Source organism: Dendrobates tinctorius, unplaced genomic scaffold (genome assembly GCF_039654945.1).
Source record: "Dendrobates tinctorius isolate UK_male_01 unplaced genomic scaffold, ASM3965494v1 ptg000064l, whole genome shotgun sequence".
NCBI lineage: Eukaryota > Metazoa > Chordata > Amphibia > Anura > Dendrobatidae > Dendrobates > Dendrobates tinctorius.
Window position 1 is genome coordinate 51387738 of NW_027361732.1, and position 72089 is coordinate 51459826.

Sequence of the window (72089 nt, forward strand, 5' to 3'; positions counted from 1 at the left end):
ACCTCGCATTTCTTAAAGCATCCAGAACCGCCAGTACCTTTGTCAGATGACTAGCCCAGTCAGGGCTGAATGTCATCAAGGTACTGCAGCATACTTTTTATGTGGAGCTAGGATATGATCCATAGCCTTCTGGAAGGTTGCCGGTGCCGGGGCCCTCTGTAGTCCGAAGGGCATCCTGGTGTATTGAAAACACCCATCAGGCATTGAGAAGGCAGTCTTCTCCATGGCACTCTGAGACATGGGGATCTGCCAGTACCCCTTCGTCAGGTCATTATAGTTTTGGCCAAAAAGTTCAACTTTGATCTAATCACTTCAAATTACCTTATTCCAGAATTTTTGAGCCTTGTCTCTGTGCTGTTTTGCATGTTGCAGGTGAGATACTTTGTGGCATTTGCACAGTAATGGCTTTCTTCTGATGACTCGACCATTCAGCTAATCTTTCTTCAAGTGCCTCCTTATTATGCATCTTGAAACAGCCACATCGGTAGTTTTCAGAAAGTCCAGTATTTCTGGTGATGTTATTTGAGGGTTTTTCTTTGCATCCTGAACAATTGTCCTGGCACTTGTGGATGAAGTTTTGTTAGTCTACCTGATGGTGCTTTTGTTTTTACAGAGCCCCATATTTTTCATTTGTTAATCACAATTTAAAACTGCTGACTGGCATTATCAATTCTTTGGATATCTTTTTGCATCCCTTACCTGTTTAATACTGTTCAACTACCTTTTCCTGTAGATCCATTGACAAATCTTTTGCTTTCCCAAAGACTCACAATCCAGAAATATCAGTGGCTGGATGAAAGATGCAAGAGTCTGTCTGGATCCCAGAAACTCAGTCAGTGTCAGTTCCACAGAATGTGGAAAGCCTGGAGGGGCGTGACTAAGCAAGCACCTGACTGTTCACTAGAGCCTCTGATAGTGAGGTTAGACTTGGCTCCCGATGAATGCCAGGTGCCACGTCAGGGCAGACCAATGGACACGCAGCAGCTGGACCCAGAGGACATACTGGATGGAGCAGCGTGCAGAGTTTGTATTAGAATGCAGCAGATAGAGCTCGCATCAGAGCGCAGGAGACTTAGTTCACACCAGAGTGCAGCAGAGTTCGCCCCAGAGTGCAGCAAACAGAGTTCACACCAGAGTGCAGCAGGCAGAGTTTGCATCAGAGTGCAGCAGGCAGAATTTGCATCAGAGTGCAGTAGGCAGGGTCTGCACCAGAGTGCAGCAGGCAGGATTTGCACCAGAGTGCAGCAGGCATGGATTTGCACCAGAGTGCGGCAGGGACTGATATGCAACCTTACATAACATAGCAAACAGGAAGGTTGCTCAGGCACCACCCCACTGGGGAAGAAGCAATATACACATAATGCCTCTCAGTCATTGGCTGCAGAGGAAATAGCAAGTGCACGCGCTGGCCCTTCAAGAGGGCGGGAGCGTGCACACACATGCCCTAAGGACATGGCTGGAAGCTCGGCTGAAAGCTCTGCTGGAAGCATGCAGAGCATGAGGAAGAGGGGAACTGACTGCAGAGCGGGTGAGTGAAGTGACATGCCAGAGACCCAGCCTGCAAGAGCAAGGGTGCTGCGTGGTGCTAGCACTCAGCTTTTATGCACACACTGATTACAAGCAAACAGGTCACAAATGAGGATGTTACCTTTAGTTTCCATTCAAACCCATTTGTGTATGTTAACAGGACAAAATCACCAGGGTATGTAAACTTTTGATCAGGGTCATTTGGATGTTTTGGGTTGTCATTATGATTTAAAAGAGAAAACACAGTAGTTTGACAATAAATAGCTTTGCCCAACCACTAACCATGAGTGGAGAAAAGTTTTGATGTTATCATTCACATTCTCTGAGAAAAGGCCAAGAAAGCAAAAATTCTGCTGGGGTATGTAAACTTTTGAGCACAACTGTGTGTGTGTGTATATATATATTGTGGTGTAGTTACCACTGTGTCGGCTAGGGGGCGCTGTGTGGGTGTCCCAGGACGGGTGTACAGGCACATTCAGTGTGGTAACAGGAGCAGGGTCCTAAATGACCATTATGGGTCTCAAGGTGGGTGGCCTTGGGATGCAGGCTCCAGGGTGTATTGATCAGCAGAGGTACTGCTGATCTTTCTGTTACACTGTGTCAGGGAAACCTGTGTGTGTCTATACAACCTTTAGTGATGTCATAGCCATGTGATCCCCTTTGGGTGTGGTTACAGGGCTATGTAATTGAGGTGTTTGGCACATGTGAGAGAGTGGAGGGAGTCTGTGAGAGTGTGGACAGACTTCCCTGTGTCCAGGTGGGACACTACAGAGAGGGGCCTGTGTGCTAAGGAAGGAGAAGCCTTCCTGGGTCTGCGGCTGCAGATAGAGCGCTGCTCTGGACATTGCCCTGAGCTGGGTATATTAGTTGTATATGGGGAGGACTACACCTCCCAGCATGTGCTGAGACTCTCGGTCCGAGTCTGAAGCCACGGACGTTTATGTTCTTTTGTGCCTAAGCTAGAGGCGATGTTGGTGATATGCTGATTTATGGTTTATGGAGCAAATAAACCTCATGAACTTTGGGAAGAACCTGCCTCATGATTGTCTCCCGCTGCACCTGAGCGAGTCGAATCCCTACAATTGGTGACAGACTGCGGGCAGCGACTCCCAGAAGCACGTGTGGCAGCGCTGGCGATTCTGAGCCAGGAGAGCAGATGATCTGACAACCGTGAGTAATACTGACCGAGGTCAGAGAAAGTGACTGTATTAAAATTTGTGGGATACCTCTGGAGGAGAAGAGGCGTCCAGGAACCTGTGTGGCCGACACAGGTAACAGACAGGAGTCTGTGTTGCACTGACCAGGGTCAGTGAGAGACTGTGTTCCTGGAGGGGTCAGTGAGCAAGGTCCTGGAGGGTCAGTGTTGGGAGGTTCTGGGAGAGGAATCGGATCCCTGGAACACGTGCTATGACCTTGGACCTGGTGAGGCCGGTGTGTTGGGAGACCCTGGGAGGAGGGCTGCTCCCTGAATAGCACCCGGTGCGCCCTGTGTGGTGGACGGTCTCAGGCGGAGATGGTACGTCCTGAATAGTGCATGGACAGGACATGTGAGAGACTGTGCATGTGTTTTTTTTTTTTTTTCTTTTCCTCTGCAAAACCTGAAGGTGCTTGCTGTGGCTCAGTGGGGTCACGAAGGTCTCGCAGCACAGGGACCTGGTGTTTTCTTTAAGGGATCTGCCCTGGGAGCATTGGTAGCAGACGCTGTCTGTCTACACCATCCTGCTGCAGCTTTATGGCATGTGACTAAGCGGATACAGTAGTTGTGGCTTTACACAACTATTAAGGGTGAGTACCCTGTATTATTTCTTTGTACCCATTATACCTGCACTGGTAAGGCCCTATGGGCGCACTTTTGTGGTTTTTTTATCTTTGAGGGTGACAAGCGGCTTCCAGTAACCCGGCGGGGTTACGAAGGTGACAAGCGGCTTCCGGTGGATCGGCGGGTCCACGAAGATGGCGCAGCAGGAGCTGCAGTGACACCAGCCGCTGTGTATGTGTGTGAACAGCAGCCGGAGGTGCCGGTGATCAGTGGCAGCAGGAGCTGTGGTGGTGCCAGCAAAGACTTGTGTGGTATCGTGAGAGACAAACTGTACTGTGTGAACTGTGGCATAAGAAGTTCTGCAGAACGGACATGGGGAAATCCCAAAAGGGGGCGGTGACCCAAAAGGGAGTGGTAACCAAAAAAGGGGTGGAGTCCCAAAAGGGGGCGGTGACCCAAATTAGAGTGGTAACCCAAAAAGGGGTGGAGTCACAAAAGGGGGAGGTGACCCAAATTGGAGTGGTAACCCAAAAGGGGGTGGAGTCCCAAAAGGGGGCGGTGACCCAAATTGGAGTGGCAACCCAAAGCGGGGTGGTGGTCCAGAAAGGGGCCAAGTTTGAAGAAGTGACAGCACTAGGTGACTCAGTAGGTACGTCTGGAGTACCGCAGTGTATGTGCAGGTCTTTTTCAGAATGTGGAATATCCTTTCCAGGTAGTAATGACGGGCCACAGATGTGTACAGTGATGCTGCACCGGGAAGGAGCCTTTGGTCGGCTGGACTCAGAGAGTCAGGTGACTCTGACAGGAACGCCTCTCGTTTTCTCTCTGACCGAGAAAAACGTCAGGGTTCGCTGTAAACACGGGGTCACGGTGAACTACGCAGTAGACACAGTAGTGTTTGAGGGGACCAAAGGTGGTGAGTGCCAAGGTAGAGGGATACCACGGGACTTAGTCTATGCCTGGGAGAGGGGCCGGGACTTTCTTTTGTTTGATGACATTTGGTCGGATGATGGAGATGCTTCGACTGTGGGGCCAGCGGACACTGAGACAGTGACGGCTCCTGACATGGACAGGTCAGAGGTAGAACTGACCAGAGGAAGAAGTACATCTGCCCAACTGACGGACCTGACGTCTTGTGATAAGACAGATGGTGGGCTGGGAGATGAGACTACTGGACTAGACACATTGGTGCTGGACGGTAACTGGAGGGTTCACTCGACTGGTGTGACTGACCCAGTGGTACCCTTTGATGATATAATTAAAGAGGTAGTGGTGAGACACGTGCTGGCCAAAAGAGAACAAGATCATGAGATACAGCTGATAAAGGAGACTGTAACAGAACATGTCGAACGGGAAAGAGTCCTAAGGCAAGCAGCTGAGCACAGAGTGGATGAGCTGGAGAAGGAAGTCTCTGAGCTCAGAGGTCACCTGTCAGCATGTAAAACCATGAACAAGACCCTGTTGGAAGATATGGAGGTGCTCAGAGAGGCCCAAGAGAAGCATCAACAGGAGATTCTCAGGAGAGAGGATCAGCATCGCTACCTGGCAGAGGAGCGAGATAAAGTTCTGCAAGAACTCAGTGGAGTAGTAAAAGGTCTTCTGCAGAAGAAGTGGATGGGTGAAGACGTACAGCGGCCGTGCCCGACTGATAGCAAGGCAGAACTGCCAAAGCCCATCTTGGAAAAGGGTCCTGAAGACTGTAAATCTCAGGAAGATGGTGAACCAAGAGCTGCACAAGACAGTCACCCGGTCTTGGCAGATACCTTGAGGGAAGTGTCCGAGGGGAACCCAGAGCCATCTGTCCAGGATGAGAGCAAGTCCATGACCTTCAAGTGCGTGATGGAGGTACCCGAAGACGTGCGAGAAGCGTGTGCCAGCGAAGGTGTGCATGAGACTTTTAAAAAGGCAGTAAAGGCCTATAGTGTGAGCTGGGCACCAGAAACAGACCAGTTGGTGATACTGGCAGAAACGGAAGACACAGAGAGAAGGGTGGCTGTCCTGAAGGAGATGCACCTACAATGTCTCCGCACGAAACAGATGCTCGTGGAGCGTAATAGGAAAGCCGCTCGACGTCTGGAGCTTGCAAGGGAAGCACAAAGTCGGCTGGGCTTTGTGGAAGACATAATTCCGGTACCCAGAAATCTGGTGGGGAAAGTCGTTGGCAGACTTGGAAAGGTGATGCAGGAGATGGTGAATCGATCCTGTGTGAAGAGAGTGAGGATCCCACCTGCTGGTGAAATCCAAGTCGTTATTGAAGATGACATGGTTCCTGTCATTGTGGTTGGTTCGGTGGAAAGCATTGGGAAGCTTCGCATGCTCCTGGAATATCGGGTAGCGTACCTGAAGGAGATTGAGCAGCTAAGACAGGATCGACTGCAGATGAATGAGCAGATAGAGAACGTCAGGTGGCGTCCACCTCCAACCCAAGGTGTAAGGACCCGAAGGGATCCTCCAAGGAATGAAAGGACAGGTAGTCGAAGGCAAGAACGTCGAGAGTCCGCAAGTGGCCGTTCTAATCGTAGTAACATAGGCACGAGACCCGGTGGTGGACATAGTGACAGAGGGTCAGACTCAGACCAGCCAGTTGGCCCAGCTGGACGTGGGACTCATGACAGTGTGAACTGGGAGAGCCGGCCGGTGAGAGAAAGGTCGGGTGTCGGAGCGCACTGCAAACAGGTGGAGACTAAAGAGTGTCTGATCACACTGACGGACGTTGATGGGAAGGCCAAAGCCCAAGGCCGAGATACTGACCGCTGGGGGCGGGGGAGGCCTAACGTGAATATGAGGCAGTTTGACTACCGAAACAGATGGAGATGGTCCTCTCGACTTGTAGGGCAAGGTGACATGGGTGCCAGGTCTCAAGATACCTGGGTGATGTCATGTGTTCAACCCCACAAGTTTGAACAGAGGGGGGAGGTATGTGGTGTAGTTACCACTGTGTCGGCTAGGGGGCGCTGTGTGGGTGTCCCAGGACGGGTGTACAGGCACATTCAGTGTGGTAACAGGAGCAGGGTCCTAAATGACCATTATGGGTCTCAAGGTGGGTGGCCTTGGGATGCAGGCTCCAGGGTGTATTGATCAGCAGAGGTACTGCTGATCTTTCTGTTACACTGTGTCAGGGAAACCTGTGTGTGTCTATACAACCTTTAGTGATGTCATAGCCATGTGATCCCCTTTGGGTGTGGTTACAGGGCTATGTAATTGAGGTGTTTGGCACATGTGAGAGAGTGGAGGGAGTCTGTGAGAGTGTGGACAGACTTCCCTGTGTCCAGGTGGGACACTACAGAGAGGGGCCTGTGTGCTAAGGAAGGAGAAGCCTTCCTGGGTCTGCGGCTGCAGATATAGCGCTGCTCTGGACATTGCCCTGAGCTGGGTATATTAGTTGTATATGGGGAGGACTACACCTCCCAGCATGTGCTGAGACTCTCGGTCCGAGTCTGAAGCCACGGACGTTTATGTTCTTTTGTGCCTAAGCTAGAGGCGATGTTGGTGATATGCTGATTTATGGTTTATGGAGCAAATAAACCTCATGAACTTTGGGAAGAACCTGCCTCATGATTGTCTCCCGCTGCACCTGAGCGAGTCGAATCCCTACAATATATATATATATATATATACTCAAGTGACAGCATGTACAGTGTAGCATACAAGTGACAGCCTATATAGTGTAACGTACAGGTAACAGCATATACAGGGTAACACACAGGTGACAGCATGTAAAGTGTAACATACAGGTGACAGCCTATACAGCATAACATACAGGTGACCTGCATATACAGGGTAACACACAGGTGACAGCATGTACAGTGTAACATACAGCTGACAGCATATATAAGGTAATTCACAGGTGACAGCCTATACAGCATAACATACAGGTGACAGCATATACAGCGTAAAATACAGGTAACAGCATATACAGGGTAACACACAGGTGACAGCATGTACAGTGTAACATACAGGTGACAGCATATACAGTGTAGTATTACAGGTGACGGCATATACAGTGTAACATACAGAGTATCATACAGATGACAACATATACAGTGTAACATACAGGTGAAAGTATATAAAGGGTAACACACAGGTGACACCATCTACAGTGTTACATACAGCTGACAACATATACAGTGTAACACACAAGTGAGAGCATTTACAGTGTAACATACAGGTGACAGCATATACAGTGTAATATACAGGTGAAAGCATATACAGAGTACCATAAATGTAGCATACATGTGACAGCATATACAGGGTAACAGGTGACACCATGTACAGTGTAACATACAGCTGACAGCATATATAGGGTAGCTCACAAGTGACAGCCTATACAGCGTAACATACAGGTGACAGCATATACAGGGTAACACACAGGTGACAGCATATCCACACTATACATATGGTCAAAATTGTTGGTACCCCTCATTTAATGACAGAAAAACCCACAATAGTCAGAGAAATAACTTGAATCTGACAAAAAGTAATAATAAATAAAAAATCTATGAAAATGAACAAATGAAAGTCAGACATTGCTTTTCAACCATGCTTGCACAGAATATTTTTAAAAAATAAAACTCATGAATTAGGCCTGGCAGAAATGATGGTACCCATGAAAATAATGTGACAAAATAGAAATGTGAAATCAAGGTGTGTCCACCAATTAGCATCACAGTTGTCTACAATCTTGGAATCAGTGAGTGGTCCTGTATAGAGGCTACAGATACTCACTGTGCTGTTTGGTGACATGGTGTGTATCACACTCAACATGGACTAGAGGAAGCGAAGGAAAGGGTTGTCTCAGGAGATTAGAAAGAAAATTATAGACAAACATGTTAAGGGTAAAAGTTATAAGACCATTTTCAAGCAGCTTGATGTTCCTGTGGCTACAGTTGCACATATTATTCAGAAATTTAAGATCCATGGGACTGTAGTAGTGATGAGCGAGCATGCTCGCCACTACTCGTTACTCGCCCGAGTATCACGGTACTCGGTGAGCACCGAGCATTTCCGGGATTACTCGGCGAGAACTTGGGTCTCCACCCAGCTTTTTTGGTGGACTTTATAGACCCAATCACGATGCAGGGATTGTCTGCCAGGCAATGAAAGGCTGCAGCCATCTTTGTTGTGGTCGCACAGTGATTGGCTGGATGCACAGCATCATCAGGGGCATGAGAGACTGGACGCCGCCCTGCTCGGTGCATTCAGCTCCGGATTGAGATAGTGTAGGGAGAGCTGCTGCTGAGATAGGGTCAAAATTGGGGATTTATTAGTTAGTGTGGGGTCTACCATCCTAAACTACTCAAATCCAGCTAAACCAACAGTCCTTCTAAGGACTAATTCCGGAGTATATAGGTTCCAGTGTTAGGTAGGCAGGGTAGTGTATGTCGCTCTATACATATCATTGCATGGCATGCAGGAACTGTATGTGTGTATATAGATCATTGCATACATCAAGTGGGTCCATTCTCTTCCGGTGTTCTGGTGCTGCTGCTGCCACATGTAGGCTCTATTGGCTGAATATAGCTAGCCTCAGCTGTGATGGGAATACAGGCCACACATTTTTTGGTGTGGTATCTCCATGCCAGCTCATATCTGTGCATGCTCAAAGTTTGGCCAGTTTACGGCGGTTTTTATTTTTTTGTCTTGGGTGAAACTGTACGTATATACATAAGTATTTACTCTCCCCCCAAAAAAGAAAAAAAACACATTTGTCGTAGTGGAATCTCCGTGTAACTCATATCTGTGTGTGCTCAAAGTTTGGCCAGTTTACGGCGGTTTTCTTTTTTGGTCCTGGCTGTCACTGTACTTACAGCAGTATTTAGCAAAAAAAATTAAAAAAATACAGGCCACACATTTTTCGATGTGGTATCTCCATGGCGGCTCATATCTGTGTGTGCTCAAAGTTTGGCCAGTTTATGGCATTTTTCTTTTCTTTTCTGGGTGAAATTGTACTTATATACAGCACTATTTAGCCATTAAAAAAAAGAATAAAAAAACACATTTGTCATAGTGATATCTCCATGCCAGCTCATATCTGTGCGTGTTCAAAGTTTGGCCAGTTTAGTCCGGTTTTCTTTTTTGTCCTGGGTGAAACTTTACTTATATACAGCACTATTTAGCCAAAAAACCCCAAAAAAACACAATTGTCGTAATGGCATCTCCGTGGCGGCTCATATCTGTGCGTGCTCAAAGTTTAGCCAGCTTATGTCGTTTTTTTTTTTTGTCCTGGCTGTCACTGTACTTACATACAGCAGTATGTAGCAAAAAAATAAAAAAAATACAGGCCACACATTTTTCGGTGTGATATCTCCGTGGTAGTTCATATATGTGTGTGCTCAAAGTTTGGTCAGTTTACGGCAGTTTTCTTTTTTTGTCCTGGGTGAAACTGTACTTATAAACAGCACTATTTAGCCATAAAAATGAAACAAAAAAACAAATTTGTCGTAGTGGTATCTCCGTGCAGGTCATATCTGTGTGTGCTCAAAGTTTGGCCAGTTTACGGCAGTTTTCTTTTTTGTCCTGGGTGAAACTACTTATATACAGCACTATTTAGCAAAAAAATAACAAAAAAAACAATTGTCGTAGTGGTATCTCCGTAAAGCTCATATCTGTGCGTGCTCAAAGCTTGGCCAGTTTACGGCGGTTTTCTTTTTTTGTCCTGGCTGTCACTGTACTTAAATACAGCAGTATTTAGCAAAAAAAACCACAGGCCGCACATTTGTCGTAGTGGTATCTCCATGCAGTTCATATCTGTGTGTGCTCAAAGTTTGGCCAGTTTTCATTGGTTTTCTTTTTTTTTGTCCTGGCTGTAACTGTACTTACATACAGCAGTATTTAGCAAAAACATTTAAAAATACAGCCACACATTTGTCGTAGTAGTATCTCCGTGCAGCTCATATCTGTGTGTGCTCAAAGTTTGCCCAGTTTATGGCAGTTTTCTTTTTTCTCCTGGGTGAAACTGTCCTTATATACAGCACTATTTAGCCAAAAAAACCCCCAAAAAACACGTTTGTTGTAGTGGTATCTCCATGCCAGCTCATATCTGTGTGTGCTCAAAGTTTTGCCAGTTTAGGCCGGTTTTCCTTTTTTTGTCCTGGGTGTCACAGTACTGATATACAGCACTAGTTAGCCCAAAAATAAAAAAAAAACAGGGCGCACATTTGTTGTAGTTGTATCTCCGTGGTAGCTCATATCTGTGTGTGCTCAAAGTTTGGCCAGTTTACAGCATTTTTCTTTTTTGTCCTGGGTGAAACTGTACTTATATACAGCACTATTTAACCCAAAAAAAGAAACAAAAACACATTTGTCGTAGTGGTATCTCCGTGAAGCTCATATCTGTGTGTGCTCAAAGTTTGGCCAGTTTTCATTGATTTTCTTTTTTTTTGTCCTGGCTGTCACTGTACTTACATACAGCAGTATTTAGCAAAAAGATTAAAAAAATACAGGCCACAGATTTGTCGTAGTGGTATCTCCGTGCAGCTCATATCTGTGTGTGCTCAAGGTTTGGCCAGTTTATGGAGGTTTTCTTTTTTTGTCCTGGGTGAAACTGAATTTATAAACAGCACTATTTAGCCATAAAAAAGAAACAAAAAAAACACATTTGTCATAGTGGTATCTCCATGCCAGCTCATGTCTGTGTGTGCTCAAAGTTTGGCCAGTTTACGGCGGTTTTCTTTTTTTGTCCTGGGTGAAACTGTACTTATACACAGCACTATTTAGCCAAAAACCCCCCACAAAAAACAAACACATTTGTCATAGTGGTATCTCCGTGCCTGCTCATATCTGTACATGCTCAAAGTTTGGCCAGTTTTCATTGGTTTTCTTTTTTTGTCCTGGCTGTCACTATACTTACATACAGCAGTATTTAGCAAAAAGATTAAAAAAATACAGGCCACACATTTGTTGCAGTGGTATCTCTGTGCACCTCATATCTGTGTGTGCTCAATGTTTGGTCAGTTTACGGCATTTTTGTTTTTTTGTCCTAGGTAAAACTGTATTTATAAACAGCACTATTTAGCCATAAAAAAGAAACAAAAAAACACATTTGTTGTAGTGGTATCTCCATGCCATCTCATATCTGTGCGTGCTCAAAGTTTGGCCAGTTTAGGGCGTTTTTCTTTTTTCTGTCTTGGGTGTCACAGTACTGATATACAGCACTAGTTAGCCCAAAAATAAAGAAAAAACAGGGCACACATTTGTCATAGTGGCATCTCCGTGCCAGCCGATATCTGTATGTGCTCAAAGTTTGGCCAGTTTAGGCCAAAACATTGTATTTTTTTGCAGTCGTAATTATTAAATCTGATAAGGCCAAAAACATTTTTACCTAAAGGCCAGATAGGTAAACGTATGGTTTTCAAGCAAACGTATCACATACAAGTTGACTTCCAAATCACCCTTTTGTAGTGAACGTGTATAATATTCTAGTCCATTTACAATAGGCAAGGCGCGTGGCAAGGGATGGGGAAGTGGACGTGATGGTGATGGTGCAGGCCAAGGCCGTGGGCAAGCTGAAATTGGCCCACTGAAAACACCCACATCTGGACCTCAGTGTACCAAGTCCTAGGGGACCGCGGCAAGACAGCATTGTTGAAGCCCGAGCAGTGTGAAAAGGTTGTTAGTTGTATAGCGGATAATACTTCCAGCTACTTAACCACCACCACCAGCACCCTGTCTTCAACACGGTCAAGTCACAGTAGCCGTGAATCTGGACCGCATATTCCTTACCCTGATCCTCTTTCCTCTCACCTTGCTGAGTGCCCTGAGACAACTGATCCCACACTCGGACACTCTGAAGAGCTGTTCAGTTTTCCATTTAGAGATTCGTGCCTCTCGCCAGGTCCAATAGAAGGGGGGCAAAATGATATTCCATGTAGTGATGCACAAATCTTTGAGCAGCCACGGTCACAAGAGGTGGACAATGAGGAGACACAATTGCCGGAAAGCCAGGAGGAGGACAAGGATGGGTAAGTGGAAGATGAGGTGGTGGATGATGTAGTAACAAACCCAACCTGGCAGGAGGACATGCAGAGCAAGGACAGCAGCACCCAGGGGGAGGTAGGCATTGTACCACACTTCAGGCCTTCAGGCAGGAAGAAGCAGTGTGGTGGCTGCAGACAGAAGGCGTGCAATTGTTCCCTGTAGCACCAACCTGATATAAGTTGCCAGTCCAACTGTTAGGTCTACTCGAGTCTGGTTATTTTTAAAAGACTCTGTCGATAGCCCCAAACAGGCCATTTGCAACACTTGTCATGCCAGCATCATCAGGGATAGCAAAACTACCAGCGTTACTACCACCAGCATGATCAGGCACATGGCAGCAAAGCACCCGACTTTGTGGGCCCAACCCCAGGCTCCAGGAACAGTGTCTGCAGGTGACACCACTGCTTTTTCCACTGTTGTGTGTGCAAGCCAATCCCCTGTACACGGTGCATGCGAAGATGCCTCCTGCCCTGCAACTGCCATTGCCCACAGTCAAATAGCACCATCAACAAGCACGTCTACATCCTTGTCCCAGTGCAGTCTTCAGTTGTCCATACCCCAGTCATTGGAATATAAGTGTAAATACGCAGTCAACGTCCCACAGGCCACAGTACTCAATTCCCATATTTCTTGTCTGCTTGCGGTTGAATTGTTGCCTTTTAGGCTCATGGAGATGGAAGTTTTCCGCAACTTGATGGCGGCGGCCGTCCCAACGTACCACCACTATTTCTCCCACTGTGCCGTCCCAGCATTACACACGCACATGTCCCACAACATTACTTGTGCCCTCAACAATGCAGTTACTGGGAAAGTATACCTAACCACGGACACATGGACAAGTGCTTGTGGCCAGGGATGGTACATCTCACTGACGGCACACTGGACTAACATAGTGGAAGCTGGGACCCAGTCAGACCTTCGGATTGATCACGTCCTCCCGATGCCAAGGATTGCGGACCCTACGTCAATCAGCGTTGCTCCCACTAAGTACAAATCTTACACCTCCTCCTCTTCTTCAGCTTCCATGTCAGAAATGAGCACATCAGTCACAAGCTGGAAGCACTGCAGCACTGCCAAAGCAAAGTGGCAACCAGCTGTGCTGAAGCTAATTTGCTTAGGTGACAAACCGCACAATGCTGAAGAGTTGTTAACAGCTCTGAAAGAGCAGGCAGATGTGTGGCTGACACCGCTAAATCTCCAGCCAGGCATGGTTGTGTGTAACAATGGCAGGAACTTTGAGAAGAGGAGAACTGACATACGTACCATGCCTGGCCCATGTGCTGAACCTTGTTGTTCAACGTTTTCTAAAAAGCTATCCGGAGCTGCCGGATCTGCTGGTTAAAGTACGCCACCTGTGTGCATATTTTAGAAAGTCAGCTACAGCTTCAGCCGCCCTTACTGTGCTTCAGCAGTGATTGCAGATTCCGGCTCACCGACTGGTGTGTGATGTCCCCACGCATTGGAACTCTACACTGCATATATTAGAAAGGATTTGTGAGCAGAAGCGGGCAGTATTTGACTCCACACATGAGACCTCAGGAGTGGACATGGATGTCTGCCATATGTAGCATCCTCCAAAACTTTGAGGAGTCCACCAACATAGTGAGTGGCGATGCTGCCATAATTAGCGTCACCATCCCCCTCATCTGCATTCTGAAAAGCTCTCTGCTCACAATGAAAGAGGAAGCATTGCTTGCGAAGCAGAAGGACATGGATCAAGGAACCATACAGGGTGATTACCCACAGCCCATCCTCGTGCCATCCCAGCGTGGATTGGTTGACAATGAGGAAGAGGAGGAGGAAGAACAGGAGCTACTTTCATGCGCTATAGACGGGACTACAACCACAACTGTCATACCGTCTGTTCAGCGTGGATGGCCTGAGGACAGGGAAGAAGAGGAAGAGGAGGATTAGGAGGACACCTTGGTTAGTCGTCCTGTTGGTGAGGATACGGAAGGCCTGCCTGTTACCACTCTGGCATGCAAGGCTGACTTTATGTTGCGCTGCTTTTCCTGTGACCCTCATATTGTCAAAATGTTGGGAGCCAGTCATTACTGGCTAGTGACACTTTTAGACCCACGGTACAAGGATAACTTTCAATCTCTTGCTCCAGAGGCAGACAGGTGTACCAAAATGGTGCCGTACCATAGGGCCATTGTTGCAATATTATTAAAAAAATTCCCATATCAAAACGCTGGCGGCAGAGATAACAGTTCGTTGGCCAACCAAGCAGGACAGGCGAGACAGACACAAGTCCACTCCAGCAGAGGCAGGAGAACACTGGCAAAGTTCTGGGACAGTTTTCTAAGACCCTCCCATTGCCCATGCACTGAGGCACGGGGTACTCTCACAAGGAATGCAATCTTCTCTAAGATGCAGAGGGAGTACCTTGTTGACCATACCAACGTCCTCCCTGATTCCTCTGTGCCTTTCAATTATTGAGTATCCAAGCTGGACACGTGGCATGAGTTTGCTCTCTACGCCTTGGAGGTCCTGGCCTGCCCTGCCGCTAGTGTTTTGTCCAAGCGTGTTTTTAGTGCTGCTGGTCGCATTATCACAGTTAAGCGTATTCGCCTTTCTACGGAAAATGCAGACAGGCTGACTCATAAAAATGAACAAGGGATGGATTGGGCCTGACTTCTCGACACCACCAAATGATGACAGCGAAGCATAAACTCCAATGTAGTGTTTTCTTGGGAGGTGTATTCCCATGCACCTCTTCACAACCAAACATGGATATACGCTTCCTGATTTTGGCTATTTGGTGTCCTCCTCCTCCTTCTCCTCATCCTCACTGTCCACCACCATTTGAACACCAGGGTGAAGGTATTCAGTCATGCTCCGGCCACTCTATGTTTTGGCAAGGGTGTTATGATGCCCGTCACCAAAATACAAAAAATATGTACACCCCCAAGGGGAAATGTTTGCCAGCCCATACATTAAGTATATGGGCATTCCAAGCCTAGGAGACCTGCTCCTAGAAATTGGGCCTATTTTTTAATCAGGCCTTCCTCCATGTCTGATCATCCACCATCAGTAGATCAAAAGGATTTATGTGTTCCGTACACTTACAGCCAGTGTCGCATTATTAACAAGGGTGGGTGGTTAGGCTGTGCGTAAAAGACTTGTTCTGAAAAAAGTTGAGGTGTACCCCACAGTGGAAATGTTTGCCAGCCCATACACTAAGAGTATGGGCATTCCAAGTCTAGGAGACCCACTCCTTTTTAATGGGACATTTTTGTTAAGAGGTCCTCCTCCCTGTTTCTTCCAAGGGGGGATTTGAGTTATTGGGGTGCATGAATTGGTAGCAGGGCAGGCCTTGCAGTCAATGCATAAGAAAACAGAATGGGAGTACAAAATGAATAATGTGTAGTGGATTTTCCTGTGCCCATCCAGTATGTGGGTTCAAATGCTTATTGGGGTGCATATGACTTGGTAGCAGGGCAGGCCTTGCATTCAATGCAACATTTTTTATGGAAGCACTCCTGGACATCTCGTGAAAGGGGTATTGGTGTGCGTCGTAATTCTTGGCAGCCCATCCACTCACTGCATAGGCTATAACAGTTTAGGAGACCCACTGTTTAATAATGGCCCTTTAAGCAGATTAATGCTGCCTGATTTTCCTGTAAAAATAGGCTTTGTGACTTTAAGAGTCCCTCCTTCGTAAATGAAACAAGATATGTCTGCTTATGTGTCACACACAACATGGCCAGCTAGGGTTGGTAAATGTTACATTAACATTTCCCAGTGAATGCATTTGTTTTGGTTGAAAGCAATGTTAAAGTTGAAAAACGCATCAAAAACGCTGCGTCTGAATATAGCTCAAGTGGTGTAGGAACATTTTGGTCTGGGGTTAATAATTTTGCCTTATATACAAGTCATTAACATGTAAAGGATGTACCTTAACTTATTTCCCAGCAAAATCCGTTTTGGTATGTTTTTTGGTGCACCGGTAAAAATGGCATCAAACTCTGACAACATTGTTTAAAGCTGTGAACTAGGAGTCAGGAACGCTTCTAGTGGCAATCCCCATGATGTCCCCTTGTTATTTGAGCAGTGTTTCCATCATTTTCAGATGTTTTTAGACCTTAAAAAGACCCCTGGGGGGGATCACAGTAAAAATGCTCGGGTCTCCCATAGCCTTACATTGGGTTCGTTGTTCTGTTCGAGTACCCGAGTATTCCAATTTGCTTGACTCAAGCAGTGTGCACCTGAGCATTTTAATGCTCGCCCATCACTAGACTGCCAACCTCCCTGGATGTGGCCGCAGAAGGAAAATTGATGAAAAATCAAAGAGATGGATAATACGAATGGTAACAAAAGAGCCCAGAAAAACTTCTAAACAGATTAAAGGTGAACTTCAATCTCAAGGAACATCAGTGTCAGATCTCACCATCCATTGTTGTATGAGCCAAAGTCGACTTCATGTGAGATGACCAAGGAGGACACCTTTGTTTAAAAAAATTAATAAAAATCCAGACTGGAATTTGCCAAACTACCTGTTGACAAGCCAAAATGTTTTTGGGAGAATGTCCTATGGACAGATAAGACAAACATGGATCTTTTTGGCAAGGCGCATCAGCTCTATGTTCACAGATGAAAAAATGAAGCATATCAAGAAAAGAACACTATCCCAACTGTGAAACATGGAAGAGGCTCTGTTATGTTCTGGCTAAAAACAATTCCGTGGCTAGCTGGAAAAACCTCTCAGGCCTAAAATTGCACCAAACCAAACACAAAATTCTAATCCAAAAAATATGTTTAGAATTACTAATTACGTAGTCTAATTGTCCAATAGATGGAAATATTACCACAATGTAGAGAGGATTTTGATAAACATAATCAACTTTATTGCACATATATTATATAGAAATACAAGGTGTTTGTAATGAGGTAGATAGAATATAGCAGTTAAAAAATAACAGCATAATAAACAAATGAAAATTGTGGTGCCAGACAGAAAAAAAAGCATCTTAGGGCTGGGATCTGCATAGAGTCAGAATAATGATAACAACAGCTCTAAACCTAACTATAATAGGCTGAATGACGAGCACAATAAAGCACAATAGAGTATGGAGGATAGATAATTATTTTTATCACTTAGTATTATCTCAGCATGCTCAACATACTCAAATTATATAGTACAGAGCCTAAAATAGAATGAAAACTCATCCAGTAAAACAGTATTATCCTAGTATGCTCAGATATTCAGAAGTTAAGAGCCTATAATACGGTAAAAAAATATCCCTTTATGCCTAGTCAAAAGGCTATAGATATCTAATATAAGGCTGAAGTGTCAGCAGGTAAATGGATAATCAGACTATACTAGACAGTATTTGATTTTTTTACACGTAGGATCGAAGTTCTTATATTGAGCCAAAGTTATCTCAGCATATCCAAAACAGCACATTCAGATTGGATCATATGATCAAATAGGGGTATAATCTGTCCAGATCTCCCTGACTGGTAACTATGCGTGTCTCAGTGCCCAACTATGGGTAATACTGTCAAGGTGCCTGTGTCCATGGGGGGTTAGTTACCTTGTGACATAATCCTGGATGCTTGCAGAGACGCCCAAGAGATGCAGAGAAGCTCCGACGCGCGTTTCACCGTCCTTGGTTTCATCAGGAGGCGTGGTTAAAAATTGAAAGGCATAGGCTTTAAATAGGAAAGCCAGGGACCATCAGCCAATCGGCGCTCTTCCTGTCATGATGTCCCACCCTATGAAGGAGCGAGCAGACGCGTACCATGCATGATGGAAGTTAGGACGTTCGTCATCGCCCGACATCACCATGGCAGCGCGTCCTCCCCACAGCGTCACAGGCCAGGCACAGTGCATGTGCAGGGCGCATCCAAGCGATGAAATGTGAGGACACAAGAAAAGATGCTTGTGCAGACGCCATATAGGGCCGATTAACACTTAAATGTCTGCGCCAATAGGTAATCCATGTAAATGGCCTCAATTTCTATGGTGCAGTGGTTCAAACTATAATAAGTGTTAGATATCATATATATAAGAAATATTATTCAAGATGGATGATTTTGTGGCAGAATTTAGAGCCATGCAGAGTGACTATGCAAATAAATATATAGTATATAACGGTTCTTTATCACACTATATGTATGATAACACTATATAGTAACCAAGAACAGTTCTTTATCACAATACATATATGATAGCACCATGTGGTAACCAAAGACATAATGGATCACAGTATATTTACACATCCCAAATTTTTTATTAGAGATAGCAGGCGTAATCTGCCATATGATCAAGCAGCCCATCACATAGTCCAGTAGTATGGGATAGATATCTACACTGCGACTCCATATATGAAGGCATGGGACCACTGCACAGATGTATAAGCATTAATATATTATATATTTTCGCTTCCATATAAGAATCTATTTCTTCATGTGTTATAATTTAAAAATGACAGTCTAACAGTATAATACATATTTCCACAAAGCAATATTCAATAGCCCCATTATGTGCAAAATAAATCCTACGAAAATATGCCATATCAAAAGTGTTATACTTATAACATAGATGCACATTTTTATAGAAGAACCTTTTTAGAATGTAGTTAGCTGTTGATACATGATAATATAATTTGGTAATTACCAAAGACGAAATGTAGTCGTTATGATAATCAAAAATTACAAAAAATAGTCAAAAAGTAAAAAAATTACAAAAAATGCAAAAATACAAAAATTACAAAAAGTACCTAACAGTCACGACATCCAAACAGATGGTAATAGAATAAGTATCCTATTAATCTTCAATAGAGATAACTTTCAATTGGTCATATTAGTGACTTTCTGAAAAGAGTCCATCATAATGGCAGCATCTAGGTATATCCATGGATCTTCTTATATATGCGGGTAAGCATCTTCATAATACTGTATGGCCGATGGGTCCAAGAAAAGAAATATATTGTGAACAAACACAAAACCACAACCTATAAAACAAAAATTGTGTAAATATATACATAATAAACAATAAAAGAAAATATATGCCCAAACAATAATAAAAACATATATTACAAAAAGGACTTGAAACTGATGGCCTCGTTGAGGCCTTTCGGGATTAGGGTATCTAATATGACCATCCATCGTGTTTCCCTCTGCAGAAGTTTTTTCATAATGTTACCGCCGCGTATGCCCGTTAAGGCTGGTTTCACATTTGCGTTTTTTAGCGCTGGAAAAAAACGCTAACCTGCGCATGCGTTTTTTCCCCTATCTTTAACATGGGTGCGCATACCTGCGCGCTTGTAAGCGCATGTATGCGATTTTCATGCGCTGCGTTTTTTTGGGGTGTGCGATTGGATTTTCCAGACGCATCATGTTGCATTTTTTGGCCCTGCAAAAAAGCGCATGCGCACATATGCGCACGTTTTGTGCTAAAAATGGCCATTATAGCCTATGGATGCGCATATGTGCGCACTGGCATGCTCATGTAAGCGTTTTTTTGCATATGCGTTTTTTTTTTTTAACCATGGAATTTAGGGGTTTGAGTTAGAGTTAGGGTTAGTTAAGGGGGTTTAGGGTTAGGGTTAGGGTCAGGGTCAGGGTTAGGGTTGGGTTTTGGGTCAGGGTTAGGGTTTAGTATGGTTTGGTTAAGGGTTAGGGTCAGGGTTAGGGTCAGGATTAGGGTTAAGTATGGTTTTGTTAAGGGTTAGGGTCAGGGTCAGGGTTAGGGTTAGGGTTAGGGTTAGGGTCAGGGTTAGGGTTAGGGTCAGGGTTAGGGTTAAGTATGGTTTTGTTAAGGATTAGGGTCAGGGTTAGGGTCAGGATTAGGGTTAAGTATGGTTTTGTTAAGGGTTAGGGTCAGGGTTAGGGTTAGGGTTAGGGTCAGGGTTAGGGTTAGGGTCAGGGTTAGGGTTAAGTATGGTTTTGTTAAGGATTAGGGTCAGGGTTAGGGTCAGGATTAGGGTTAAGTATGGTTTTGTTAAGGGTTAGGGTCAGGGTTAGGGTTAGGGTTAGGATTAGGGTCAGGGTTAGGGTTAGGGTCAGGGTCAGGGTTAGGGTTAAGTATGGTTTTGTTAAGGGTTAGGGTTAGGGTTAGGGTCAGGGTTAGGGTTAGGGTTAGGGTTAGGGTTAGGGTTAGGGTCAGGGTTAGGGTCAGGGTTAGGGTTAGGGTTAGTTAGGGTTTAGGGTTTGGGTTAGGGTTAAGTATGATTTGGTTAAGGGTTAGGGTCAGGGTTAGGGTTAGGGTCAGGGTTAGGGTTAGGGTTAGGGTCAGGGTTAGGGTTAGTAAAGTCATGGTTTGGGTAGTGTGAGGGGCCACCTAAAAATGTTGGAAAAAAACGCAAACGCGGTAAAAACGCGCTAAAAACGCATACAAACGCATAAAAACGCTGCGTTTTTTTTCATGCATGCTCATAAAAATGCTTGAAAAAAACGCAGCAGTTGTATGCTTATGTATGCGTTTTTTCAATGCGTTTTTTTGCGGGAAAAACGCGCTGCAAAAAAAAGCAAGTGTGAAACTAGCCTTAGATATGGTCAATGCCGCGAACGGTAAAGCCCCTGGGACTGCAATTATGCACTTCAAAGAAGTGTTTCGGAATTGTCTTTAAAGACTGTGAATCCAAACAGGCAGCCACATTGTTGATATCTCTAATGTGCTCTTGCACACGAATTTTAAAGGTTCTCGTGGTCATGCCCACGTAAATCAAACCGCAAGGACAGCTGGCGTGGTAAACTACCGCTTCTGTATTTCAAGTTATATGGTGAACTATTTTACAATTTGTATCACCTTTTGAGTTTGTAAATTCTTTTGTTGTAATAATATAGCGGCAAGCTGAACAGTCTCCACACGGGAAGCATCCCCACGGGGGACCCTTTGAATTATTAGAGAAAAGAGAGTTTTTTGGGGGTATATAGTGACTTCTGCATAGCATATCTCCCAGTGTTGGCGATTTACGCCATGTTATAGAGGGGTAGGGGGTTAACTGTTTCTGCAGGTCTTTATCCGTTAACAATACTGGCCAATGTTTTTTGAAAATATGACTAATTTCAGACCAATTTGAATTAGATTTGGTAATAAATCTAGGCATGAGATCTTTAGTTTGATTTCTACCAGAATGTTGTTTAGATAGAAGATTGGTCCTACTGGTGTTAAGGGCATGAGAATAACTTCGTATGATATCCTTATCCGGATATCCTCTGTTTTTAAATCTATAATGTAATTCTCTTGCCTGTTTCAAGAACGTTGAATCATCGGAACAAATGCAGCATGCCTGTAGAAACTGCCCAATGGGGATCGAGCTTTAAAGCTTAGGAGGATGCAAAGATGAAAAATGCAGAAGTGCATTTGTTGCAGTGGCTTTTCGAAAGATGTCAGTACAAATGGACCCGTCATCTGATTTAAGAATCTGATTATCCAAGAAGTCGATGAAGACCTGGCTATATTTCCAGGTCAATTTGATATTGTAAGTATTATCATTTAGATGACAGAGAAATGAGTCAAGCTGCGATGTGGAGCCCTGCCAGATGAAAAATACATCGTCGATATACTGCAGCCACGAGACAACAGAGCCGTGACCAGGTGTATCAAGGACCGCATTCCTCACCCACAGCCCCAGGAACAAATTAGCATAAGAGGGCGCACAAGACGCCCCCATTGCTGTTCCCTGGAGCTGTAGGACGGGGCAGTCCTTGAATACAAAGAAATTGTGTGTCAAAATAAAACTGAGTAAATGCAAGATGAATTGTATTAATGCTGGTTCAAGGTTGGTCATGTTAAGAAAAATTGTACGGCTTGCATCCCGTGGCCATGGCATGTCGACATGTAAAGGGACTCCACATCGCAGGTGACAAGCCACATGTCCTCCTCTAAAATTAGACCATCGAGTCTTCTAAGGACATCATTGGTATCTTTAACAAATGATGGGAGTGTTTATCAAAATCCTCTCTGTGGTAATATTTCCATCTATTGGACAATTAGACTACGTAAATAGTAATTCTACGCATATTTTTTGGCTTAGAATTTTGTGTTTTGTTTGGTGCTCTGTTGTGTTCTGGGGCTGCTTTGTTCCATCTGGCACATGGTGTCTAGAATCTGTGCAGGGTACAATGAAACCTCAAGAATTTCAAGGGATTCTAGAGAGAAATGTGCTACTCTGTGTCATAAAGCTTGGTCTCAGTCGCAGGCCATGGGTCTTGAAACAGGATAATGACCTAAAACACACAGCTAAAAACACCCAAGAATGGCTAAGAGGAAAACATTGGACTATTCTGAAGTGGCCTTCTATAAGCCATGACCTAAATCCTATTGAACATCTTTGGAAATAGCTAAACTAAAACATGCCGTCTGGAAAAGGCAACCTTCAAACACGAGACAACTGGAGGAGTTTGCTCTTGAGGAGTGGGCCAAAATACCTGTCGAGAGGTGCAGAAGTCTCATTGACAGTAACAGGAATTCAAGTTATTTCTGTGACCATTGTGGGTTTTTCTGTCATTAAACGAGGGGTGCCAACAATTTTAACCATGTGTGCAACATACAAATGACAGCATATACAGAGTAACATACATTTTTACTCAGGATTTACACAATACTGACAGGATTGTCACTTACTGAACAGAAAGGCATGGGCCAGCAGAAGAAAGTTCCTATTGTTTGTCCAGCAGCAGCTCCCTGCTGTCCTCCTGCCCTCTAATAAATCTGTCAAATAACTGATATACATGTTCTTGGTCAGGCAAAGAAAGGTTATCCTCGGGTTTTAGTCCACACTTGCTCCTCCACTGCAGACCACTGATCAGCGTCTGTGCTCCCTTTTGTCCAGGACTTTTTTTCATGTCAATTTTTCTTCATCTCTCTTTGCACCACATTTGTGTGTGTGTCCTACAGCTGTTTAGCGCTGGTCAGTGATGAACATCACTGATAGGCATCCAGTTGTTTTTATTGTGTGTGAAAAAAGGAAATGAATAAAAAAATAATTTTAATTAGTTAATTAATTAATCTAGGTAGAACTAGATTAGGGACAGTAACATGTGCTGTATATAATCGACATCTACTACAGTATTTTTTACTGAATATAGTCAGGGTTAGTGTCAGATAGTTGCGGGCGCTCAGTAATTTTTTTTTACTGACAACTGTTTAGTAAGTTTGTTTTTCATTTTACCATATTTTTATATTATTTTTATTTTAATTTTTATCCTTTTTTTAAAGATTCTTTTCTTCATATTTTTCCTCTTCTAAATAAAAAATGTTCACACCAAACTTTCACACACACCTGAATAAAATTAGGTACACACACAAACATCACATACGTGAAAAAATGTTCCGCTCGTCCCAATCATGGTATTCAGTGGAGGAGGCATAGTCCTTCCATGCCTCCAACACTGAAAATGTAGAAGAGAATGCCACCTTCCTTTATTTTTTTTATCCTCCTCCTCAAGTGATATCGAACCACTATGCAGATGCTCCAGAACAGAAAATGAACCCGCACCAACCATTACTGACCCCATATGGATTTCACCCCCCGAAGATTATGAGCCACAGATTCCTGATTTTGTGGCAAGTCAGGAATCAACAGAATCAACTCAAATGGTGGACACCACATTCATTGATTCCCCTACACACTGCTTCTTATCTGGACTAGGAACATTTCCCTATTCCTCTCCCATTTTTCCTCTTCCCCCTTACCTGTGTAGTCGGACTATACTGATGAAGGTCATTTGAGACTGAAATGTCTACGCTGTATTACTCATTTCTTTGACTGCCATGCTATTAAAGATGTAATATAATTTTGTCCATTTTTGAGTGCCAAGTCTTTATATCATATGTTATTAGAGTTGAGCGACTTTTGTTTTTTTAGGGTCGCGTTTCGTTTCGTGAAACCCGACTTTTCCAAAAGTCGGGTCGGGCAAGATCGTCCGATTGTAGGGAAAAGTCGGGGTCGTCCCGAAACACGAAACCCAATGTAAGTCAATGGGGAATAAAAGTCGGCAGTGAGAGGAGGACAGGAAACACACCTACAGTGCCCATTTGAATGCCAAAAGCATCAATTCTTCTTTCTTAAGCTTGTCAACCTTAATTAACTTCATAATACAAGTTACGCACTGAAAAATGGGGGTTATTTGGCTACAAACTGTGGGGGGGGAGGGCTGGCTCCAGGTTTTCATGTGCCCTGGGCGAAAGAGCGCCCCTTTAACACATACCACAACTCATCATGCTCTGATACGGCAGAGAAATAGCGGTATAGTCCAATGAAAAATACCTCACTTTTTACATCTCATGACGAGGCCCATCTATTTCTCCATACAGAATCATTGGTCCCATATAATGTTTGAAACAGTATATGATGAGCTCCACATAATGCTACAGTATATGTTGGTCCCCATGGATGAAGCTCCACTGTCTTATGGGCCCAAATAATGCTCCAAACATAATGGGCCCCATTTCTAATGCTCTAGTGTATAATGGGCCCTGTAAATGCTGCTCCAGTGTCTGATGTCCACCTTTGGAATGTTCCAGTGTATGGTGGGCCCCATCTATCATTCTCCAGAGTATAGTGCTCCCCAAAAATTGCTGTCCCAACATTGAAAACAATCAAATAAGTCTCCTCGCTAGGGAATCCCTGTACTTGTCTGGACAGGTGCTGTAGCTTGCTTAACAGCTCGCCAGCCGTTCTCACGCCCAGTATGGATTACACGTGATTGCACAAAGGTGAGAAAGGGTACCGTATCCCCAGATAACATGTATGGATAGCATACACATTCAAAATATATGTCTCAGGAGGCAGGCTCAGACGGTGTTAGGCCCAGTATGGATTGCACGTGATTGCACAAAGGTTAGAAAGGGTACCGTATCCCTGGATAACATGTATGGATAGCGTACACATTCAAAATATATGTCTATACAGCATGAGGCAGGCTCAGACGGTGTTAGGCCCAGTATGGATTGCACGTGATTGCACAAAGGTTAGAAAGGGTACCGTATCCCTGGATAACATGTATGGATAGCGTACACATTCAAAATATATGTCTATACAGCATGAGGCAGGCTCAGACGGTGTTAGGCCCAGTATGGATTGCACGTGATTGCACAAAGGTTAGAAAGGGTACCGTATCCCCGGATAACATGTATGGATAGCGTACACATTCAAAATATATGTCTATACAGCATGAGGCAGGCTCAGACGGTGTTAGGCCCAGTATGGATTGCACGTGATTGCACAAAGGTTAGAAAGGGTACCGTATCCCCAGATAACATGTATGGATAGCGTACACATTCAAAATATATGTCTATACAGCATGAGGCAGGCTCAGACGGTGTTAGGCCCAGTATGGATTGCACGTGATTGCACTAAGGTTAGAAAGGGTACCGTATCCCTGGATAACATGTATGGATAGCGTACACATTCAAAATATATGTCTATACAGCATGAGGCAGGCTCAGACGGTGTTAGGCCCAGTATGGATTGCACGTGATTGCACAAAGGTTAGAAAGGGTACCGTATCACCGGATAACATGTATGGATAGCGAACACATTCAAAATATATGTCTCAGGAGGCAGGCTCAGACGGTGTTAGGCCCAGTATGGATTGCACGTGATTGCACAAAGGTTAGAAAGGGTACCGTATCCCCGGATAACATGTATGGATAGCGTACACATTCAAAATATATGTCTATACAGCATGAGGCAGGCTCAGACGGTGTTAGGCCCAGTATGGATTGCACGTGATTGCACAAAGGTTAGAAAGGGTACCGTATCCCTGGATAACATGTATGGATAGCGTACACATTCAAAATATATGTCTATACAGCATGAGGCAGGCTCAGACGGTGTTAGGCCCAGTATGGATTGCACGTGATTGCACAAAGGTTAGAAAGGGTACCGTATCCCTGGATAACATGTATGGATAGCGTACACATTCAAAATATATGTCTCAGGAGGCAGGCTCAGATGGTGTTAGGCCCAGTATGGATTGCACGTGATTGCACAAAGGTTAGAAAGGGTACCGTATCCCCGGATAACATGTATGGATAGCGTACACATTCAAAATATATGTCTATACAGCATGAGGCAGGCTCAGACGGTGTTAGGCCCAGTATGGATTGCACGTGATTGCACAAAGGTTAGAAAGGGTACCGTATCCCTGGATAACATGTATGGATAGCGTGCACATTCAAAATATATGTCTCAGGAGGCAGGCTCAGACGGTGTTAGGCCCAGTATGGATTGCACGTGATTGCACAAAGGTTAGAACGAGTACCGTATCACCGGATAACATGTATGGATAGCGTACACATTCAAAATATATGTCTCAGGAGGCAGGCTCAGACGGTGTTAGGCCCAGTATGGATTGCACGTGATTGCACAAAGGTTAGAAAGGGTACCGTATCCCCGGATAACATGTATGGATAGCGTACACATTCAAAATATATGTCTATACAGCATGAGGCAGGCTCAGACGGTGTTAGGCCCAGTATGGATTGCACGTGATTGCACAAAGGTTAGAAAGGGTACCGTATCCCTGGATAACATGTATGGATAGCGTACACATTCAAAATATATGTCTATACAGCATGAGGCAGGCTCAGACCGTGTTAGGCCCAGTATGGATTGCACGTGATTGCACAAAGGTTAGAAAGGGTACCGTATCCCTGGATAACATGTATGGATAGCGTACACATTCAAAATATATGTCTCAGGAGGCAGGCTCAGACGATGTTAGGCCCAGTATGGATTGCACGTGATTGCACAAAGGTTAGAAAGGGTACCGTATCCCTGGATAACATGTATGGATAGCGTACACATTCAAAATATATGTCTATACAGCATGAGGCAGGCTCAGACGGTGTTAGGCCCAGTATGGATTGCACGTGATTGCACAAAGGTTAGAAAGGGTACCGTATCCCTGGATAACTTGTATGGATAGCGTACACATTCAAAATATATGTCTATACAGCATGAGGCAGGCTCAGACGGTGTTAGGCCCAGTATGGATTGCACGTGATTGCACAAAGGTTAGAAAGGGTACCGTATCCCTGGATAACATGTATGGATAGCGTACACATTCAAAATATATGTCTCAGGAGGCAGGCTCAGACGGTGTTAGGCCCAGTATGGATTGCACGTGATTGCACAAAGGTTAGAAAGGGTACCGTATCCCCGGATAACATGTATGGATAGCGTACACATTTAAAATATATGTCTCAGGAGGCAGGCTCAGACGGTGTCAGGCACAGTATGGATTTGACGGCCCAGATTACACAGCGGAGGAGCAGGGAGAGGTAAAGATTGCAAATGCTGGGGTCCTGCCCAAGCAAGGGGGGCCCACTCGTGGGCGTCGGTACTGGCACTGGGCCCCTCATAGTACAGCGGTGTGTCTGACGGCGGGTGTGCACCACCACCGTCAGAGACACTTGATTGCACTATGAGGGACCCTGTGCCAGTGCCCGCGCCCAAGAGTCGGCCTACCCACCTGTCCAGGGCAACGGCACTCGCACGGTGTCGTGCGGCAGGTGGTGACCCCGGCCATGGGGGGGAGGCAGCACAGTTAGGGAGTTTTAGAAAGTGGCATATGTTGATGTTGGACATTCAGCTGATGCAAAAGGCGAAATAGGTGAAGTACCAGGAAGAAGTGGACCAAAGCAAGCCATTTTTCTGTCACCCTATGTGTCATCAGGGGAAGGTGGGACAAAATCCTTGGAAACCCATGCGTGGTTCATTTTAATGAAGGCTAGATCATCCACATTTTGGGTTGACAGACGGGTCCTTTTTTCTGTCAGGATTGATCCAGCTGCACTGAAGACTCTTTCCGATAGCACACTTGCAGCTGGGCAAGCGAGCTCCTGTAAGGCATATTGGGCCAATTCAGGCCAGGTGTCCAGTTTAGCGGCCCAATAGTCAAAGGGGAATGACCTGTGTGGGAGAACATCGATATGGGAGGAAAAGTAGTTTGTAACCATAGTTGACAACTGCTGTCTCCTGTCACTTTCCATCGATGCAGTATTACCAGTTGTGTGAGCGGTATTTGAAAAATCAGTCCACAACATTGTCATAAAACCCCTGTCTCCAACGCCACTTCTGCTGTGTGCACCACGAACACCTCTGCCAAGCTTCCCCCGGCCCGTACGGCTCGTGTGAGAACCATCACCGCTGCTGTGTGCTGGGAATGCCTCAAGCAACCGATTTACCAGAGTTGCTTGTTTATTAGCCAATATTAGGTCAAGGTTCTCCTGTGGCATGATGTTTTGTAATTTGCCTTTATAGCGTGGATCAAGGATGCTGGCCAACCAGTAGCCGTCATCGTTCATCATTTTGGCAATTCGGGGGTCCCTTTTTAGGATCCGCAAGGCATAATCTGACATGTGGGCCAATGTTCCCGGTGTCAATGATGCACTGCGAGTGCTGGGTGGAGGAGCACTTTCTGGCAAATCCACATCCCTCCAGTCACGCTCAAACCCTGTACCAGACCTTGCCACGCCAACATTTTCACTTGCCCCACGAGATGCATCCTCCTCCCCTAAGTAATCATCCCCATCATCCTCCTCCTCCTCCTCTTCTTCCTCCACCTCGTCCAGGAGAGGTCCCTGAGCAGACAATGGCTGAATGTCATCAAGGATTCCCTCCTCCTCTTCCTCCTCATCAACATTGGCTGCAGACGCCTGCTCCTTAAGGTGCGTCAAAGTTTGCATGAGCAGATGCATAAGTGGGATGCTCATGCTTAGGATGGCGTCGTCTGCGCTTACCAGCCGTGTGCATTCCTCAAAACACTGAAGGACTTTACAAAGGTCTTTCAGCTTCGACCACTGCACGCCTGTCAACTCCATGTCTGCTCTCAAAGTGCCTGGCCGTGTATCCTCCCACAAATGCATTATGGCCTGCCTCTGCTCGCACAGCCGCTCCACCATGTGCAGGGTGGAGTTCCACCTTGTTGCAATGTCGATAATGAATCGGTGGTTGGGAAGGTGGAGCAATCGCTGCAGCTTCTGCATACGAACGGAGTGTACAGGCGACCGGCGGATGTGCGCGCACAGTCTTCGCACCTTCTGGAGCAGGGCTGTTAACTCCGGATAATTGTTGAGAAAGCACTGCACCACCAGGTTCAAGGTGTGAGCCAAGCAAGGTATGTGGCTGAGTTTTGAAAGGGCTATGGCTGCCACAAAATTACGGCCGTTATCACTAACTACCTTGCCTGCCTCAAGATGTACACTGCCCAGCCATGACTCAGTTTGTCGCTTCAAGTACTCGGCCAGCACCTCGGCGGTGTGTCTGTCGCCCAAACACATCATCTGCAACACAGCCTGCTGACGCTTTCCACTAGCTGCTCGATAGGGGGACACATCGTGTGCAACAGTGGCAGCTGCAGATGGAGTGCTCGTACGACTGCGCTCTGTGGACGAGCTTTCGCTTCTGGAGGAGGAGGAGGAGGGTGGAACGCCTACAGCCAACTGTTTCCTATACCGTGGGCTAGGCAGCACTGTCCCACCACCGCTGTCCCCTGTGGACCCTGCATCCACCACATTAACCCAGTGCGCAGTGATGGACACGTAACGGCCCTGGCCATGCCGACTGCACCATGCATCAGTAGTGAGGTGCACCTTTCCGCTCACTGACTGCTTGAGTGCATGGACAATGCGGTCTTTCACATGATGGTGGAGGGCTGGGATGGCTTTGCGAGAGAAGAAGTGGCGACTGGGTAGGTCATAGCGTGGTACTGCATAGGCCATGAGTTCGCGGAAAGCTGTGCTTTCCACCAACCGAAAGGGCATCATCTCAAACGAGATTAGTTTGGCAATGTGGGCATTCAAACCCAGTGTACGCGGATGAGAGACTGAGTACTTTCTTGACCTATTCATAGTGTCTGGGAGGGTGAGCTGGACTTGAGAGCTGCATATGGTGGAAGTAGCGGTGGACAGGGCGGACTGAGAGAGGGTTGATGATGGTGATGGAGTTGGTGTTCTTTCTGATGGCCTCGAATCAGTCTTTCGTTGATATAACAGTGGGATTCCCTGACTGCTGTGGTCTTGCAACGACACCTCAACATTTGCTGCTGTGCTAACCGGTGGGCTTACAGTGGGGGAAACAATGTAGCGTTGCTGACTACCTTCGTTGTGATCAGTTGCACATGTGGCACTTGAGGTTTGGTGTTGTGTCCACGCTTGCAAGTGCATGCTGGTTAAATGTCTAAGCATGCAACTGGTATTCAAATTTTTCAGATTTTTCCCTCGGCTAAAGGTCTTTGCGCACTTCTTACAGATAACCTTGGCCTGATCATGAGGATTTTGTTCAAAAAAGTGCCACACTGCACTCTTCCTACTTTGGCAGACATTTTGCGGCCTAGCACGCTGTGATCTTTTGACCCTCTGGACAAGCTGTCCAGCAACTCTTTTGATGTTTGGAACCTGTCTTTGGAGTGCTCCGGGCCTGCCAGATAACAGCTGTTGCGATGTCGATGTCTGCTGTGGATGCTCCTCATCTGAGCTATTGGAAGCAGCACCCTCTTCCCCCAATGGATGCCAATCTGGGTCAACAACTGGGTCATCCATCACCTCCTCTTCTATGTCATGTGCACCTTCCTCTGTGTCACCGTGTATGGTGGTATAGTGTGCGGGAAGGGGCACCTGAGTCTCATCAGGGTCAGAATCTGGCTCTGTACACTGCGAGGACAATGTAGTGCTCTGAGTGAATGTACAAGCAGAATCATCCATCAGCGGCTGTGCATCAGTGCACTCCATGTCAGATTCATCTTGGCCTGGGTAATTCACCATTTGACTTGATAATCCAGGCATGGTATGTGAAAACAGCTCCATGGAGTAATCAGTAGTATGGCCTGCGTCATCCTTCAATCTTGGTTGGGGTGAAGGACACAAGGAAAGGTGTGGTTCATGAACATGAGCCTCCAATGATGACTCAGTGCTTTTACTTTTTACAACTGAAGAAGAGGAGGCGATAGAGCTGGAGGCTGAGTCAGCAATGTAAGACAAAACTTTTTCCTGATGCTCTGGCTTTAAAAGAGGTTTGCCAACTCCTAGAAAACTAAGCGTTCGAGGCCTTATGTAGCCAGACGATGACGCAGGGTCAGCACCTCCTGCATTCGGTCCTATTTTGCTCTTGCCACTACCATCAGATCCACCACCAACACCATCATTACCAGCTGCCAACCCCCGCCCAATTCCAAGGCCTCTTCCACCAGCCTTCCTCATTTTTGGTAGAAATGTAGACAAAATCCAACAAACTATATAGTAATGTAAACAAGGTACAAGGTGTCTATAGGACAGGGGAGATTTTGAATTTCTGCACACACTTTTGGACAGTGGACACTTTTGGATTGTGTGAGGCCCACTGATATCTCAGCGCTATGTGACAGGCTCGATGGCACTGCTGTGACCTAAGTGACTAGAGGATACGGGAGATTTTGAATATCTGCACACACTTTTGGACACTGGACACTTTTGGATTGGGTGAGGCCCACTGATATCTGAGCGCTATGTGACAGGCTCGATGGCACTGCTGTGACAAAAGTGACTAGAGGATAAGGGAGATTTTGAATATCTGCACACACTTTTGGACACTGGACACTTTTGGATTGTGTGAGGCCCACTGATATCTCAGCGCTATGTGACAGGCTCGATGGCACTGCTGTGACAAAAGTGACTAGAGGATAAGGGAGATTTTGAATATCTGCACACACTTTTGGACACTGGACACTTTTGGATTGTGTGAGGCCCACTGATATCTCAGCGCTATGTGACAGGCTCGATGGCACTGCTGTGACAAAAGTGACTAGAGGATAAGGGAGATTTTGAATATCTGCACACACTTTTGGACACTGGACACTTTTGGATTGTGTGAGGCCCACTGATATCTCAGCACTATGTGACAGGCTCGATGGCACTGCTGTGACAAAAGTGACTAGAGGATAAGGGAGATTTTGAATATCTGCACACACTTTTGGACAGTGGACACTTTTGGATTGTGTGAGGCCCACTGATATCTCAGCGCTATGTGACAGGCTCGATGGCACTGCTGTGACCTAAGTGACTAGAGGATAAGGGAGATTTTGAATATCTGAACACACTTTTGGACACTGGACACTTTTGGATTGGGTGAGGCCCACTGATATCTGAGCGCTATGTGACAGGCTCGATGGCACTGCTGTGACAAAAGTGACTAGAGGATAAGGGAGATTTTGAATATCTGCACACACTTTTGGACACTGGACACTTTTGGATTGTGTGAGGCCCACTGAAATCTGAGCGCTATGTGACAGGCTCGATGGCACTGCTGTGACAAAAGTGACTAGAGGATAAGGGAGATTTTGAATATCTGCACACACTTTTGGACACTGGACACTTTTGGATTGTGTGAGGCCCACTGATATCTCAGCGCTATGTGACAGGCTGGATGGCACTGCTGTGACAAAAGTGACTAGAGGATAAGGGAGATTTTGAATATCTGCACACACTTTTGGACACTGGACACTTTTGGATTGTGTGAGGCCCACTGATATCTGAGCGCTATGTGACAGGCTCGATGGCACTGCTGTGACAAAAGTGACTAGAGGATAAGGGAGATTTTGAATATCTGCACACACTTTTGGACAGTGGACACTTTTGGATTGTGTGAGGCCCACTGATATCTCAGCGCTATGTGACAGGCTTGATGGCACTGCTGTGACCTAAGTGACTAGAGGATAAGGGAGATTTTGAATATCTGCACACACTTTTGGACACTGGACACTTTTGGATTGTGTGAGGCCCACTGATATCTGAGCGCTATGTGACAGGCTCGATGGCACTGCTGTGATAAAAGTGACTAGAGAATAAGGGAGATTTTGAATATCTGCACACACTTTTGGACAGTGGACACTTTTGGATTGTGTGAGGCCCACTGATATCTCAGCGCTATGTGACAGGCTCGATGGCACTGCTGTGACAAAAGTGACTAGAGGATAAGGGAGATTTTGAATATCTGCACACACTTTTGGACACTGGACACTTTTGGATTGTGTGAGGCCCACTGATATCTCAGCGCTATGTGACAGGCTCGATGGCACTGCTGTGACAAAAGTGACTAGAGGATAAGGGAGATTTTGAATATCTGCACACACTTTTGGACAGTGGACACTTTTGGATTGTGTGAGGCCCACTGATATCTCAGCGCTATGTGACAGGCTCGATGGCACTGCTGTGACCTAAGTGACTAGAGGATAAGGGAGATTTTGAATATCTGCACACACTTTTGGACACTGGACACTTTTGGATTGGGTGAGGTCCACTGATATCTGAGCGCTATGTGACAGGCTCGATGGCACTGCTGTGACAAAAGTGACTAGAGGATAAGGGAGATTTTGAATATCTGCACACACTTTTGGACACTGGACACTTTTGGATTGTGTGAGGCCCACTGATATCTCAGCGCTATGTGACAGGCTCGATGGCACTGCTGTGACAAAAGTGACTAGAGGATAAGGGAGATTTTGAATATCTGCACACACTTTTGGACACTGGACACTTTTGGATTGTGTGAGGCCCACTGATATCTCAGCGCTATGTGACAGGCTCGATGGCACTGCTGTGACAAAAGTGACTAGAGGATAAGGGAGATTTTGAATATCTGCACACACTTTTGGACACTGGACACTTTTGGATTGTGTGAGGCCCACTGATATCTCAGCGCTATGTGACAGGCTCGATGGCACTGCTGTGACAAAAGTGACTAGAGGATAAGGGAGATTTTGAATATCTGCACACACTTTTGGACAGTGGACACTTTTGGATTGTGTGAGGCCCACTGATATCTCAGCGCTATGTGACAGGCTTGATGGCACTGCTGTGACCTAAGTGACTAGAGGATAAGGGAGATTTTGAATATCTGCACACACTTTTGGACAGTGGACACTTTTGGATTGTGTGAGGCCCACTGATATCTCAGCGCTATGTGACAGGCTCGATGGCACTGCTGTGACAAAAGTGACTAGAGGATAAGGGAGATTTTGAATATCTGCACACACTTTTGGACACTGGACACTTTTGGATTGTGTGAGGCCCACTGATATCTCAGCGCTATGTGACAGGCTCGATGGCACTGCTGTGACAAAAGAGACTAGAGGATAAGGGAGATTTTGAATATCTGCACACACTTTTGGACAGTGGACACTTTTGGATTGTGTGAGGCCCACTGATATCTCAGCGCTATGTGACAGGCTCGATGGCACTGCTGTGACAAAAGTGACTAGAGGATAAGGGAGATTTTGAATATCTGCACACACTTTTGGACACTGGACACTTTTGGATTGTGTGAGGCCCACTGATATCTCAGCGCTATGTGACAGGCTCGATGGCACTGCTGTGACAAAAGTGACTAGAGGATAAGGGAGATTTTGAATATCTGCACACACTTTTGGACACTGGACACTTTTGGATTGTGTGAGGCCCACTGATATCTGAGCGCAATGTGACAGGCTCGATGGCACTGCTGTGACAAAAGTGACTAGAGGATAAGGGAGATTTTGAATATCTGCACACACTTTTGGACACTGGACACTTTTGGATTGTGTGAGGCCCACTGATATCTCAGCGCTATGTGACAGGCTCGATGGCACTGCTGTGACAAAAGTGACTAGAGGATAAGGGAGATTTTGAATATCTGCACACACTTTTGGACAGTGGACACTTTTGGATTGTGTGAGGCCCACTGATATCTCAGCGCTATGTGACAGGCTCGATGGCACTGCTGTGACAAAAGTGACTAGAGGATAAGGGAGATTTTGAATATCTGCACACACTTTTGGACACTGGACACTTTTGGATTGTGTGAGGCCCACTGATATCTCAGCGCTATGTGACAGGCTCGATGGCACTGCTGTGACAAAAGTGACTAGAGGATAAGGGAGATTTTGAATTTCTGCACACACTTGTGGACAGTGGACACTTTTGGATTGTGTGAGGCCCACTGATATCTGAGCGCTATGTGACAGGCTCGATGGCACAGCTGTGACAAAAGTGACTAGAGGATAAGGGAGATTTTGAATTTCTGCACACACTTGTGGACAGTGGACACTTTTGGATTGTGTGAGGCCCAATGAATATCTGAGCGCTATGTGACAGGCTCGATGGCACAGCTGTGACAAAAGTGACTAGAGGATAAGGGAGATTGGATTGCTTTTAAAAAAGCAGTTTGCGGAGCAGTGGGTAAACAGCAATGCCAGCCTGTCAGGAAGCCTTAGAAGGCATCCCAACAACCAACACCACTGATACACCACTATATAGCCTCCCCTTGCACTGCACACACAGTGACTGGTGTGTTGTGCAGGCCAAATTGCTAGCAGCAGAAGAAGTTTTTTTTTCTTCTCAGCAGGACAAAAAAAAAAATTGGGATTGCTTTTAAAAAAGCAGTTTGCGGAGCAGTGGGTAAACAGCAATGCCAGCCTGTCAGGAAGCCTTAAAAGGCAGCCCAACAACCAACACCACTGATACACCACTATATATCCTCCCCTTGCACTGCACACACAGTGACTGGTGTGTTGTGCAGGCCAAATCGCTAGCAGCAGAAGCAGTTTTTTTGTCTTCTTCCCTGCCTAACGCTCTTCCTACAGAATCAGCAGCAACCTCTCCCTATACTAAGATCGGCAGAAGTAAGATGGCGGTCGGCGTGCACGCCCTTTTATACCCCCTGTGACGCCCACCAAAGCAAGCCAATCACTTGCATGCCCTTCTGAAAGATGGTGGTGACCCGTGCCTATGTCATCACGTTGCCCACAGTGTCCGTGGATCCTGATTGGCTGAAAAAGAGCGCAAAACAAACTTTTGAAACGCGACTTTGGCGCGTAAGTCGCCGACCTCGTGGCCGACCTCATCCTAGGGTCGGGTTTCGTTTGATGAAACCCGACTTTGCCAAAAGTCGGCGACTTTTGAATTTTTTCGACCCGTTTCGCTCAACTCTATATGTTATCCCTTATCAATGCGAAACCTGGCTTGTGTATAAAAGAATGCTTCAAACTGTACCACACATCCATGGACTACTAAATTCATTCTGATTTACACAACTCACGTATGCCAACATGATGCATACTACACAACTTACGCATGCCACTTCATTATAAAATTCACATACCATGAAAACACTAGATCAATTCCAATATAGAGTCATGTATGCTTTTTTTTAACTGTTTAGGCACATTAGGGTTTCTCCAAATGCAACATTTTTGTGGGAAAAATGTAATTTTTAATGATGATTGGCAGAATCTGAAACAACGGATACTGGAAGCCTGTGCTACCATTTCTTCTGTGATGTTGCTATCAGTGTGTCAAGATTGGGAGAAGAGGGTTGCGTTGACAATCCAACACAATGAGCAGCACTTTGAACACATTTTATAAGTGGTCATAAACTTGTAAATCAAAGAAAAAAGAAACATCCGGCACTGTCCCTGAGAAAGAAATACCCGCAAAATCACTTATAACCGCTATCAGTGTGACACCTGTAACCCTTGCTGAACGGGTGCTCTATCCATGTGAAGAAAAAGCATGAATTATTGTAGTAGAAAAAGACAGCAGGATGGCACTCACCATTCTCTTGAAATGATTCACTTTATTTCATGTTAATAAAGCATAGGCGTTGGCACGGGAGAAATGCAAAAAGACGGACGACAGCCGTTTCGTGCACAATGCACTTCAACAGGTCCCATGCTCAGGCTCAAGGAAACACTAATTTATACTACATGTGTGAACAAAAGAAACTCCACCCTTTACCTGAACGTGTTTTAAAAAAACCCCGAAATAAAAACAAGCATAATTTACATACACCATATGCAATAAAACTAGCAATCATAACTGCTTCAGAGAAATACGGACATATCCACTTTTTCATTTAGACCCAAAGGACCTGTGGCTTTTGTACGGAGGATCCATTTAACCTCTATTTGTAAAAGATGTTTTTTATGAATCCCTCCATACTGCGGTGCAGACACCCTCTCAATGCCAGTAAACAGCAATGCTTCCGCATTCCCCCCATGTACCTTCCTCATGTGTTCTATAAATCTAGGGACACCCTTTCCTGTGCTGATGGAATTGAAATGTTCCCTGAATCTTACACAGAGAGGCCGGATAAATAACTCATGAAAGAATAAATTTGCGTTAAAACCAAGCACACCATTGTTTTTCTTATGAAATTCTCAATAATTTTGTTATGTCACATGACCCTCTTCCCATTGGAAAAAATAAACTTGGATCCAAAATGGCTGACTTCAAAATGGCCTCCATGGTCACCACCCATCCAGAAAAGTTTTTCCCCTCCCATATTCTAATTTGCCACAAACAGAAAGTTGATATCACCAACCATTCCCATTTTATTTAGGTGTATCCATATAAATGGCCCACCCTGTAGTTTAAATGCTTTGTTTTTACTGTTAATTGCCCATCTTACTTCAATGTTTAGTCACTTTTTTTCATGTTTTTCCTATTTCTTGTCCTTTTATTCCCACTAGGTATAAACCGCTTACAGTGCCTATTTGGGATGTTCTTAAATATTTCCCATGTATTATCTGTATTCTTATTTCTGAGGACATTGTCCCAGTCAACCAGATTAAGTGCATCTCTAAGCTGGTCAAACTTTGCCTTCCTAAAGTTCAGTGTTTTTGTGACTCCCTGACAAGTCCCCCTAGCGAAAGACAAGTGAAACTGTACAATATTATGGTTGCTATTTCCTAGATGCCCGATGACATGCAGATTGTTATTCTTTCAAATCTATTAGCTAGTATTAGGTCTAAAAGTGCTTCTCCTCTGGTTGGATTCTGCACCAATTGTGAAAGATAATTTTTCTTGGTTATTGGCAGAAAACTGTTGCTTTTGTGGGTTTCGCTAGTCTCTGTTCCCAGGTAATATCCGGGTAGTTAAAGTCCCCCATAACAAGGACCTCATTATGGGTTGCAGCTTCATCTATCTGCCTTAGTAGTAGACTTTCCATGATTTCTGTTATATTTGAGGTTCTGTAACAGACCCCAATGAGAATTTTGCTACTATTTTTCCTCCATGTATTTCGACCCATATGGACTCGACATTCTCATTCCTTTCGCTAATATTCTCTCTTAAAGTGGACTTTAGACAAGACTTCACATAAAGACAAACCCCTCCTCCTGTCTGACTTTTATGATCCTTTCTAAACAGACTGTAACCCTGTACGCTAACTGCCCAGTCATAGCTTTCATCTAACCATGTCTCTGTTATTCCCACTATGTCATAGCTACCTGTAGATATTTCTGCTTCTAGTTCTTCCATCTTGTTTGTCAGGCTTCTGGTGTTTCCGAGCATGCAGGATAGAGGATTTTGTTTTGTTCCAATCACCTCCCTGTGGATTGTTTTAGAAATGTTCTTACCTCCCTTCCGAGTATGTTGTCTTGGGTCTTCTTTGCTGCATTTCATACCCTTCATCAGTATATTTTCTGGCTTCATGTTCAGGTCTAATGTTTTTCTTCCCATCCCCTATTCTTCTAGTTTAACGCCCTCCTTATGAGTGTAGCAAGTTTTCTGGCGAATGTGTGTTTCCCAGGTTTGTTGAGGAGTAGTCCGTCTCAGGCGAGGAGTCCTTTGTACAGGTAATTCAAACCGTGGTCCAGGAATCCAAATTCTTGTTGACTGCATCATCATCTTAGCCAGTTGTTTGCATCAAGGATCCTGTTCCATCTCCTGGTGCCATGCCCATCTACTGGAAGGATAGAAGAAAAAACTACCTGTGCATCCAGTTCCTTTACTTTCTTCCCCAACTCTTCAAAGTCCTTGCAGATTGTCGGAAAGTTTTTCCTTGCGTGTTATTGGTGCCAACATGGTGTTAGAAGAAATGGGTGGATGTCCTTGGAACTAATAAGCTTTGGTATCCTATTGGGCACATCCTTGATCTTCGCACCTGGGAGGCAGCATACTTCTCTTGCGGTTCTGACTGGCCTGCAGATGGCTGCTTCTGTGCCTCTCAGTAGTGAGTCTTCCACCACTACCACTCTTCTTCGCTTTTTTGCTGTTGTTGTCACTTCTGGATGTTGCTGTGTGCCCTTTTCTTCTTTGCTTGCTGGTAGTGCCTCATCCTTAGGTGTGCCATCTTCGTCTTCCATAAGGCCTTGGTATCGGTTTCTCAGTTGTGTAGTTGGTGATGTCTCCATGGTCTTCTTGCTTCTTTTGGTCACATGCTTCCACTCATCTGCTTTTGGAGGTTCTCTGACACTTTCTTCATCTTCTGTGACCAGTAGAGATGCTTCTGTTCTGTCTAAGAAGTCTTCATTTTCTTTGAGTTGCAATTCTTTCTTCTTCCGGGGGTTGAAGGTACGCATCACACATCTAGATAAGTTCCCTGATGGGTCTAGCTTCTAAATGAGGGTCATTTGTGGTTTTTTTTTCACTCTTTAGGCACATCAGGGGCTCTCCAAACTCGAAATGATGTCTGCTAATGATTCCAGCAAATTTTGAATTCAAAAAGTCAAATAGCGCTCCTTTCATTCCGAGCACACAAACAGTTGTTTTCCTTCACATTTTGGGTATCGCCGTACTCAGGAGAAATTACACAACAAATTTTATGGTGCATTTTCTCCTGTTACAATTGTGAAAGAGGTGACACCCTTCTATTAGATCAGGCGGGCTGCCCAGCGCTATCAAAATGCATGCTATGTGAACAGACACCGCAGTTTACAAGACCAAAGGGCCCAACTGCACCCTGAATAAAAAAGTGCAAAAAACACATAAAAAATGTGAGGTATTAACTGATATTTTGGCCGAAATACTTGAGCCCGTAACCTGCGCCAAAGGTGCCCACGTTTATGGGTCCTAACACTAAATCCTAACACTGAAATAGCGCAAGAAGAGGACTTAAATTAAAAAAATTTGGCTAAAAACATTTTTGTGGGAAAAATTTAATTTTTTTATTTTCACGGCTCAACATAATAAACTTCTGTGAAGCACCTGGGAGTTCTAGATGCTCACCACAGATATAGATAAATTCCCTGAGGAGTCTAGTTTCTGAAATGGGGTCACATGTTGGGGGTTTCCACTGTTTAGGCACATCAGGGGCTCTCCAAATGACACATGGCGCTCACTAATGATTCCAGCAAATTTTACATTTAAAAAATCAATTTTCGTTCCTTCTCTTCTGAGCCCTGCTATGCTCCAAAACAGTAGTTTTCCCCCACATATGGAATATCAGTGTACTCAGGAGAAATTTCACAACATACTATATGGTGCTATTTTTCGTTGCAAAATTTGGGGCTTTTTTTGTTGTTAAAAATGTGATTCTTTTATTTTCACGGCTCAATATTATAAACTTCTGTAAAGCACCTTGTGGTTCATATTGCTCACCACACATCTACATAACTTCACTGAAGGGTCTATTTTCCAAAATCATGTCACTTGTGAGCGGTTTCTACTGTTTAAGGACTTCAGGGGCTCTCCAAACGCGACATGGAATCTGCTAATTATTCCAGCAAATTTTACATTTAAAAAGTCAAATTGCGCTCCTTCCCTTCTGAGCCCTGATGTGCACCAAAACAGTAGTTTTTCTCCACATATGGGGTATCAGTGTACTAAGGAGAAATTGCACAACAAATTGTATGGTGCAATTTCTCCTGTTACCATTGTGAAAATGCAAAATCTTGGGCTAAAATACATTTTTGTGTGAAAAATGTGATTTTTTTTATTTTCATGGCTCAACGTTATAAACTTCTGTGAAGTACCTGAGGATTCATGATGCTCAAAGCACATCTAGATAAGTTCCATGAGGGGTCTAGTTTTTAAAATGGAGTCATTTGTGAACGGTATCAACTGCTTAAAGACACATCAGGGGCTCTCCAAATGTGACATAACGTCCGCTAATTATTCCAACAAATTTTACATTTAAAAGCCAAATGGCTCTCATTCCCTTCCGAGCTCTGCTGTTTGCCTAAACAGTGGTTTGCCCCACATATGGGGTATTGGTGTACTCAAAAAAAATAGCACAAAAAATTTTGAGGTCCATTTTTTCCTATTACTCTTGCAAAAATAAAAAAACTGGATCTAAAGTAACATTTTTGTGAAAAAAAGTTAAATGTTCTGTTCATGTTTTTCTTCCACATACCATTAATTCCTGTGAAGCACCTGAAGGGTTAATAAACTTCTTGAATGTGGTTTTGAGCATCTTGAGGGGTGGAGTTTTTAGAATGGTGTCATTTTTCGGTATTTTCTGTCACATGGGTCCCTCAAAGTCACTTCAAATGTGATGTGTTTCCTAAAAAAATGGTTTTGTAAATTTTGTTGGAAAAATTAGAAATATCTGGTCAAATTTTAACCCTTATAATGTCCTAACAAAAAAATATGTTTCAAAAATTGTGCTGATGTAAATTAGACATGTGGGAAATGTTATTTATTAACTATTTTCTGTGATATAATTGTCTAATTTAAAGACATAAAAATTAAAAGTTTACAATTTGCTCAATTTTCCAACTTTTTCCAAATTTCCGATATTTTCACTCAAGTCATAGACAACAATTTTTTACCACTATCATGAAGTACAATACATCATAAGAAAACATTCTCAGAAACGGTGGGATCCATTGAAGCGTTCCAGAGTTATTACCACATAAAGGGATAGTGGTCATAATTGTTAAATTTGGCCTGGTCATGAAGATGAAAACAGGCTTCGGGGTGAAGTGGTTAATGCACTTATTTTTACCAGGATGCAGACATCCTATACTACTCAGAATACTATTGGGCTAATGACATGTTAGATTGTTAAAAAGAGATGGTGTAGCCCAGGAAACTTCTAGAAAAAACTGCATATGAAAACCATATCAGCTTATTACATGCACACCTGCCCTATTAAGAGGGTGGAGTCAGAGTATATGCAAGGTCTTCCTGTAAGGAGGAGAAAGAGAAGTGTGGAAGGAAAGATGCCTGGCAGATATATTGTGATGGCATGGAGCTGAGAAGAAAAGAGATGTTCATGGGCCTTCTTATACTCTGCAAATATAATGTCTAAAGAAGCTGAGCATAGGAGAGAGTCCACAATTCCTCTAAGTAAGGTTGTGTGCACACGTTGCGGATTGTAAGCATTTTTGCCTCGTTTTTTCACCACGAAAACGCTGCAGAAATGCATACAAAACGCAACCCATTGAATTCAATGGCATTCCGCACATGCTGTGCTAATGCTGCGTATTTTTCTGCAGTGGAATCGCATCACGGAAAAATAAGCAGCATGCTCATTCTTTGGGTGGAATTGCGGGGATTCCGCACACATAGGAATGCATTGTTCCCCTTACTTTCCGCATGTGGCTATGCCTATTAAGTGCAAAGTAAACAAAACCTACAAAAGACAAAATGAAAAACCCTGCTATAATTAAATAAGTAAAAAGCAAAAGTGCATTTAAATCATACAGAGTTCTTAGTAATACTGTATTTGATCAAACATAGCATTAAAGCCGTCTCACCATCGACAAGGTGACTCTGTGGTCGGGGCAGTCCTACACTGTCTAGTAGAGTTGAGCGAAATGGGTCGAAAAATTTCAAAAGTCTCCGACTTTTGGTAAAGTCGGGTTTCATGAAACGAAACCCGACCCTAGGGTGAGGTCGGCCACGAGCTCGGCGACTTTAGCGCCAAAGACGCGTTTCAAAAGTTTGTTTTCCGCCCTTTTTCAGCCAATCAGGATCCACGGACACTGTGGGCAATGTGATGACATAGGCAGGGGTCACCACCTTCTTTGAGAAGGGCATGCAAGTGATTGGCTTGCTTTGGTGGGCGTCACAGGGGGTATAAAAGGGCGTGTACGCCGACCGCCATGTTACTCATGCTGATCTCAGAATAGGGAGAGCTGCTGCTGCTGCTGCTGATTCTGTAGGGAGAGCGTTAGGCAGGGAAGAAGACACCAAAAACTGCTTCTGCTGCTAGCGATTTTGCCTGTTCAACACACCAGTTACTGTGCAGTGCAAGTGGAGGCTATATTTTGCTGGATCAGCTGTGTTGGTGGTTAGGCTGCCTTATAAGGCTTCCTGATAGCTGCATTGCTGTTTTCCCACTGCTCTGCAAACTGCTTTTTTAAAAGCATTCCAAATTTTTTTTTTTGTCCTGTGAGGTACTGAGCGTGCATTTTTTCACACCATACAGCGGTGTACGCTCCTCACACAGTACCGTGTAATGGCTGTTATCACGGCCACAGTGAAGCTATCTGTGTGTGACTCTGTAAGAATAAGTCGAGGACATGTTCTGTTCTTACAGACCTCCACCTTCTAGTTTTGTCTGTTTTTCAAACAGTTAAGTAGATTTGCTGTTTGATCACATTCAAAACTATAGATAGACAGCGTATGTCAGTCTGTATACTTAAAAAACACGGAGCTTGACAATTTTACGGACACCGGACAGCGGTGTACGTGCACGCTCCTCTCTCAGTACCGTGTAATGGCTGTTATCACGGCCACAGTGAAGCTATCTGTGTGTGACTCTGTAAGAATAAGTCGAGGACATGTTCCGTTCTTACAGACCTCCACCTTCTAGTTTTGTCTGTTTTTCAAACAGTTAAGTAGATTTGCTGTTTGATCACATTCAAAACTATAGAGAGACAGCGTGTGTCAGTCTGTATACTTAAAAAACACGGAGCTTGACAATTTTACGGACACCGGACAGCGGTGTACGTGCACGCTCCTCTCTCAGTACCGTGTAACGGCTGTTATCACGGCCACAGTGAAGCTATCTGTGTGTGACTCTGTAAGAATAAGTCGAGGACATGTTCCGTTCTTACAGACCTACACTCTAGGGAGATTCCTATTCAGCCCAATTCTATATACACCTTGTAGTTTGTCATACACTAGCCAATTTCTGCCTGTGACATAACGCTGTGATATTCACTGGGCCTCACACAATCCAACAGTGTCCACAAGTGTGTTCAGAAATTCTACATCTCCCCTGTCCTATAGTGACATTTTTTCACACCTGTGACATTGAGCCTGTGACATAGCGGTGTGATATTCACTGGGCCTCACACAATCCAACAGTGTCCACAAGTATGTTCAGAAATTCTACATCTGCCCTGTGCTATAGTGACATTTTTCACACCTGCGACATTGAGCCTGTGACATAGCGGTGTGATATACACTGGGCCTCACACAATCCAACAGTGTCCACAAGTGTGTTCAGAAATTCTACATCTCCCCTGTCCTATATACACCTTGTACCTTGTTTTACATTACTATATAGTTTGTGGGATTTTGTGTACATTTTTACCAAAAATGAGGAAGGCTGGTGGAAGAGGCCGTGGAATTGGGCTGGTAATGATGGTGTTGGTGGTGGATCTGATGGTAGTGGCAAAAGCAAAATAGGACCGAATGCAGGAGGTGTTAAGCCTGCGTCATTGTCTGGCTACACAAGGCCTCGAAGGATTAGTTTTCTAGGAGTTGGCAAACCGCTTTTAAAGCCAGAGCTTCAGGAAAAAGTTTTGGCTTACATTGCTGACTCATCCTCCAGCTCTATCGCCTCCTCTTCTGAAGTTGTAAAAAATAAAAGCACTGAGTCATCATTGGAGGCTCATGTTCATGAACCACACCTTTCCTTGTGTCCTTCACCCCAACCAAGATTGAAGGATGACGCAGGCCATACAACTGATTACTCCATGGAGCTGTTTTCACATACCATGCCTGGGTTATCAAGTGAAATGGTGAATTACCCAGGCCAAGATGAATCTGACATGGAGTGCACTGATGCACAGCCACTGATAGATGATTCTGCTGGTACATTCACTCAGAGCACTACATTGTCCTCGCAGTGTATTGAGCCAGATTCTGACCCTGATGAAACTCAGGTGCCCCTTCCCGCATACTATACCACCATACACGGTGACACAGAGGAAGGTGCACATGACATTGAAGAGGAGGTGATGGATGACCCAGTTGTTGACCCAGATTGGCATCCATTGGGGGAAGAGGGTGCTGCTTCCAATAGCTCAGATGAGGAGGAGGAGCATCCACAGCAGACATCGACATCGCAACAGCTGTTATCTGGCAGGCCCGGAGCACTCCAAAGACAGGTTCCAAAAATCAAAAGAGTTGCTGGACAGCTTGTCCAGACGGTCAAAATAGCACAGCGTGCTAGGCCGCAAAATATCTTCCATAGTAGGAAGAGTGCAGTGTGGCACTTTTTTGAACAAAATCCTCATGATCAGGCCAAGGTTATCTGTAAGAAGTGCGCAAAGACCTTTAGCCGAGGGAAAAATCTGAAAAATTTGAATACCAGTTGCATGCTTAGACATTTAACCAGCATGCACTTGCAAGCGTGGACACAACACCAAACCTCAAGTACCACATGTGCAACTGATCACAAAGAAGGTAGTCAGCAACGCTACATTGTTTCCCCCACTGTAAGCCCACCGGTTAGCACAGCAGCAAATGTTGAGGTGTCGTTTCAAGGCCAAAGCAGTCAGGGAATCCCACTGTTATATCAATGAAAGACTGAATCTAGGCCATCAGATAGAACACCAACTCCATCACCATCATCAACCCTCTCTCAGTCCGCCCTGTCCACCGCTAGTTCCACCATATGCAGTTCTCAGGTCCAGCTCACCCTCCCAGAGACTATGAGTAGGTCAAGAAAGTACTCAGTCTCTCATCCGCGTACACTGGGTTTGAACGCCCACATTGCCAAACTAATCTCGTTAGAGATGATGCCCTATTGGTTGGTGGAAAGCGCAGCTTTCCGCGAACTCATGGCCTATGCAGTACCACGCTATGACCTACCCAGTCGCCACTTCTTCTCTCGCAAAGCTATCCCAGCCCTCCACCATCATGTGAAAGACCGCATTGTTCATGCATTCAAGCATGTCAGTGAGTGGAAAGGTGCACCTCACAACAGATGCATGGTCCAGTCGGCATGGCCAGGGCCGTTACATGTCCATCACTGCACACTGGGTTAATGTGGTGGATGCAGGGTCCACAGGGGACAGCGGTGGTGGGACAGTGCTGCCTAGCCCACGGTATAGGAAACAGTTGGCTGTTGGCGTTCGACCCTCCTCCTCCTCCAGAAGCGAAAGCTCGTCCACAGAGCGCAGTCATACGAGCACTCCATCTGCAGCTGCCACTGTTGCACATGAGGTGTCCCCCTATCAAGCAGCTAGTGGAAAGCGTCAGCAGGCTGTGTTGCAGATGATGTGTTTGGGCGACAGACACACCGCGGTGGTGCTGGCCGAGTACTTTCAGCGACAAACTGAGTCATGGTTGGGCAGTATTCATCTTGAGGCAGGCAAGGTAGTTAGTGATAACGGCCGTAATTTTGTGGCAGCCATAGCCCTTTCAAAACTCAGCCACATACCTTGCTTGGCTCACACCTTGAACCTGGTGGTGCAGTGCTTTCTCAACAATTATCTGGAGTTAACAGCCCTGCTCCAGAAGGTGCGAAGACTGTGCGCGCACATCCGCCGGTCGCCTGTACACTCCATTCATATGCAGAAGCTGCAGCGATTGCTCCACCTTCCCAACCACCGCCTCATTATTGACATTGCAACAAGATGGAACTCCACCCTGCACATGGTTGAGCGGCTGTGCGAACAGAGGCAGGCCATAATGCATTTGTGGGAGGATACACGGCCAGGCACTTTGAGAGCAGACATGGAGTTGACAGGTGTGCAGTGGTCGAAGCTGAAAGACCTCTGTAAAGTCCTTCAGTGTTTTGAGGAATGCACACGGCTGGTAAGCGCAGACGACGCCATCCTAAGCATGAGCATCCCACTTATGCGTCTGCTCATGCAAACTTTGACGCACCTTAAGGAGCAGGCATCTGCAGCCAATGTTGATGAGGAGGAAGAGGAGGAGGGAATCCTTGATGACATTCAGCCACTGTCTGCTCAGGGACCTCTCCTGGACGAGGTGGAGGAAGAAGAGGAGGAGGAGGATGATGATGGGGATGATTACTTAGGGGAGGAGGATGCATCTCATGGGGCAAGTGAAAATGTTGGCGTGGCAAGGTCTGGTACAGGGTTTGTGCGTGACTGGAGGGATGTGGATTTGCCAGAAAGTGCTCCTCCAACCAGCACTCGCAGTGCATCATTGACACCGGGAACATTGGCCCACATGTCAGATTATGCCTTGCAGATCCTAAAAAGGGACCCCCGCATTGCCAAAATGATGAACGATGACGACTACTGGTTGGCCAGCATCCTGGATCCACGCTATACAGGCAAATTACAAAACATCATGCCACACTAGAACCTTGACCTAATATTGGCTAATAAACAAGCAACTCTGGTAAACCGGTTGGTTGAGGCATTCCCAGCACACAGCTGCGGTGATGGTTCTCACACGAGCCGTACGGGCCGGGGGCAGCTTGGCAGAGGTGTTCGTGGTGCACACAGCAGAAGTGGCATTGGAGACAGGGGTTTCATGACAATGTTATGGACTGATTTTTCCAGTACCTGCTCACACAACTGGTAATACTGCATCGATGGAAAGTGACAGGAGACAGCAGTTGTCAACTATGGTTACAAACTACTTTTCCTCCCATATCGATGTTCTCCCGCACAGGTCTTTCCCCTTTGACTATTGGGCCGCTAAACTGGACACCTGGCCTGAATTGGCACAATATGCCTTACAGGAGCTCGCTTGCCCAGCTGCAAGTGTGCTATCGGAAAGAGTCTTCAGTGCAGCTGGATCAATCCTGACAGAAAAAAGGACCCGTCTGTCAACCCAAAATGTGGATGATCTAACCTTCATTAAAATGAACCATGCATGGGTTTCCAAGGATTTTGTCCCACCTTCCCTTGATGACACATAGGTTGCCAGAAAAATGGCTTGCTTTGGTCCTCCTCCTATTCCGCGAACTTGACCTATTTCGCCTTTTGCAGCAGCTGAATGTCCCACATCAACATATGCCACTTTGTAAACCGCCCCCTAACTGGGCTGCCCCCCATGGCCGGGGTCACCACCTAACGCACGAAACCGTGTGAGTGCCGTTGCCCTGTACAGGTGGGTAGGCCGACTCTTGGGCGCGGGCACTGCACAGGGTCCCTCATAGTGCAATCAAGTGTCTCTGACGGTGGTGGTGCACACCCACTGTCAGACACACCGCCGTACTATGAGGGGCCCAGTGCCAGTACCGACGCCCACGAGTGTGCCACCCTTGCTTGGGCAGGGCCCCAGCATTTGCAATGTTTAGCTCTCCCTGCTCCTCCGCTGTGTAGTCTGGGCCGTCAAATCCTTCACTGGGAGTGCCACTACAAATTGATTGAACTGAAAGATGATGGTTAAGATGTAGCTATGCCCTGTCCTGCTGGCCGGGCTCTAGCTCCAGATGATCAATGGCTTCCATTTCTTATGGACGTCGACTCACAATGACATGCAGTGGTGGTTTATCATCAGCTTTCACAGTTTTCCTACTCACAAACGTGTGACATTCCGGCGCACATTTTAAAATGTGCCCTCTCATACCTATCAAATAGAATCGCCTACGGCCTGTGGCTTCTGTCTTTTGCACTCCAAAGTTACGTGACAGCTCATGATAGCCAGTGAGCACCATGTTTACATCGCTCCCTGTGATAAAAATTTGATTGAGATGAGTAACAGTGATGGAATCAACGGAAGTGCGATACAGCAAGACTTTATTCACGAAAAAATGTTTTCACTGTCTCAACACAAAAATTAATTGAGGGTCAGCATCGCCTATGAGAATTGTGACGGAAGTTTTTCCCGTGAATAGTAATTCCTAGATTTCTGCAATCACTAGCCTTTATGTCAGTAATTGTATGCATCTCATTTCCTATTGCGGAGAGGCTGGACTGTATTACTGAGACAGAAATATATATGAAGATTTAAAAATAACACCAAAAGTATATAGTTATGTACGCCAAAAAATGCATTTCCTTTTTTCCACTTTTTAGATTGCTGTGCAATCCATACTGAGAACACGTAGATTTTACATGTTTAAACTATGCTATATTTACCTGCTATCCAGTGATAAAGTACCCTTTCTCAACTTTGTACAATCTGGTCAAATCCATACTGGGCCTGAGAATATCTGAGTCTGCCTCCTGATCTATAGACATATATTTTTAATGTGTAAACTAGGCTACATATATACGTGTTATCCGGTGAAACGGTACCCTTTATCAACTTTCTACAATGTTGTTGAATCCATACTGGGCCTGAGAACGGCTGCCGAGCTGTTAAGCAAGCTATAGCACCTGTGGTTTGGACACGTAATTTTTTCAGGAATGACGGTTAGGCCTAACTCCGGAATTGCGGTTGACCTGAACTTACTGGGAAATCATCGTTTGTTTGCGGGGAATAATCTGAATCCCAGATCCCCATCACTAACGGAGTTCAGCAGGTTATCTGCACCTGTAAGCGACAAAAGGTAGTCCTTTCGGTGTAGCGTGCATGTAGCCCTGGACATGTACGGGAATGCTAGACCTGTTATTGCTCGATCTCACGTGCCAGAGCCTCGCTTATCCCTCTAGTAAGCTTGACGCGTACTGCGGGGGCATGCCGGAGTCTCGGTTGTTAACGGAATAAAGCTGAGAAATCGCTAGCACAACTACAAACACACATATCACACCACACACTGAATCGACACAGCTTTCAAAGTGTGCATCTTTTCTTTAGGTGGCATGGTTGTGGTTTCCCGGGTGGAGTCCAGTTAAGCCACAGGCTCCACTCCTGGTGGTGCCCTTTTGGACATTCCTTTAAGGTTCAGCTTTGCAATCATACTGCCCCCGGAAACCAAAAACTTTGCCTTCATGGACGCTGTTTGGAGGTTCGTGGGAATAACGCCGCCCGATCAGCAGTCGGCATATGGGTCGCCCTCCCAGGGCTGTGGGGTACTCGGTACCGGGCCGGTGTCAGTGGGATGTGTCACAGCAGTGGTGACCCGAACGGTGGCCCTGGGCGCACATGTAAATGGCGTGGTATAATGGTAAAGAGTTCATATATAGATAGTTTGACGCCACCTGTGGTGTTCGGCATTTAGATGTTAGGCTGACGCTGCATGCAGATCCTCTGGGACTGATGGTGTTGTGCAGCAAAGATGATGAAGCTCCCCACAGGTGGAGCTAGAGTCCCAGGGAAGTGTAGATGTAGTGATGGGGGAAAGGCACAGGCGGTGTAGGTGCTGGTACCCAGATGTAGCGGTGCTGGAATAACTGTAGGACACCAGAGCGTGCATTTCCAAAGCTTTACTCACAGTCTGCAGGTTACACAGATGCCTGCCTCTGTGCTGTGTCCTCCAGGTCAGGACCTCAGCCAACCTCCGGGTCCAAAATGGAAAGCTCCCTTCCAACACTCCGCCAACATGTACCTTCCTGAATGTCTCCTTTCTAGCGCTTGTGGGGGAAGCACTCACAGGACCGTGGTTCACTGAAGCGCCTCCTGTCTAACAGATGTTCCTCAGACTTTACTTGTATGGCAGACAGCTGTAGCCTTTTCCTTCTGGCTCCCACACGTCGATGCTGGGGCCTCCGAGCCTTAGTTGGGTACAGAGCATTTATAGCTGCTACTTCCCCCGGTTTCTGCTGCAGGAACGTCAGTGTCCCTACAAACTCGGAGACCGGAATCGGGACCATGCGCTCCAGCTAGGAGTGAGCCTTAACTCTGCTCATCCTCCAGCTCCCCTTCTCACGTCCACACACTTCCCCTTCCCTGCACAGAGTGCCCTAACTTACCTCCTCCCGACCACAGAGAGCAGCTCCTCAGCAGTCAGGTTCAGAGGTCTCCCTGCTAGCCTGGAGTGGGAAATGTGTTGGGTGTTGGTTTCACTGCTAGAGAGATCCTTCATTGCTCCCAAGCTTCACAACACACTCCCTAGGAGGAAGGTAATGCCACAGTGGCGACCGTACTCTTGGGGACACCACAAGTGCACTAAGGCCTGGCCACTGCTGGATGATGCTGCTGGTACATTGACCCAGACCACTACATTCCCCTCGCACTCTACACTGCCAGAATCTGACCCAGAGGAAACTCAGGCTCCCCTTCCCACATACTATACCACCTTACACGGTGACAAAGAGGAAGGTGCAGATGAAAGTGCAGGTTCCATGAGCAGGTAGGGGGGGCATACTCATGGGCGATGGCACTGGCACAGGGCACCACATAGTACGCAAAAGTGTCTCTGCCGGTGGGAAGGCCTAAACAGCCAAGTGTAATGAGATGGAAGATGGGGATGACAAGGAGTTCAGAGTAGTGCTGGGATTCCCTAGCAAGGAGACTTATGTAATTGTTTTCAATGTTGGGACAGCAATTTATGGGGAGCACTATACTCTGGTGAATGATATATGGGGCCCACCATACACTGGAGCATTCCAAAGGTGGACATCAGACACTGGAGCAGCATTTACAGGGCCCATTATACACTAGAGCAGTAGAAATGGGGCCCATTATATATGGAGCATTATTTGGGCACATAAGACAGTGGAGCTTCATCCATTGGGACCAACATATACTATAGCATTATGTGGAGCTCATCATATACGGTTTGAAACATTATATGGGATCAATGATTCCATATGGAGAAATATATGGGCCTCCTTACTCTGTATAGCGCACTAAGCGCTGGCCATAATACTGTATGGAGTTATATACTGTCCGTTTTTGGAGGTATTGGAGAATTTAAAATGGATATCAGTCATGAGATGTAAGAAGTGAAGTATTTTTCATTGTACTATACTGCTATTTCTCTGCCGTATCGGAGCATCATGAGTTGTGGTATGTGTTAAAGGGGCGCTTTTTGGCCCTGGGCCTACGAAAACCTGGAGCCAGCCCTACCCCCCCACAACTGTAGCCAAATAACCCCCATTTTTCAGTGCATAACTAGTATTATGAAGTAAATTAAGGTTGACAAGCTTAAGTAATAAGAATTGATGCTTTTGGCATTCAAATGGGCACTGTAGGTGTGTTTCCTGTCCTCCTCTCACTGCCGACTTTAATTCCCCATTGACTTACATTGGGCTTCGTGTTTCGGTCGGAACCCCGACTTTTCCCTATAGTCTGCCGATTTTGCTCGACCCGACTTTTGGAAAAGTCGGGTTTCATGAAATGAAACTCGACCCTAAAAAAATAAAAGTCGCTCAACTCTACTGTCTAGTATTAATAACCTTATCATGTGTCAAAGTTGACGTCTGTGTGAATAAGGGCAGACAAGGACTGGGTCCCAACCAGTGGACACCAGTCAGGGGAAGCCTTTAAATACAATTTCCAGCTCAGGAGAGGGAGGCCAAACCCCAGGTTGCACAGAATGCAAAAATGCAAAGAAAAACACAAAAATTGAGCTTGGTTTGAGATGGTACACATGCAGCATATAAATGCTTGTTCACATGGCCGTAAAGCTTTTTTTTTTTCATGCGCAAAGTAAGCAGATCATGTGCGGATGGTACCCAGGGTCTGGAAGAGAGTTGAGACACTCCTCCAAGCCCTGGGTACCATATCCCTGTTAAAAAAAAAGAATTAAAAGAAAAAAATTGTGATATTCTCACCTTCCGGCGTTCCACGGAGTCCTTCCCGCCTTTCACCACGCTGCCAGCATCTTCTGGTCCCAGCAATACCTTGCAACAATGACCTCTGATGACGTAGCGGTCTTGCGTGATGCTACATCATCTGGGGTCATTGTCACAAGGCATCACTGGGAACGGGAGTTGCCGGGAGTATCGCGAGGATCGGGAAGGCTGCGGGGGCCGCCGGAAGGTGAGAATATCACGATTTTTTATTTTTTTAAAGTATTTTTAACATTATATCTTTTTACTAATGATGCCGCATAGGCAGCATCAATAGTAAAAAGTTGGTCACACTTGTTTGACAAGTGTGACCAACCTATTAATCAGTTTTCCAAGCGATGCTACAGATCGCTTGGAAAACGCTAGCATTCTGCAAGCTAATTACGCTTGCAAAATGCTAGTTTTTCACGGGAATTCCGCATGCGTATTTCCCACATTTTTCCCGTGGCAGGGAGTTGCGGAATTGCCGTGGAAATTTCCGCGGCAATTCCGCACGTGTGCACATAGCCTTAAGCACCAAGGTCTCAGCTACAACCAGCATGGACCAGGAGTCCAGGACCATACACCTTCTGCAGATAAGACCAGCTAAGGAATCTGTGTGCTTAGGATACATGCAATTACACCAGGTCCTTGCCTGAGAACAGCCATCTCACTTCACAGAGACTTCTTGCTGCAATAGACTGGAAACGTGTTCAAAAGCCATTCAGATAAATGTATCTGTGATCCTTAAACAAGTAAATGGCTACAATTAACCTTATGTCTGCCCTGTTTCTTAGACTAATTGGAGTGCACCACATTACATCTAACTACCAAGGAGCAGAAGCTAATTAAGCGCACCCTGGTGTTACAAATCCTTTCCTTTAGGCATGGCAGAGTGGTAACTTCCACACTTCAACATGGGATTGCAATAGAAGGGGCATTGGTAATAGACTGTTATCTGGGCAGAGGTATTTTGCACCTGTTCTGCCCCATCTTTTTTAATGGGGACGTGCTGCAACCTGTTGTTCATGTGTATCTGGACATGGTATTACAAGTATGGCTGCTTTTTTTTTTTTTCTAGGGGAAAAGTGAAACCTCAGTAGCGAAAGATCACAAGCGATAGCTTGTTTAAAGGCTCATATCCAGCACCATTAAAAAATTGGGTTACATGTTGTTTCTGAAAAGTCGGACTAGTGTTATATAACTGGCATGACATTTTTATGAGAGTACAATACGATTTTTTATCACCTAGTATCTGAATGACATGCGAATGACATGCAAATGCAATCCTAATGCAAAGCGATTTTAACATAAAACAATTCTGTCATTTAAAGATAGTTTTCAAAGGAAATATTCTTTAATCCTGAGCGGGTCCTATAGGCCTTAGCACAGACCAACACAATGGAGATCCACACATGTCCAGCTCCAAATACTGAATGAGACACTCATCCTCCATTTAATCTGCCAAACCACGCTCCAGGGGTTGGAATATGTGAGCAGTCATTCCCACCCATCTCTCATTACTGCTCATAAAACCCGGCCCTGGAATGGCCTGAATAACGCTCTCAGTAAGGATGAGCGACTTTGCCTTTCTTAGCATCCAGTCGGGTTTCATGAAACCCGACTTTCTCAAAAGTCGAGTCGAAAGAAATTGGCCGACTATAGGGAAAAGTCTGAGGTCCGACTGAAACACGAAACCCAATGCATGTCAATGGGGAAGCAAAGTCAGCAGGGAGTGGAGGACACCTACTTGCCGGACTGCTTTTTTAAAGTGCGCGAAATCTCTCTCTCGCTCTCTCTATCTCTCTCTCTCTGTCCCTGACGCTGCACGTCATCTCGTCGCCCACAGTGTACGTCCTTGCTCATTCGCTGAAAAAAAAGTCACGTGCAAGCATTCTGTGAAATCCGACTTTGGCGCTCGGGTCGCCGAACGCATGGCCGACCTCACGCTATGGTCGGGTTTCACTCGGGGAAACCCGACTTTGGCGAAAGTCGGCGACTTTTGAATCTGACCGACCTGTTTTGCTCAACTTTAGCTCTCAGCATTATATTGTGTTGGCGCATGCTTCCGAGCTGACATCAGCGCAACTAATAGCCATGATGACACATATCTCCCCTCAAGGAATTGTCCGACGTTCATCTTATAATACATATTTAATTAGATACATAGATAGAAATATGCTAGTGAAATATTTAATTAATAGCTTACTGTACATGTATTTTACTAATAAATTCTACATTTCTGAAATTTCTGAGAACTTTCCCATTGTGGTCACGCTGATGTGAGTGAGATGAACAGAGTTCAATTGGTATGATCTCTGCTCAACTTTTTCAAGTCACCACGAGGCACTGAACTGCACTAGCATGTGCAGCTCACTGTCTCTGCTGCCTGACAGGCTGAACGCTTGCATAATGCCAACATTCAGCCTGCCAAGTACTGTAGATGTAGCAGCGTTAGGATCGTCTATGTACAAATTATCTTTTCACTGGAAAGGTAAGGAATATGGTTGTTTATTTTTTACTCTTTTACAGGAGACATGGGCATTGGATGATTATCTTCACATCATAGAATCATAGAATCATAGAATCATAGAATCGTAGAGTTGGAAGGGACCTCCTGGGCCATCTGGTCCAACCCCCTGCTCAAAGCAGAATTCGCTAAATCATCCCAGTCAGATGTCTGTCCAGCCTCTGTTTGAAGACTTCCATTGAAGGAGAACTCACCACTTCTCGTGGCAGCCTGTTCCACTCATTGATCACTCTAACTGTCAAAAAGTTTTTTCTAATATCTAATCTGTGTCTCCTCCCATTCAGTTTCATCCCATTGCTTCTAGTCTTTCCTTGTGCAAATGAGAATAAAGTTGATCCTTCTACAATGTGACAGCCCTTTAGATATTTGTAGACAGCTATTAAGTCTCCTCTCAGTCTTCTCTTTTGCAAACTAAACATTCCCAAATCCTGCAACCTTTCCTCATAAGACAGGGTTTGCAGACCGGTCACCATTCTGGTCGCTCTTTTCTGAACTTGCTCCAGTTTGTTGATGTCTTTTTTAAAATGTGGTGCCCAAAACTGGACACAATATTCCAGATGAGGGATATGGTTGTTTATTATTTTAGTTTTTTTACACAAAGGGACATGGACTTCAGTGGATTGGTTGTCAAGGTGAGTATAACTTTGCTTTTTCATTTTTAAATAAAAAAAAAATTGTCAGTGACTTTATTTCAAATAAAGGACTTTATTCAGGGTGTTTTTTATTTACAATATGACTATAAGGTTAGTAATGGGGGTTTTTAATAGACCCCTTTCCATTACTAACCCCTAGACTTGATGTCAGCTGCCAATACAAAGCTGACATCAACCCTTATACTATTACCCTACTTCCCACTTCCCCATGGCAAAAGGGAAGAGCGATGATAAGCACCAGAATTGGTGCATCTTATGGATGTGCATTTTCTGGGGAGGCTGAGGGATGATTTTTTTTGTCTCAGAGGGGGCCAATATATCTGGCCACTTCCTAGCCTATTAACATCAGACTGCTGCTCTCTGTCTTTGCTGGTTATTAATTATAGGGGGACCTTACATCTTTTTTGTGATCCCCATTTTAATAACCAGTAAAGGCAAAGTATGCATCTGTGGGCTGATATTAAAAAACTGGGAAACTCCATGTGTATTACCCCCTTCCCAGACTACAAGAATCATCCCCCAGCTGTCCGCTTTCCCTCTGCTGGTTAAAAAGATGTTGAGGGATCCCACGCCATTTTTTCCAGATATTTATTTATTAATTAAAATACATGTACAGTAAGCTACACAAGCACTGTACTAATTATATGTCACTGATATCTTTATGTCTATCTGTTCAATGTATATATAGTATATCTATTCTATTCTGACTTGTCACTCTGTGATTTTACTGTACATGGCAGATGAAATGTCAGGTTTTCAAGGCGATGGGTGCGTAAAATCGGATGGCACTTGCACCCATTGACTTGCATTGGTGAGTCTTGTTCTATATATGAGGACAACACCACATACTGCTATTTTTTTTATTCAGTTTAAGCTGAGAAAAAAATTGCAGATGAGCAGGGACTCATAGAATAAATAAATGATTATTATAGTTTTCTTAGCCAGATTGTAACTCTGAAAGCAGGGGGAGGACCTCCAAAAACCAGCCCCTTTAGTGATGTCACAAGCCCAGGGGTATAAGGTACTGTCACTCAGGACAGTTCTCATTCTAGCTTGGGATGCTGTGGCAATAAGATCTCAAATGCACTGTGACGTTTGACTCCTCCCCGCATGGTTTTACCTAATGATCTGACCAACATGTGAGTTTCTTTCTTTCCTTAATCCTGTTTTATTTGTAATTTGCATTGTACATACTTTTAATTGTCTCATTTTTTGTAAAATCCTTTTTATAACTTCTGTAAGCACTGCCTACCCTTTTTTTGGAGTAAATATAAAATTTATTAGTTCCGTCTCCTTGCTCTGTGATGAATTCATACATGCATGAAGATAATTACGCTACTAATTTGGTTTGGCTTCATACCCCTTTATTTATTTTGAATATTAATAGAGTGAACGGAAGCTGGTGGCAGTGAAGTGTGTTTTGGCTAGGTGGGTAGCGCAGGCAGTGACTGAGCGAGTTTTATAAGCTGATTGTGTGGCTGTGGCCAAAGCATTTATAACTCCCTCACTGCAAGCGGGCCTAATAGCCATTGCACAACAAGTAGCCCGTCTGGTGACTAATTATCCTAGGTGCAGACCTGAGGGTAAGGTGGGGCGCCAGAGAGCTGCGAGTTCCAAAGTGGAACTGAAAGTGGGATCTACATAAATCCCGGCAGCTTGTGACATATTGTGGCAGCACAATAAGCCCCTGCGATAAATTGTTAGGGCAAGACTAGCTTGCTGTTTTTGTCACATTGTTGGCAGCGGTGGGATAACTAAGATAAGTCCCCCTGCACATGTGATAGCTGTGTTTTCGGCCAAAGGTCATACAAACCCCTGATCGTGACACTGTTACCCTTGTGAAAATAAAAATTTGGGAGCGAAAATATCATTTTTGTGGAAAAAATATGATTTTGTATTTTCACCGGTCTATGTTATAAACTTCTGTGAAGCATTTGGAGGTTCAAAGTGCTCACCACACATCTAGATAAGTTTCTTAAGGGGTCTAGTTTCCAAAATGGTGTCACTTTTTGGGGGTTTCCACTGTTTAGGCACATTAGGGCCTCTCCAAACGCAACATGGTGTCTGATCTCATTTCCAGCAAATTCTGCATTGAAAAAGTCAAACGGTGCTCCTTCCGTTCCAAGCCCTGCCATGCCCCCAAACAGTGGTTTACCCCCACATATGGGATAACAGCATATTTTGGAGAAATTGCATAAATTTTGTGGTTCATTATTTCTTTCTACACTTGTGAAAATAAAAAAATGGTTCTGAAGTACAATGTTTGTAAAGAAAAGTTAAATGTTATTTTTTTCCTTCCACATCGTTTCAGTTCCTGTGAAGCACGTAAAGGGTTAATAAACTTCTTGAATGTGGTTTTGAGTACCTTGAGGGGTGCAGTTTTTAGAATGGTGTCACTTTGGGTATTTTCTGCCATATAAACCCCTCAAAGTGACTTTAAATGTGAGGTGGTCCCTAAAAAAAATGGTTTTGTAGATGTTGTTGTAAAAATGAGAAATCGCTGGTCAACTTTTAACCCTTATAAGTTCCTAGCAAAAAAAAATTTGGTATAAAAAATAGACATGTGAAAGGGTATTTATTAAGTATTTTGTGGGACATATCTCTCTGATTTAAGGGCATAAAAATTAAATGTTTGAAAATTGCAAAATTTTAAAAAGTTTCACCATATTTCCGTTTTTTTCATAAATAAACGCAAGTATCGTATCGAAGAAATTTTACCATTAACATGAAGTACGATATAAAGGGTAACTCCGGCACTCAAAATAGAAAATAATTTCCAGAAGAAAATATTTTACTCTGGAAATAAAATATATTTTTTAAAAATATATTTTTGTAAAATATAAAATATACTTTTGGAAACTATTTTCTATTTTGAGTGCTGGAGTTACCCTTTATTATTATTCAAGTATTTTTTCCCAGAGCACCTACCTTTAAGCAGTGAGCACCCGTTCTTTTAAATTCTATGAAGTACAATATGTCACGAAAAAATAAAAATCTCAGAATCAGCGGGATCCGTTAAAGCATTCTAGCGTTATAACCTCATAAAGTGACAGTGGTCAAAATTGTAAAAAATTGGCCTGGTCATTAAGCTGCAAATTGGCTCCGTCACTAAGCGGCTAAGCCGTTGGGTCTCTGACCCCCACTGCCATTTATTTAGCTTTCACTTCCTGACTTGTGCTTTTGTCTGTGCTTTTGGTGTTTTCCTGATTCTGCCTGTTTTTTGACCTCATTGTTAATTCTGACCATTGTTTTACAATTTTGCTCTTGATGTGACTTGTGGCAAGTCTGTCGGAGGCAGCCTTTTTGAGCCTGTAGCACCTGATTCTTATGACTGTGGTTGCGCAATGCAGAGCGTGAAACCCATGGTAACCTCATGGTATGCTACAGTTTTAAAACCTGCAGTATAGGTCAATTTATGTTGAGGGTATTCTTGGCTGACTGTGCATGATATTTCTAAAAATCTGATGCACAGCTCTGGCACTGTAAAACGTAGCAGATATTTCTTCTTGAAGAAAATACACCTGTAGGAATGTTCCCTTAATTTTCTGCAATGCTAACCTTCCAAGCTCAAAGAAATGTGCTTCCTAAGGTGAAGTTCTTATCTTTCTTTATGGATGGTCCCAACACCAATAATAGACTGTTAACCATCTTTGAAAGACAAAGAGAAAGATTAACACTGGTATATTGTACATCATTATTAATTAAGGGAGCGCTAGCGTAAAATGTGCCAAATGCATTAAGAGGCATGCTCCACTTCAATTAATTTGGCACATCTTTCAACTCTTGTGCTAATTCATCAAAAATGATGTCAGTTAGGTTCTGGCTTACATTTCTGTCATAACTTATACCACTTTTGTGCCACTTAGATCATGCAGTGTTTTATGTTAATGCCACTGACCGACCCAAGAAAAATAACAAAATCACTTACTCTATTAACTCACAGCTAACATTTGTCCACAGAGTTTCTTATTTAAAAAAAAAGCTGGAAAAATCACCAGAAAAAAAGTCATTATTTTTCTAAAACTCACATGTGTAAAACCACCTTCATAAACACAATAGTCTTTTAAAACCTGCAGTATAGGTCAATTTATGTTGAGGGTATTCTTGGCTGACTGTGCATGATATTTCTAAAAATCCTAAGTCATACTACAAGACTCGTTAAAGGGTTGATTGTGACTTGTAGGATCGCTACTACCAATAGGTGGCACTGTAGAGTAAAAGTCCTCTTTCTTTCTGAAGAGGCAATTTGCATATTATTTTCCCAGAGGAGCATTGCACGGCGAATAAGCCTCCTTACCTTGACAAGCCACAGCTGGCATGTCACTCTCCACAAGGAGAAACCTTACTTCTTAGACCCTAGTCCAGAGCCTCTCACCTAGCCAAATCAGATCTCATACTTTGCACTGACGAGAGCCAACAGCTCGAAACACCGTGTCTGCAAATTGAGATTCTGATTTGGCTTGTATCCTAAGTCATACTACAAGACTCGTTAAAGGGTTGATTGTGACTTGTAGGATCGCTACTACCAATAGGTGGCACTGTAGAGTAAAAGTCCTCTTTCTTTCTGAAGAGGCAATTTGCATACAAGAGTATTTTAGTTATTTTTAAAGTTCAGATGGGAGAGCATCTGATGTAATATATAGGATATCTGTAACAAAAGAGCAATCAATGTCAACTTCCTCAAAGGCAAAGTTCATTGTACTTTGACACAAGTATTTAACATCATTTGATGTCTAAACAAAGTTCCATCATTTTGATGTATTACATTCCTAACTTATTTACACAATTTTTTCCATTGGTTAAAGAACATATTTTAATGATAATTGTGTCTAAAACATCAAGTGGGAAGAAAATTCTGCAGTATTTGTAATACATTGCTGTGAAAGGGTGCTGCTCCTTTTTGAATATACCCTACTTAAATCTGCATTTTCTTTAAAGCACCACTCCAACTTTTTTTCCTATTTTACCACTGGATCGGTGCCACTAATCTAAGTTCCTTGCACCTAGTGTTATACTAATCTGCCACTGTTTTCTTATATCAGCATCACTCCACTCGGCTTTCAGCAGTTTGTGACCTACCGTATAGCTTTAGTGTTTGCTGGGCAAGCTGGAAGTCACAACTTAATGTAGGGTGCACTGAGCAATCGGTCAGCGAGCACCCCCAGTCCCTTGCACATAAATAGATGAGACTAATACAGCTTTTCCCACAGTTTACCTTGTTCTCTCTCTGGTCATGGTAGTCCATGCAGAATAGATTCCAATAAGGCAACTGTTGTCCAACAGGGAATAACTTTTAATGAACAGGGATGGAATATAATGAAAAGAGTACAACACTGGATATCCTGATCTCTCCCTGCACGCTCTACAGCCGCACCCACAGCAGCTGCAGCAGCCAAAGATCTGCAGTAGAATGTGGAATTTGGGCACCTAAGACCCCTACAGTGGGGGCCCTTCCAGAGTGTTGGGGCCCATGTTGCAGTCATTAGTCCTATTTAGTTCTTGGGACCCCTCTTGAGTCCTCTGGTGTAGTACTTGAAGTCCGGCGCAATAGATCTCTCCCAACTGGGAGTCTTGCAGTGCCCCATCTCTTGCTGTAAGTTTGCTCAGGGCTAAGGTACCCGAGCTTCATTCCAGGAAGCAACAGCTTTTTCTTCCCTCAAGGCTGCAAGTCCGGCCCCCTTAGTTAACTAGTTCTGTCCATAACTATGTATAGTCATTAACAAGGAACATCACATTACCATACAACACAAATACAGTGCTGGCATTACATTAATAGACATTAAGACCAGACAAACACAGCACAGCACATGGTAAACATAATGTAGGAAGGACTGCATAGGCCCCCATGTGGGGGAGGGGCAAATTAGGGTTTCTTTCACCTCCTTACACTTATATAGTCTTACATTGAGATTTTATGATCATTACCTCAGAAGTTGTGGTCACAAGATGGCTGAGTGAGACATGTGCGGCATCAGAAAGAGATGTGTTATGAATGAGTCACCGAGGAGGAAAAACAAAAACAAGCTAAGCCACAGAAAATCAGAGAGGTTGGTAACTAAGCGGATTGCAGACCCCTGATCCTATCCACACATCTAGCAGTAGCTGTGGAGCGTACCTACGATGATCCTAGACGCCTCATCACAGCCGGAGAACTAAATAAGCCTAAAGCAAGAAAAGGGGAAATCTAAACTGCCCCAGAGCAGACCCCAAAGCAATAGACAGCGCCCAAACATGTATTGAGGGTAAGACAAGATGAAAACACAAACACAGATAGAAAAATAGGCTGAGCAAACGATGGGGCCCACACTAACGAGAAAGGACAGGAAAGGAAAGATGCTGTCTGCAATCACGCACAAAACCCTGCCAAAAATGTCCAACACTTTCTGATAACAAAAACCCTGAATTCGCTAGACTTCAATTCCCTATATCAGCACTCTGGTATATTCTGAAGACAGAGCAAAAAGAGACCAATCTGATCAGGGACAAAAAGCAAACTGACATAAACAGAGACATAAGAGTGGAAATTCAGCACAGCCCCAGCAGGGAGTGGCTGACCACAAAAACTGAGTAAACCAGACCAAATCTCATGTGAAAAATAGCAGAGCACACTTAGCTTGAGAAGGCAGGAACAGAACTGAAAACCAGAACCTCAGGACAGGAGAAAATCACCAGCACAAAATTAGGGAGTCGGCTGTCCTAAATCTGTCATGATCCAGTGTTGGATCTGGCGGTATTAAAAGCACAAAGTGAACTTTTTTTACTTTGGTTAAGTTCAAAGGTGTTTTGACTGTCCCCGGTGGTGGTTAGTGGTATTGCACCTTAGGTTAGGTTGCACTTAATTATGGTTCAGGTGTGGGGGCTCTATAAATGGGTCTCAGGGTGTTCACTCACGGCTGGTGATATTTCTTGCTGAGTTGTTGGAGAGCCTGGTGGAATGATGGAGCTGGATAGGAGTCCTGCGCAGTCAGCCAGAGAGAACGAGTGCCAGCTAATGGTGTCTGCAGGAAGGACTGGCATGGCCTGGTGGAGTCGCAGTTTATGGTGTCAGCGGGAAATGCGGGCATGGCTTAGAGGAGTGGCGACTAGGAAGAGAGTTGCACTCAGCATGTTCGACTTGGTTGCTGAGAACTGGACTCGAGCATGCTTGGATTCTTGGCAGAGGCTGGACTCATCTTGGGACTCTGTGTACTGGACTGCTGCAAGTGGTGATGGACTCTGCTCCTAGGCTGCACGATGGTGACGGATCCAGTTATGGTGATGGATCCAGGTGGAGGGGAAGATTCACGCAGGTGGTGGGCTCTGTTGCTAGGAGCGCACGCAACAGAGCAAAGCTAAGTGGTGTTCCCCCTGTATTGTCTCTTTCCTCATGTGTGTTATTAGTGCAGTGGTGGGATTAGTCTCCGCACCAACCCATTCCTTAGTGAGGGTTTAGGCGCAGGGCGAGCCAGGGTTTTGAGGCACGCGTGCGGCGACAGGTTCGGAGCCTGTATAGGGAACGTTAGGAGTGCAGGGACACCTGCTCAGGGGAGCTTAGGAGGTCTCCATGTTCCCCATTCCCTATTGCAGGGCCCACCATTGTTGATGTTTCCCAGGTCCCCCTTATTATTTAAATTCGCCGTACTGGAGGCGGGGTTTCCAGAATGTTTATTAACGTGTAATACCTAAATTCGCCAAGTGGAGGCGGTGTATCCATCTGCACGTATTATTATTTAAATCCGCCCCACTGGAGGCGCTGTATCCAGGGTCACGTGTGTTATGGGTTCGCCTTGCGGTAACACCTGCGCCCAGACACACAGTGACCATGACATTATCACAGGCCATACAGTTTTTTTTTTTCTGGTGAGCCTTGGCCATGTGGAGACCTGTTAGTAATTGTTGCCGGGCCTCACTGAGGTGAGTGGGGAGCGGCATGGTGTGTTAGAGCCGCTGCAGCAGCAGTTATCAGGGTCTGGGGCCTCTGCTCAGCTAACCATAAAAATAAAAAAAAAAAAAAATGGCGGCTGCGGTCTGGCTAAAGCCCCCTAGAGACGCTGATGGGGAGCGGGACTGGTTCATGCATGCGGGCACACCCAGGCATGTGGGAGGAATGGTGCCCCACGGAGCTGCCTGGTAATCCCCAAGGTGAAGGGGTACACCCCTGTGGTGAGCTGACTGGTGTGATATTCCGCGGGGTTTACGCCGAATCTTCTATACCATTGAAGAAGCCGCCCTCCTGGTTGTGTGGAGGCGACCAGCGAGTGTATATTTCCTCCATTTCCCGGTCCCCTTCTCCTCCTGGTGTGTGCAGCAGGTGTGCTGCGGGGAGGTAGGGACAAGTCTCTACCCTCGCCATTAACCAACCCTGGGAGGCGCAGTCCTCATGGTGAAAGGGTTGGAGGGTGGTGTCCCTTGGTGAATAGCGGGGGTGTGAGTGTGGTGACACAGGGGGACGCCTCTGTTGTCAAGTCCAGAGTGAGTTCACCAAAAAATGACAAATGTATGTGTGCAATAAACGTTCAGGTCCGGACCTGTGTGTGAACGAGCATGTATGGGTCCCACCAAAAAACTTCTTGTGGAAATGTGTTGTGGAGTCTGATCAGCTCTGAGCAAACATACACATACATTAACTCGTTCCCCAGGTCGGCCCTCTGGAGATGAGTGGTGCCTCCAAAAGGAACTTTATTGCCAATATCAGCGGTGTTTGTCATAAACCTGAAGTGTCAGGTAGTGGTAGGGTGAACTCAGGGTCTGGCCGTCCCCACTGTAGGTATTTCTCTAATGAGGGGTGGTCTTGAGGGTCCGGAGGCCCCTCATTAAAGAGGGGGTACTGTCATGATCCAGTGTTGGATCTGGCGGTATTAAAAGCACAAAGTGAACTTTTTTTACTTTGGTTAAGTTCAAAGGTGTTTTGACTGTCCCCGGTGGTGGTTAGTGGTATTGCACCTTAGGTTAGGTTGCACTTAATTATGGTTCAGGTGTGGGGGCTCTATAAATGGGTCTCAGGGTGTTCACTCACGGCTGGTGATATTTCTTGCTGAGTTGTTGGAGAGCCTGGTGGAATGATGGAGCTGGATAGGAGTCCTGCGCAGTCAGCCAGAGAGAACGAGTGCCAGCTAATGGTGTCTGCAGGAAGGACTGGCATGGCCTGGTGGAGTCGCAGTTTATGGTGTCAGCGGGAAGTGTGGGCATGGCTTAGAGGAGTGGCGACTAGGAAGAGAGTTGCACTCAGCATGTTCGACTTGGTTGCTGAGAACTGGACTCGAGCATGCTTGGATTCTTGGCAGAGGCTGGACTCATCTTGGGACTCTGTGTACTGGACTGCTGCAAGTGGTGATGGACTCTGCTCCCAGGCTGCACGATGGTGACGGATCCAGTTATGGTGATGGATCCAGGTGGAGGGGAAGATTCACGCAGGTGGTGGGCTCTGTTGCTAGGAGCACACGCAACAGAGCAAAGCTAAGTGGTGTTCCCCCTGTATTGTCTCTTTCCTCATGTGTGTTATTAGTGCAGTGGTGGGATTAGTCTCCGCACCAACCCATTCCTTAGTGAGGGTTTAGGCGCAGGGCGAGCCAGGGTTTTGAGGCACGCGTGCGGCGACAGGTTCGGAGCCTGTATAGGGAACGTTAGGAGTGCAGGGACACCTGCTCAGGGGAGCTTAGGAGGTCTCCACGTTCCCCATTCCCTATTGCAGGGCCCACCATTGTTGATGTTTCCCAGGTCCCCCTTATTATTTAAATTCGCCGTACTGGAGGCGGGGTTTCCAGAATGTTTATTAACGTGTAATACCTAAATTCGCCAAGTGGAGGCGGTGTATCCATCTGCACGTATTATTATTTAAATTCGCCCCACTGGAGGTGCTGTATCCAGGGTCACGTGTGTTATGGGTTCGCCTTGCGGGAACACCTGTGCCCAGACACACAGTGACCATGACAAAATCCAGTCAGAGACTCCTGATGTCCACTCACAGTCCTCCTCAGGTGGCAGGTCTCTGCAAATTAGATCAGCTTCATTACCTGCTGTCACCACCAGAGGGAGCCCGGATGGAGAACTCACGACTCCTCTGTCAACACAGCCATCTCCACCACCCTCACCAGAAGCCAGAGGTAAATCAGAAAATGAGTTCACAACAGAGCTGATGGCATCTGGTAAGTATGCTAGGGTCACAGAACTTACTTAAGTGGCACCATTCCAATGCTGAAATAGAACAAATGCTAAAGTGGTGCTTTAAGAAGTCATACAGGATTAGAAAAAAATGGCTGCTGTCACCATTCCACCCCTCAGTGTGTCTGGGATGCAGTTACTGATGGCCAAGTCATCCAATCTAGTACAGGGGCATGCTGAAGCTATCAATATTTTGATTGACATCTCTTGACATCTCAGTATCCAGTCTGTTGCAGGGGCGTGCTGAGCTGTCAATGTTTTGATTGACAGCTCAGCTGTCCAATCTGAGACTGGGAGGTACTGGCTGTCTAAAGGTTTTCATTGCCCCAGTCTTGGCTACTTAGATGAGCTGTTAGTCACAGACTAGGCGTAGATTCAGCTTAGTGTGGTTGGTTTTCTATGTGCCTAGTGCTTGATCTTTTGTTGCCTGACCTTGGCCCTTGTTCTGATCATCCGTCTGTTTAACACCTTTGTCTTGATCTGCTATCTGCTAATGAGTAGATTCATAAGCTGCTTCAACCACTTGTGAGGGATGGTAGGAGGTGGGTTGTAATCAGATCCCCCTAGGCAGATCGAGGCATGCAGGAGCAGGGAAAACCATGAAACCACATGTATAATGCAAAAAAAGTGGAAAACTTCCACCTAGCTCTGACAAAGAATGAGCATTTAAAATGCGCGTCCTTTGGTCAACATTATGAAGTCACTGTTCTACATTTTTTGAATAATCTTGGAAATTTGAAGGAACTGGAATTTTTCCACTTTTTTTAATTTGTGAGTGATACTAGTTCACAAGTCCACATAACATCATGCTGTTATTTCATAATTGTCAATTGCACGTCTTATGGGAACCATCACCTTAAAACTACAGTCCAATCTGTAAGTGTGACATTTTAGAGAAAAATTAAGTGAAATAAATTGACACATATTATTGTGGTAATTAGAAAATTATTAATTTAAATCTCTGCTCTTTCTGGGTTTACGAGTCCAATAGGCAATTGTGCTTACTGAGATTGCAGTCTATCAAACAGGGAAGGCTGACAATCAATGAATAAGGCCACCCAAAGGTACTCATAAACACAGAAAGAGCAGAGATTTAATTGCTAGTTTTACTGAATATTTTCCCCATGTACATGTACCATATTTTTCAAACTATAAGACGCACTTTTCCCCAAAAATTTTTGGAGAAAAATAAGGAGTGCGTCTTATAGTCCGAACACAGGCTTACCGTGGGGTTGCGGCAGTGGTGTAGCAGCATCCCTTCCTCAGGGAACTGGCGGCAGAAGTGTGGCAATGTTGAAGCTCGGTGTTGGCGGTGAGCAGTGCGGAGTGCATCATTGGTTTCCTTGCGGCCATCTTCCTGAAGCTGTGGGCCATCAGAGGCTGTGCGTGTATGGATTGAGATCTAGGCTGACCTCTCGCTTTCCATTTTCCTGAGGCTGTGGACTTCAGGAAAATGGCTTCCAGAGGCTGTGCATGCGCAGATTGAGATCTTTGCGGCCCTCGGTTTCAGGAGAATGGCCACCGGAGGCCACATGTGCCCAGATTGAGATCTCGGTGGCCATTTTCCTGAAGCCGAGCATGTGAGGCCTCTGTTCATCAGGGACACCGGGTCACAATTCTGCTGCCGACTTCGTGAGGAAGGGACCCTGCTCAATGCAACACACTATGCTCTGCCTCACCACCGACACCAGACCCGGGACTGCAGCATTGCCCACTTCTGCCACCGCCAGCTTCCTGAGGAAGTGACCATGCCTTCTGTGACCCTGCTCTACCACCGCCGGCCCTCAGGTAAGATACCTTAAATTCAGACCACCATTTTATAAAAATCTATTTTTTGCTATTTTCAACCTCAAAATTTGGGGTGCGTCTTATAGTCCAAAAAATACGGTATATCTGTCTTCTTAGCGCATTTACCCTAAAACTTGTTCTTTAATTTCCTCTCACTTTTAAATGATATACTTTGTGTGATAAATAACAATATTATTAAAATTTATATTGGTCACACAACGAACGAGATAAAGCATTCTCTCTTCAGTCCACCCAACTCCCTGTGATCCAGATCACCAACTGATCTTATGCTACACAACATAGGGAATAGACCAGACCTCCATGATTGAATACTGAGGAGACTCCAGACTAATGTCCGGTACCTGGATGGTCCATAACTAGGGATGAGCGAATGTTCTCGGTGATACTCGGTTATCACCCGAGTATCACGGTGCTCGTTACTTGGTGAGTAATGGGCGATGCTCGACGTAAAATTGAATCCCCTCCCTGCATATTTGGCACCTGTTACACAGCCAATAAGCATGCAGGGATTGCCTGTGAGTCACTGTAATGCCATAGCCATCATGGTAGTGGCGTTACTGTGATTAGCTAGGCATGTGATATCAGAGATTTTTAAATACCGGCGCCCCTCAACTTGGCACACTGACGTCATTGCACGGCTCTGTGACACTTCGTATTGGAGGGAGAAATTGCTTGTCAAGGCCTATGTGTGCACAGTATAATGAATCAGAGGCCTGTAGTGTTGCTACAAATGCTGAAGGTGAGCAATCATATAACTAACAGTCCTCCTAAGGGCTAATCGTTTGCAGAACATACAATCCGCATTTAGCCTAGGGAGGAAGAGTCACAGGAGCAGGAAGAATGACAGAACACAGTCTGTGCAGTCCATTGGCAAATACAGTGGGGAAAAATACTATTTAGTCAGCCAACAACTGTGCAAGTTCTCCCACTTAGAAAGATCAGAGAGGGAGGCCTGTATTTGAAATCATAGGTAGAACACAACTATGAGAGTCCAAATGAGAAAACAAATCCAGAAAATCACCTTGTCTAATTTGGCAAGATTTATTTTGCAAATTATGGTGGAAAATAAGTACCGTATATACTCGAATATAAGCCGAGATTTTCAGCCCATTTTTTGGGGCTGAAAGTCCCCCTCTCGGCTTATATTCGAGTCATATACACCAGGGGGTCGGAGGGGGAGGGGGGCGGAGGTGTCAGGTCATACTTACCCGTCCTGGCACGGTCTCTGCATCCCCCAGCTTCTCCGCGATCTCCCTTCCTTCCTTCAGCGGTCACATGGTACCGCTCATTACACTCATGAATATGCGCATATTTATCCCCTACTAAGGGTTTATGGCTTGCAGATCAGTCTCATCTCTCCCCAGCATGGACCCCTGATATGAATTAACATGGATATGATGCATGTATGTACATTTCTAGATGTCTCTTCTATATCGTTGGTCTACCATTGTGTATGATATTTTTTCAGCAACTTTTTTAAGTGCTAGTATGTGAATTTTCATCCAGCATCTTATTGCATATGCCATGTGTGGTGTTCTATTGGGTATTCCTCTCTTTTTAAATTTGTCCACGTATCTATGTGTTTTTGTATTAGATTCAATAAAGCTTTTGACATTTTTCTTATATGGCTGTAAGCTTCCATGTTTTCTCTTTTGAATTGGATATTAGGTGGGAAGTGCCATCAATCTAAGGCCCAATTTGTTGTTTGGATTCTGACTTTGTTCAATATACTTTGTTATAGTGGTGTGGCCAGTATGGATATTAAAGCTAGAGACCAAAGCTGGCTTACTTCTACGGATACGGTTTGTAATGGAGAGGGTAAACCCAATGTCTCTGCAGAAGGAGGACAAAAAGCGGACCTCAAAAACTCTATGAAAGTTATGTTAAAAAAGCGAACCAGAATGTGGTGGACAAAAGCCTCTCTTGAGAGCTATTTGGCAAAAAACCTTATACCCAGGGGTCTGAGGGTTAGCATCATGCCCTCATATCCTACTGAGGACTCCACATTTAGAGCAAGGTGGGAAGACGCCTGTAATATATGCTTAAGATCTTTGATTGAATTACTTAGTTATCGGTAACAATAAGAGGAGCCTGGATAAACTTAATGCAGACATTGAACAAACTAGAGTCAAACTGCTTGAAAAGTTATCAGGATCGGAAGTAGAAATATTTAATAAAGAAAGACTGCAGCTTCTTGAGACTTCAGTGTGTTTACGCAGGCGGTGCGATGACATTATTGTCTCATGTCGCTCTGCGGACCGGAAGAGAAAATGGAGGCTGCAGTGCCGGGAATCAGGATGAGGTGAGTAAAAACTTCATTATTTTTAATATGGAGAACTGGGGTCATCCTACTATATATATGGGAGAACTGGGGCTATTATTCTATATAGATGGGGATAACAGGGGCTGTCATACTATATATATTGGGAGAACTGGGGCCATCATACTATATATGTGAGGATAACTGGGGCCATCATAATAGATATGTGGGGAGAACTGGGGCCATCATAATAGATATGTGGGGAGAACTGGGACCATCATACTATATATACCGTATGGGCAACTGGGGCCATCACACTATATTTATGGTGTGAACTGGGGCTATCGCACTATATATGCTATACACTCACTGGCCACTTTATTAGGTACACCTGTCCAACTGTGTGTTAAGACTTAATTTCTAATCAGCCAATCACATGGCGGCAACTCAGTGCATTTAGGCATGTAGACATGGTCAAGACAATCTCCTGCAGTTCAAACCGAGCATCAGTATGGGGAAGAAAGGTGATTTGAGTGCCTTTGAACGTGGCATGATTGTTGGTGCCAGAAGGGCTGGTCTGAGAATTTCAGAAACTGCTGATCTACTGGGATTTTCACGCACAACCATCTCTAGGGTTTACAGAGAATGGTCCGAAAAAGAAAAAAAATCCAGTGAGCGGCAGTTCTGTGGCCGGAAATGCCATGTTGATGCCAGAGGTCAGAGGAGAATGGGCAGACTGGTTCGAGCTGATAGAAAGGCAACAGTGACTCAAATTGCCACCCGTTACAACCAAGGTAGGCAGAAGAGCATCTCTGAACGCACAGTGTGTCGAACTTTGAGGCAGATGGGCTACAGCAGCAGAAGACCACACCGGGTACCACTCCTCTCAGCTAAGAACAGGAAACTGAGGCTACAATTTGCACAAGCTCATCGAAATTGGACAGTAGAAGATTGGAAAAACGTTGCCTGGTCTGATGAGTCTCGATTTCTGCTGCGACATTCGGATGGTAGGGTCAGAATTTGGCGTAAACAACATGAAAGCATGGATCCATCCTGCCTTGTATCAACGGTTCAGGCTGGTGGTGGTGGTGTCATGGTGTGGGGAATTTTTTCTGGGCACTCTTTGGGCCCCTTGGTACCAATTGAGCATCGTTGCAACGCCACAGCCTACCTGAGTATTGTTGCTGACCATGTCCATCCCTTTATGACCACAATGTACCCAACATCTGATGGCTACTTTCAGCAGGATAATGCGCCATGTCATAAAGCTCGAATCATCTCAGATTGGTTTCTTGAACATGACAATGAGTTTACTGTACTCAAATGGCCTCCTCAGTCACCAGATCTCAATCCAATAGAGCATCTTTGGGATGTGGTGGAACGGGAGATTCGCATCAGGGATGTGCAGCCGACAAATCTGCGCCAACTGTGTGATGCCATCATGTCAATATGGTCCAAAATCTCTGAGGAATGCTTCCAGCACCTTGTTGAATCTCTGCCACGAAGAATTGAGGCAGTTCTGAAGGCAAAAGGGTGTCCAACCCCTTACTAGCATGGTGTACCTAATAAAGTGGCCAGTGAGTGTATATATATATATATATATATATATATATATATATATATATATATATATATATATATATATATATATATATTGCATATATATCCCATAGCTCTATAGTAAGCTCGGTTCTGCGCCCATATTTCTGGAGTAAGCACAGTTCTGCTCCAAATCTCTGTAGTAAGCTCAGTTCTGCTCCCTATTCTCTGTATTAAGCTCGGTTTTGCTCCCTTATCTTTGTAATAAGCTCTGTTCTGCTCCCATATCTCTGTAGTAAGCTCAGTTCTGGGCCCATATCTCTGTAGTAAGCTCCGTTCTGCTCCCATATCTCTGGCGTATTCTCCATTCTGATCCTTATCTCTGTAGTAAGCTTGGTTCTGTTCCAATATCTTTGTAGTAAGCTCGGTTCTGCTCCCATATCTCATTAGTAAGCTTGATTCTGCTCCCTTTTCTCTGTAAACAAAAAGCAAAAA